The sequence below is a fragment of the Melanotaenia boesemani genome, chromosome 24 (genome assembly GCF_017639745.1).
Source record: "Melanotaenia boesemani isolate fMelBoe1 chromosome 24, fMelBoe1.pri, whole genome shotgun sequence".
Taxonomy (NCBI): Eukaryota; Metazoa; Chordata; class Actinopteri; order Atheriniformes; family Melanotaeniidae; genus Melanotaenia; species Melanotaenia boesemani.
In genome coordinates this window covers 7801268-7871368 of record NC_055705.1, presented here as the reverse complement: position 1 = coordinate 7871368, position 70101 = coordinate 7801268, and the positions used below count along the sequence as shown (strand labels likewise).

The 70101-nt window shown below is 39.2% G+C and overlaps 7 protein-coding genes across 16 annotated transcripts in view; 3 read left to right on the top strand and 4 right to left on the bottom strand.

Moving 5' to 3' along the window:
• The window catches only part of gyg2 (glycogenin 2), a 12026-nt gene extending 10110 nt beyond the window's left edge, over positions 1-1916 (bottom strand). For both annotated transcript variants that reach the window (XM_041978836.1, XM_041978837.1), the window contains exons 1-3: positions 1823-1916; positions 1441-1579; positions 1197-1371 (exon numbers count right to left, since the gene is read on the bottom strand). In XM_041978836.1, coding sequence (XP_041834770.1) covers positions 1197-1371; positions 1441-1579; positions 1823-1829 — 321 coding nt within the window. In that variant the 5' untranslated portion in view covers positions 1830-1916. The remainder of the gene's footprint in view (positions 1-1196; positions 1372-1440; positions 1580-1822) is intronic.
• A 2060-nt stretch (positions 1917-3976) lies between these two features.
• On the bottom strand, positions 3977-15891 carry cd99 (CD99 molecule). Of its 3 annotated transcripts, none has more exons than XM_041978870.1 (13): positions 15544-15889; positions 14465-14497; positions 14320-14379; positions 13886-13918; positions 12391-12438; positions 12266-12307; positions 12104-12157; positions 10304-10381; positions 8957-8989; positions 8717-8737; positions 5170-5289; positions 5031-5084; positions 3977-4915 (listed from the first exon to the last, which is right to left on the bottom strand). In XM_041978870.1, the coding sequence occupies exons 1-13, from the start codon at positions 15605-15607 to the stop codon at positions 4887-4889; spliced, it is 669 nt and encodes a 222-aa protein (XP_041834804.1). In that variant the 5' UTR covers positions 15608-15889; the 3' UTR covers positions 3977-4886. The 3 variants fall into 3 exon arrangements, with proteins under 3 accessions (XP_041834804.1, XP_041834805.1, XP_041834807.1); XM_041978871.1 differs by having other exon boundaries at positions 12266-12298; positions 15544-15887; XM_041978873.1 differs by lacking the exons at positions 3977-4915; positions 5031-5084; positions 5170-5289 and adding an exon at positions 7161-7900 and having other exon boundaries at positions 15544-15891.
• Positions 15892-18096: 2205 nt separating this feature from the next.
• Positions 18097-56006, top strand: dhrsx (dehydrogenase/reductase (SDR family) X-linked). Of its 2 annotated transcripts, XM_041978850.1 has the most exons (9): positions 18097-18157; positions 22515-22620; positions 34562-34639; positions 50885-50992; positions 51306-51374; positions 52531-52632; positions 53346-53553; positions 53642-53849; positions 55309-56006. In XM_041978850.1, exons 4-9 carry the CDS (start codon positions 50938-50940, stop codon positions 55489-55491), a joined length of 825 nt encoding a protein of 274 aa, XP_041834784.1. In that variant the 5' UTR covers positions 18097-18157; positions 22515-22620; positions 34562-34639; positions 50885-50937; the 3' UTR covers positions 55492-56006. The 2 variants fall into 2 exon arrangements, with proteins under 2 accessions (XP_041834784.1, XP_041834783.1); XM_041978849.1 differs by lacking the exons at positions 18097-18157; positions 22515-22620; positions 34562-34639 and adding an exon at positions 40174-40303.
• LOC121635597 (wiskott-Aldrich syndrome protein homolog 1-like) lies at positions 21759-35748 on the bottom strand. 5 transcript variants are annotated; one of them, XM_041978862.1, is made up of 17 exons: positions 35640-35748; positions 35490-35525; positions 32826-32867; positions 31852-31896; positions 30778-30819; positions 29776-29820; positions 29244-29288; positions 28407-28448; positions 25780-25821; positions 24673-24714; positions 23794-23835; positions 23181-23219; positions 22959-22988; positions 22759-22797; positions 22236-22268; positions 21932-22148; positions 21759-21838 (listed from the first exon to the last, which is right to left on the bottom strand). In XM_041978862.1, the coding sequence occupies exons 1-16, from the start codon at positions 35689-35691 to the stop codon at positions 21946-21948; spliced, it is 819 nt and encodes a 272-aa protein (XP_041834796.1). In that variant the 5' UTR covers positions 35692-35748; the 3' UTR covers positions 21759-21838; positions 21932-21945. The 5 variants fall into 5 exon arrangements, with proteins under 5 accessions (XP_041834796.1, XP_041834798.1, XP_041834799.1 ...); XM_041978864.1 differs by having other exon boundaries at positions 35490-35522; positions 35640-35713; XM_041978865.1 differs by lacking the exon at positions 28407-28448.
• LOC121635547 (E3 SUMO-protein ligase ZBED1-like) lies at positions 40186-50102 on the top strand. Its single transcript, XM_041978765.1, has 2 exons — positions 40186-40303; positions 47257-50102. Exon 2 carries the CDS (start codon positions 47302-47304, stop codon positions 49351-49353), a length of 2052 nt encoding a protein of 683 aa, XP_041834699.1. The 5' UTR covers positions 40186-40303; positions 47257-47301; the 3' UTR covers positions 49354-50102.
• A 3462-nt stretch (positions 56007-59468) lies between the features above and the next one.
• LOC121635555 (ankyrin repeat domain-containing protein SOWAHC-like) lies at positions 59469-62293 on the bottom strand. Its single transcript, XM_041978785.1, has one exon. It carries the CDS (start codon positions 62148-62150, stop codon positions 60573-60575), a length of 1578 nt encoding a protein of 525 aa, XP_041834719.1. The 5' UTR covers positions 62151-62293; the 3' UTR covers positions 59469-60572.
• A 3712-nt stretch (positions 62294-66005) lies between these two features.
• Positions 66006-68671, top strand: LOC121635561. 2 transcript variants are annotated; one of them, XM_041978796.1, is made up of 4 exons: positions 66042-66087; positions 66118-66443; positions 67141-67339; positions 67446-68671. In XM_041978796.1, the coding sequence occupies exons 2-4, from the start codon at positions 66168-66170 to the stop codon at positions 68534-68536; spliced, it is 1566 nt and encodes a 521-aa protein (XP_041834730.1). In that variant the 5' UTR covers positions 66042-66087; positions 66118-66167; the 3' UTR covers positions 68537-68671. The 2 variants fall into 2 exon arrangements, with proteins under 2 accessions (XP_041834729.1, XP_041834730.1); XM_041978795.1 differs by having other exon boundaries at positions 66006-66443.
• The last annotated feature ends 1430 nt before the right edge of the window (positions 68672-70101 follow it).

Below are 70101 nucleotides of genomic sequence, written 5' to 3'. Positions count from 1 at the left end.
ACACACACCATCCTTCCACCATCCATCCTTCCACACACACACCATCCTTCCTCCCACACACTCACCATCCTTCCACCATACACTCTCCCACACCTATCCCATCCTCCCACACACACATCATCCCTCCACCACTCATCCTCCCACACATACACCATCCTCCCTCTCACACACCATTCATCCACCTTCACCCCTCCCATACACACACACACACACCTTCCTTCCACTACCCATCCTCCCACACATACATCATTCTCCTACACCAAACATCCACCTTCACGTACCCCATCCTCCCACACACACACACCACCCCTCCATCACCCACTCTCCCAAACATACACCACTCCCCCACACACACACCATCCTCCCTCCCATACACCATCCATCCTCCCGCACACACACCATCCTTCCACCATCCATCCTCCCACACACTCCCCCATCCCTGCACCATACATTCTCCCACACATACCCCATCCTCCCACACATACATCATCCCTCCACCATTCATCCTCCCACACCCACACCCACACCACCCCCCCTCCCACACACCACGCATCCACCTCCACACACCCCACCCTCCCACACACCATCCCTCCCTCCCACACACCATCCCTCCCTTCTCTTATTTCCACTGACAGCTCCTCTGTTTCTCCCTCTTCCCAAGTCTGTCCATGCAGGGATTTCCAGTACAGAATCATGTCTGTTTTTAATTAAGTTCTGCATGAAGGCCCAAAATACATCCAAGGCCACCAGCCTTGATACAATACATGCCTGGTCCATTGTGCACAGAGATTCCTCCTGAGTCTCTGAATCTTTTAATATTATATGCTGTAGGTGGTGGGAGCTTCAAAGTCTTTTTCTCTGAAATTCATCTACAATTTTTATATGCAGGTTGTCTCAGATTGGTGAACCTCTGCCAACATTTACATCTAAGAGACTCCGCCTCTCTGCTCGGTGGTTAGTTGGATCACAGGTTCAATATTGGCTGGAGACTTCTTATGCAGTCTGTCCTCTCTGTGTATGTATGTATGTATGTAAAAGCATAACAATTCTATATTGACTCTAAAAGTGAATGTGAGTGATCACAAATAGGATAAAGCAGGTAGAGAAAGTGTAATTAGGTGTGGTATGCGGTGGCTGCTCTATTCAAACATCCAATTATAATGTATTAGTAAAATATTGTTGTTGAGGGAACTCACGAGTGTGTCAGCATCCAGGAAGACACATTTTCTAAACTGGGTTAGTGTCCAGCAGTGAATCTTGGTGAAGGTGATGCCAAGCTCCGGACGCCCCAGCAGGGAAAGGTAGAGCTGGTCCTTGCTGTCCATCCCGTCCACCATGATGACCTCATTAAACTCCTTCTCCAGGGAGAATCTGTGGAGGTGGGCATGTTTCACTTCTGTTCAGATCCTTCTTGGGAAAATAACAAAAAAGAACTACTACCTTGTCTGCTCTGATATGTTTGGTGTAACCATGACGACAACACAACGGGTTGTCCCGTGCCGCCGCAGGCTTCTGGCGACCACCACAGCTCCTGGACAGTAGGAGTCTGAGGTGATCAGGGTCACAAAGGCCTCAGAAGCTGTAAGTAGAGCAGGAGCAGGATCAAGATTATGTTAGTCTATGTTTCATATTTCAGTCACTAATGCTTCTTTTTTTAAAGTTTCCATTTTAAAATCCTGTTTCCTGTCCTACGGGATGATGATCAGCTCAGACTGGGAAACCAAAGCGAATTACACTTCTGGTTCTGAAAGTTCAGCAGCTTTAGGCCTTCAGTTTTCGAACTGAAAGAAAATATCAAAATCTAATAGATCTGATGACCAACCTGACATTTCTGATGTTCACTTCTACACGGAGGAGATCTGGAACATGCTTCGCTCGCTCAGTCCTGAGGGTTCATCTCTGCACCAGGTGGTACCAGAAGAGTCACTAAATCCAGTGAGGATGATCTCATATCTCTTTCTGCAACGCAAAGTTGCAGCTCCTTCTGTTTTTATGGAGGAATAAAGCAGAAAAATGACGTTTCTGTTTCCTTCTTCTGATCCGTTTGTCCATCTGGTCATTCAACCAGCAGAGAGGGGCCTTTACTGGGTGTTGTGCAACAACCTGACCCTGATGGCCTCCAAGCTGTGTTGACTTTCACATCCCAGCGTCACAAAACACACACTGCTTTCAAAATATCCACCTCTTCAACATTTCTGCTGCCCTACAGTATGGATGGTTTGTAGCCAGCAGGAGGCGACCTCCATGTAAAAATAAATCAAGCTTTCACTTAATTTGTTACCCGAGTAAACATGTTCTTAAAATAAGCTATACACACACATGTAAAAAGTGATGTTTAGGTGGTTTTAAAGTAAATAAACATGACTATAAAATCTACAAACGAGTCCTGCAGTCTGATCCACCTTGTTTCTAATGCTTTGTCAGAAACTATAACTTTAAAAATGAATAGAAGTTTAACTTTGTAAAATGTTATTTTAATAAAGAAAAATCTTTCTGAATCAGCTCATCTAAACTTAGTACTTGTATTTGGTCGATTATTTCTACCATTTAATGAATTGATGAATTATACATAAGGCCTGATTATTCCCTTTACAACAAGATATAATTTGAAAAAATGTTTCACTAAATAAAAATGGGATGCACCCCACAGCAAAATGTGACCAGACTGGTGACCAGCATGAGGACGAGGTACTAAGCTGGTGTAGCTGCATATGATCATCAAGCTACTGGGGTGACAGTGTAAAATGTATAAAGTGGAAAAATGGCTGATATGTGTTGTTTTTTCCTTTTTTACTATGTGAGAGTGTAATCATCCAATCCACCAAAGAACTCAAAACAAGATGAACACCAGAAGGGAATTTTGGCACATTTTTTGGGTGCTACCCACATGTTTAGCTGTGTTGCTCCGTCCCCAGAAGCAAAATCCTTACAAGTTATACCTCGCTGTCAAGGTGACTAATCAGGCTTTCCTACTATGTATAACACAGGACCGGTTGATTATTAAAAGAGACAAATAACTGTACAAACATTAATTTCCTTAGTTTTTTAAAACTAAGTTTAGATGAGCTGATTCAGTTATGAATAAGGTTTTTTGTTTTGTTTGTGTTTGTTTTTTCAAATGACATTTTACAAAGTCAAACTTTAATTTCAGGTGGAGGTATGTTTTTTTCCAACTTGAAAAAAGAAGTTAGCTGTTCCCACAACAAATCCATAAACAGTCTTGTTCCCTACAGTCTGATAACCGACATGAATCTTAAATAAGCTGTTTTTTAGATGAGGCTAGCTGTTCCCAATGTTTTCAGCCTTTGTTAAAGGTAATGCTAACTAAACAAAGCTAAAGTAAGCTAATCAAGGCTAGAATCACCTGTTAACTATCCATCCATCCATTATCTACACCAAACCACTTAGTACAGTTTACGGTCGTGGGGAATCTGGAGCTTATTCCAGCAATTAGCAGGTGAGAGGCAGGTACACCCTGGACATGTGGCCAGTCCATCACAGGGCTGCTGACTCACTAGCAAAGCAGTAAATCATGTTCACAATCAACAATTTAATCTGTAAAAAGTCTTGTTACAGTATGATAGTCAACATGAATCTTAAATCAGCTTGTTTCAGATTTTAAAAGAAAACCTGTTAGAGGAGGTTAGCTGTTTTCAATGTTTTCAGTCTAAAGCTACGGCTAAACAAAGCTAAGCTAAGCTAAACAAAGCTAAGCTAAGCTAAGCTAAGCTAAGCTAAAGTAAGCTAATCAAGACTAGAATCACCTGCTGACTTACTAGTAAATCAGTAAATCGTGTTCACAAAATTTATCAGAATTTAAATCAGTAAAGTCTCTAACGTTTGTCAAGCAGTACAAATTTGTTTAAAGTTTTCATAAAATATTTAAGAGACAAAGAGACAGATAGAGCGATAGAATATTATTGTGTGTGCAAAGGCTGATTATCATCAGATTTTACACAAAAACAGCACACAGAAATAAACTATACAGCCTTTTATTGAAAACAAAAACCCACCAAAAGATTGGACAATGGCTGATATAATCACATGTAACAGACTGAGAATATTTGAATAAAAAATACATATAACACACTTCAAATTGAATAATTAGTTAATAAGCTCATCAAGCCCAAAGCAAAATGTACACATTCCCCTCTGTTACATTTATTTACAGCTGAATGTGCGAAGCCTTTCGTCAGCGTTTGACCAGGATACCATCACAAACACAGCACGAACCTCAGGGTTGCCATGTTTACTGGCTGCTGAGCTAAAGATAAAGAAGAAGCCTTCAGCATCAGGTGGAAACTGTCAGTGCAGTAAAAAAAACAACTTTCTAAAAGGACAGCTTTAAAAAGCAGCAGTGAAAGCAAAAAGAGAAGCTGAGAGTTTCTGAGGGTGGGAGGATTTTCTCCCGAATGTACAACGCTTCACATCGGATTTAATACTGGAAGAGGAGAAAAATCAGGAGTGCGGCTTTAAAAGAAAAACATGAGGAAAGACTGAAACTTTGCAGGATGTTACAGATGTTCTCACACACAAACAAACAAACGTCAAACAAAGTGTGTTTTTAGTGTGCGTAGATGTAGCCCTTAATTATATTACAATCAGCAGTTTGTTTTAAAACCTCCTTCTGCTGGATTTTAACCAGCAACACCAAAAACACATCAACTAAAGTAAAGTCTAGAAGAAACAGAAATGTACAAATTTGAGAAAAATATGTGAACAGATGTAAAACACCAGCTCCAGGTCAGACCAACATTGTGAGATGATTTTGTTTCTCTGAACTGAGAAAGACCAGCAGCTGTGTCGTCTTTCACTTCCTGTTTCTTCTGCAGGAAGAGTCGGAGTGGGTTTTCTTCTCTGGACCAAAGGCAGCGTTGGCTAAACTTCTAGTTGGTCTGGAGGAGGTTGCTGAGAACTGGACATGAAAGGAAAGAAATTCAGAGTTTGGTATGAAGACGCTTCGCTACCTGTGTTCAGTGACAAGGAAGGACCAGCTCGGATGTCATGTTGGAACAGGATTCAGAACCCACCTTGTGGTTCGGACTGAGTACCTTGGTGACCTTTTCCGCTCTCTGGATCTGCACCTGAACAAGAAGCACTTTGATCAGGTGATGCTGTGATGGCAGAACCTCACTTCCTGTTTCCTGTTGACCACAAAGAGCCACTGACCTCCCTGCATCTTGAAACAGAGTTTCTTCTTCTGGTAAGCGATGTAACTGGAAGCTGCTCCCATCAGAGCCACTCCGATGGCGCTGACGATACCGGCTATCTGCCCAGATCCTGCTGCTTCTGCAGACAGGAAAGAAGAAGATGTGGATCTGAAGGACCTGCTTCACAGCTTCTGCTTTTAATGAGCCTGAGTCAAACCTGGACTGAGGAAAAAGAATGTTTTATCCTGATTCTGTCAGCAGAATCACTTTAAAAATACTTTTATCACGCATAAAAGATGGCTGGGGATTCTCAATCTGGGCAGGATGGAATTCCAGAATATAAATTTCAACGTTGGATAAAACCAGATCCAAAATCTGAGGATAAAGTTTGATTCAAATTAAATATATCAAGTTAAAAAATATTTAAATATAGAGTTACAAATATTTTAAATAATAATAAGAATAAAATATAAAATATAAAAATAAATTTAAAATATTTTATAAAATAATAATTAAATCTAAATACAAATAAATGAAAAAAATTACTAATAATAATAAAATACATGTAAAATAAAAAATAAATTAAAGGAATGTATGTAATGAAAAACTACAAAAAAATAAATAAATAAATAAATAAATACAAATAAAAATATATATATATTGAATAAAATAGAAAAAAGATAAGAAAAACAAATAAACAAAATTCTATTACATAAAAAATAATTATTTCTAAAATCACATAAACAAAAATGCTAAATGCTTCTGAAGTGGAGCTTTATTACCTGAAAACAGCCCTCAGACGCTAATAATAACAGCCAGGCAACAATATAAACCTGTTTTAGACTTTTAGGTTAAATATGCAAATTATGCAACTCATTAACAGTAATTACAATTTTATGTGTGTGTGTGTATATATATATATATATATATATATATAGATTTTTTTATTTTTTTTTAAGTAAAATATGTTTGAAGATTATAATGAAGTTATACTAAAGATAACAGATAATTGTTTGTGATTGGTTGGTAGAAGTCACGTGATCTTCAGAGCGTTAGTTTAGGCGAGTATATAACATATTCTCAGTTGTCCACCAGGTGGCGGTGTGTAACAGTTAATGCTGCGGTCTGTGGAACAGCTGACACAAACATAAGGGACAGAATACACAGAGTCAAGGAGGGTCAAAACAAACAAAGAAGACACCAAAACCACAGAGAACACACCCAAAATCCAGGATGGAGCACGCACACACACACACACACAGTGTTAAAATAACACGAATAATAAAACTGGTCCATGAGTCAGGCCTGTCATGTGACAATGTCACAAGCTGGATTAGACAACACAGAAATAAACAAAGAACAACTAATGCTCATATTTCCTACACACACACAAAACCCCTGAAGTGGATCTGGTCCTAACTGAATCAGTCCAGAACCAGTATGTATACCACAGTTCGGGAACTTTCTAGGATACTGTTCCCAAAATGAGAAACATGCTGTTACTTCAGGATTGCACTGCTGCAATTCCTGATCGTCTGTCCCAAAAAGGTTCTGAAAAGTTAACTTTATTTATAATTTGTCATTTAAAACAACATATGTTGACTAAAGTGTTGTACAACTAAGAGATAAAATACAAAATATGAGACTAAACAACCATAAACAAATATAAAAGAAATGCAATCGTGAAACTAAATTGTTTAACAAAAAAATGCCAAAACTCAAACCGGTTTGAAATCTAGAGTAAAAATTTGTCTTTACACAAGAGCCCACTCTGTGGAACCAGCTCCCAGTTCAGCTTCAGGAAGCAGACACCCACTCTCCCTGTAAGATCAGGCTTCCTTATAGCAGGTCTGGCTTTGTGACCCTTATTCATCCCTTTAATTGTGCTGCTCCAGGCCGAGGCTGCTGGGGGACGTCTTATGACGCACTGATGGATGGAACGTTTGATCTGTTTGCTTCCTTAGCTACGTAATTATTTTTAATGAACTGCATGATAAATCCTACATAAACTCCACGTGATTCTTTTATTTATCATATTTTTCAGACCAGTTTCAAACAGAATTAAGGCTTAAAGTACAAAAAATTTAAAATCAGACTGAACACAGAAATATTCATGAACTTCAGAAAACGAAAGGAAAGAACATCACCTGAGACAGGATAATAAAAATATGGCAGTTCTGAATGCTGACTATGAGAAGAATGTGTGTGTGTTTGTGTGTGCGTAAAGCTGCAGCAAACAGGCGTGTCCCCACATGAAGTTATGACTCAGCTCTGGATTAACTTCTAGTGAAAATCACCATCATCATCCAACATATAATGAAGCATGGTGACTCAAACAAGAAGATCTGATCATAAAAACACACACACACACACACACAAAGTGTACATGGGCTTTATGGAGACACACCCAAACACAAGGTGTGTGTGAATGCTGCAAATCCACAGGAATGAAGTCGAGACGGCTCACTCACTGACACCTCATACCACACACTCCCAATAATCCCAACAGAACCAGACACAGTAACTGGTTTTATCACACAGCGGTGGTCCACTCCACCATCATCATCATTTTATGAAGGTAAGTCCATCAAATCTCCTGATCCTGACGGGTCAGGGCAGAGCCTGCAGGAGGTCCGCGACTCTGTCTACGAGAGGCGTTAAGATTTGCTTTAAGTTGGAGAGCCACACATAGAACTCCTCTGGTATGTTAGCATTTAGCTTCTTCAGGATCTGGTCCCACAGGTCTGGATCTGCAACAACAACACAACGGCAGCAGGTTTTAGCCAGAGGAACCAGACCTGGGCTACCAGAGTGAAGGAAAAACACAGCACCGCCACATTCAGGACCAGAAACCGTCTGCAGAACCAGACACGGCTGCTACAGCCTCCCTGGGTTTAAACAACACGAGAGGTCATCCAGAAGCAGCCTGACAAGTTTTACCACCAATGAAAGATAAAAGAGCTGCGTGAGCACAGCTTCCTCCATGAAGGGAAGCAGGAAACGCACATAGATGGAGGGAAACCCCAAAACACCCGCAGGGGCACTCAAACACACAAATGCAGGAAAACACACACACACACACATCTCCATCAGACGTCTCTAGACACAGCAGGTCTGATTCAGGTGTGTCAGACTGGTGGTTTGTAAAGACTGGATCACAGTCATAGACCCACTCAGGTCTTCTTCCACTCACCAAGTCCTGAGTGAAAACATTTATGCTACAGAAGAGGAGGAAGAGGAAGGAGAGAAAGAAAAGAAGTGGGAGAAGTAGAAGAAGACGGACAGAAGGAAGAAATATTTGAAAAAGAAAGAAATCAATTTAGAAAAAGAAGAGGCAGAAGAGGTAGAGAAAAGAGGAAGATAAGAAAGAAAAAGTGGAAAAAAGCAAAAAAAAAGAGGATAAAGATGACAAAAAAGGAAGCAGAAAAAAAAGAAGAGGAAGCAGAAGAAGAGGGGGAAGTAGAGGGAGAAGAAGGAGGAACAAGAACAGGAAGAGGAAAATAAAGAAAAAAAGAGAAAAGAGAAAGAAAAAAGAAAGAAAAAAAGTAGAAGAAGAGTAGATTTACCTTGAGGCTGGTCAGCTCCACCTGTGAGGAACACAGACCAGGTGATTACTCCACAGAAAAAGCTAACTGCTAATGCTAACACTGTCAGTGTACACGAAAACCCTTTCTGTTTCCATGGAAACACTATTATCCGGACCTCTACTTCCCAGAGAACACAGAGCCTCTCACCCCGCTTTTACCTTATCGAATAAAATTTATACAAACTGCATCTGATGAGAGAAAAGAAGCATGAAAACATACCCTGATGATCAGGAGCAGGATCTTGTGCACGGCCTGGAGAAAGAAGGAAAAGGTTCCAGTTAGACTCTGGGAAGTTTTTCCTTCCAAACATGAGAATTAAAACTGTTAGCAGAAGAGCATCGAAGAGCAGGAAGCTGCAGCTGCTGCATCATAACTCCATCCTGCAGGATGAAATCCAAACATGTGGTTCTGATTCAAGTCCGAGTCCTGTGGATTTTTATTCCCCACCCTTTTGTTTGGTAGGAGCAGCTAATGGATTCCATGTTGTGCCTGAACAGAACTAACAGAGAGACATCGTCTGAGAAAACTGACTGAATCCATCTTGTGATGACTAAAAGCTTCACTCAAAATGTCAGAAGAACTTTAAATTAGTTTATTTTAATCATTTAATCGAGCTGCTTTGGTTTTTTCTGAAGCTGAATCCATTTTGAGAGAAAGAAACACATTAACATTCCTGATCTGGTGCGTGTCATGAGGAGAGGACGTAACCACAGATTCTGCTTGTTAAAAATAAATATGCAACTGATTTTGCCAAAATCCATTGTGGATGCTTTAAAAGGAAGAGTTTTACTCTGAAGTATTTCTGACTAACAGTGAACTGAGGAGTCCTGAACAAAGTTTAACCACATCTTAACCGAGCAGTCATGAAATGTCTGGCTGCTGCTTCCTGAAATATGAAGTCTGACATATGAGAAGCTCGGGGAAAAGATGTGGATGCAGGTGGACCTCCATCTGATCAGCATCAGGATCTGATCTCCTGTATGGTGTGTTTGAGAAGTTTTTCTTGTATAAATGTGTTTTTTTTTGGGGGGGTTTTTTTTGTCTTTTGGGTGAAGAAGCCTCTGTCTGAAGGTGTTGGGTCTGAACTAGTGCGGAGCAGTCTACTGCTTCATAATGAAAACGGTTTTTTTGTTGTTATGAAATGGATTTGTTGTTTTAAAAAATATTAGGAACATAATGCAGTGAAAAAAGTGTTTGAGGGGGAACTTTTTTACTGCTGCACCGCTAAAGATGCGTGCACCAAAGCTCCATGGATGTGAAAATGGACAGAGAAAGTTCTGAAAGGGAAGCTGCTGCAGACATTGCTGAGAAAAATGAACATTGTTGATTTTTTTAAAAGGTGAAACATGGATGAAACAGCTATTCATGGAAAATGCTCTGAAGCAGCCTCTGTCTGAGGGTGTTGTTGGGCCTGACATGCATCTGGTTGTTTTATTTGAAGTGACTCTTGCTCTCAAAACATAACATTCTTATCTCCTTAAACGTGGGAACTGCTCTGTTTGTTTGTATTTGAAGAAATGCAGTCAGATTACTAAAAAATAAAATAAATAAAAACAGAAGTCTTACCTCCTGAGCGACCTCCATCAGGCTTGTAGCCGCTGTCAGCAACATCCAACAGGTCTGAGTCACCAAAACTTCCACCACCTGGAAGAAGCCACCAACACAATAACATTCAGACTCCCATCAGGCCCTGGTGATCTATCTCCATCACCCTCTACACCAGAACTGCTTCCAGTGCCACAACATCTCCCCCTCAGGAAAAGGTCATGTTATCAGTTTTTTGGGGGGTTCAGAGTGATTATTTTCATTCCTCCAAGCTTTCACAGGGAAAGTTTTCATTCAGATTATTAGAGAAGGAGAAACACCAGAAACTGCTTTTCCCCCATTTAAAGACACAGTTATGGACTTTTACTGACAGTCCAGGTCTCTACTGTGCAAACATTGATGCTAACCCCACTGAGGTCCTGTTAACGGATGATTTATGAGATAATCTATAATGATAATAAAACTTTTAATTATATGGCACTTAGTTCAGCAGCACAGAACTAAATAACAGTGAAACTCCTTGAAATGGCAATATAATAATACTAATAATATAATAAATAAATAAATAATAATATAATAAAACTCCAATGCATATTTTATTCCCAGTAGAACATAAACAACATATCTGATGTTGAAACTGAGACATTTTACCATTTCATGGAAAATGGTATCTCATTTTGAATTAGACGGCAGCGATACGTGTTAAAAGTTGGAATACAAGCAACAAAAGGCTGGAAAAGTAACAACTGCAGGAGCATTTGACGACCAATTAGGTTAATTGGCAACGGGTCAATAATACATTTAAGTATAAAGGAGCATTTCAAAGAGGCAGAGCCTCTCAGGTACATTGTTTACATTCTAATGGGAAAAAATATGGGTTTAACTGACTCATTCTGTTTTTATTTACATCTTACACAGCGTCCCTAATTTGGGGGGATTTGCATTGTAAATAAAATCAGAAAGTTAAAAAAGCTATCTGGTAAAGGTAACAGTAACAACAAACACAACAATAATATATTTAATCTGTGTAGCAACCCTTTTCAACAAAGTTTCAAAGCTCTCAGCCACAAAAAATGGACAAGGCAGCCAGATTCGCAGCAACAGAATATGTAATAAATACATCAAGCCCCTCTGTAAAAGGAAAGGTATATGGATGGATTTAAAGATATCAACAGATGTTGACTGAGTACAGCAGGCAAAGAGGTCCATGTGGGAGGGCTCTGGTGTAAAAAGGCCTATCTCCCTTTATCACAAACTGTGACCTACGGATAGTTAAAAAATCATAGTGGTCAGAAGGACACATTCCAGGTCAATAAGTCTGAATTAGTCAACAGAAGGAGCCCTGACTCATACCTGAGTACAATGAGTTAAAGTAGTCAAGGTGAGAACAGACAACAACCAAAATGACAGACTTTGGGGAACCAAACCTTCAGAAAACTTAAGAACATTTTGGGGCATCCAGGATTTAATATCAGAAAGACAAGCAGTCCACAGACTCACAGGGCTGCTTTGAGTTTTATCGACATGTGTAGCTGAGTGTCATCGGCATAAAAATGGAACTTATAGAGGCCAAGAGGTAGACAGAGGACAGAAGTGGACCAAGGACTGAGCCCTGCGGTGCACCACAACTGAGCTGAACCACTGAGGAAGTAAAATTATTCTTCAGAAAAAGTGTCAGAAAATGTTCTGTTAGAGAAAGATGAGCATAATAAGCTAAGAGACTCCTGTGGTGTCACACGACTACTTTAATGTCAGGTACAGACCGACATCAGTCTGCAGATGAAACAACTCCTGCACCAGTCAGGCCTTCAGTGGACTCACCTCCTCCACTCCTTGTTGGTTTGTCTGCAGGTTTGTCAGGTTTCGGGTTGGGGTCTGCACACACAAGCACACTATCAGCATCGCTAAAGAAGTGAAAGATGTCAACAGAACTGGACACAAATGTGGGACAGTAAGCAAGTCTTTCAATAAAGTCTTCCTCACCTGGTTTGAGGGCATCTGACAGATCAAATTCATCTGGACCACCTAGAAGACATTTGGCCTTGTTAATACACTGAACATGTGAAACTCATGTTCTGATTAGCTCAAATCAAACAAATACAACCTACCGAAATCACCAGAACTTGGTTTCTTGGGTTTTTTGGTTGGAGGGTCGTCTGCAAAAATAACAAGACATTAAACTTCAGTGAGATGCCACTTCAGTAAATCTTCTAAAATGAGATGAAATGAAAACCTGGATAATCATCTCCAATTCAGATTTTGATACCAGCTTGATCAGGTACCGGGTGGAAAACATTATTCTGTACCAGCTGTTTGGAATCTAAAGCAATACCTAAAGTTATCAAGGTCAACTGGACCGAGGTTAAACGTTCTGTCTAAATCAACACAAGCAAATAAGCATAAATCTGCTATGAAATAAAACAGAACTGGTTTATAATCTGTCCAAAGGACAGAATATACAACAACAGTAGTGGGCCCAGAACAGAACCCTGAGGGACTCCACAGGTCTGTAGTCTCTCACATCACCTAATTTATGTTAAGTGATATTGTTTGTTTTTTTTTAAGTTTTAAAATGAATTTTTATCCCTTGAATTTTGTGTTTTACTATATGACCTCAATTTCCAACGGATAAAAGAGTATAAAGACTTCAACCTGTCAAACACAACATTTAAATTTGTCTGGGTTGACTCAGCTGGGGCCTTCAGAGGTCAAAATACATTTGACTTTTATCTAGTTTTTTCTTTTTGTTTGGTTCAGACAGTGAAAAACTCTTCAATTGACAGGGAAAGCAGATTTCCTCCACATAGGAGCAAATTCCAAGATATTCAATGTTTTAGAACTGATTCCAGTTTCACTGTTAAATTCTGTCCACGCTGAAATCATAGCACTCTAAAATCCACAATAAATCCCATTAAAAAAGATGCTGGGATCAACACTGTCAATGGCCAAAAGTAAAGTCCAACAAAACCAGAACTGTGACTTGTCCAGAGTCTTCAGCCATCACAATTAGGGATGCACCAGTACAGATACCAGTACCAGGTATCTTTACTTGAACCCGATGCGAATGTAAAAAAAACTAGGGCTGTCGAAATCAATGTGTTAATAAGGAGATTAATTTCTGAAATGAACTGGGTTTGTTTTAATGTATTAACACATAAACACAAAATTCTTACTCGTGTCGTATTAAAAGTCTGAATTTGGCGTTATCTCTGCAAGAAAAGCTGATTTTGGGCAAGTAGGTGCTTTGTTAAATCAGTAAACCAAATCCATAAAAAAAAAAACTTTATCCTTCTTATTTTTTAAGTTTCTGACAGCCTTACATTTACAGGATGGCTGCAGGATGACTCATGTGGTATTTCACACAATTAACCACTCCTTACCAGTAAACTGTAACAGATTTATTAGAATTCATATCGGTATTCGGTATAGGAAAGTACTCAAATGTAAGTACTTATATTTGATTGGAAAAATGCTGTATCAATGCATCCCTAGTATTAATGTTGTTAGACACATTGAGCAGATTTAGTAGAAAACTAGACTGAATTTGATCTGAAATAAGAAGCAATATTTGAGTTTCAGGTCAGAGCTGCAGCATGTATTTACCTGGTCCAAACGCATCACTGAGGTCTAGCTCGCCTGGAAGAGAGACGAACATGGATCAGTACACAGAGACCACCCTCTAATGCCACACTGATGTAAAACTCATGGGACTCAAATGTTCTGGAAAACCAGCAGAACATTTCATGTAATGGGATGAAACCCATCTAAGAAGAAGCCATGATGGGCTTTCCTTCAAAACCCCTGGACATATTTTAGCTTATTTTAGCACATCCTGATGCTTTCCAGATTATTTCCAGATACTTTAACTGGATCAGCGTGAAACCGCATTTCTAGAAAACTCATTACATGGAAGAAAAACTTCAATTTTTAATTTAATTTGGCAGAATTTCTCTTTGAGAAGTCCTCACAGAGAAAGAAATCTGGAATTTGATGTCAACAAAACAAACACACTCAGCAACAAGTGAGAGGATACAAACCTCCAGAGTTCGGTTTCCCCGGGGCCTTCGGCTGCTCTTTGGGCTTTGCAGTGCTTGGTTCTGTAGAGACAAGAAGATGTTAATGTGTCTCCTTCCACGTGAACGTACAAAGAAATGATGCCGGTAAAATGTCTCAGAAGCTCACCCGGATCCCCCAGAGCATCTGACAGGTCGAATTCTGCAGGAGGAGAATACCATTAACAGTTTTACTTATCAGCAGAAACATGTGCTGCACTGCAGTGTTGCAGGAAGTCAGAGAGTTTGTTTACTGGTTACCATGGCAGCACTGACTGACACACGAGCAGCTCCATTACTCACTCCTCCACCACACAGGAAGGTGGAGGACAGACTTTCAGAGGCTGCAGCTCCGCTGCTTCAATCTGAAAAGATCACTTCATTTTCCTCTCAGGGAGCATCTCAATAAACCTGATCACACAGAGCAGATCTACTTAGTTTGTACTTCCTGTTTTTATTATCAGGAAACAGGAAGTAGATGGAGAAAAGTGACAAAGTAGATCTGTCAGTAATTTAAAACCTTACTGTTAAAAGGCTGCAGACTTATCAGTGTATTTGATTTTAATTCCTTCCTTTTTCACATGACAGGAAAATAAAAGCGTCATCAACTGATCTTATTAATATATTGACCCAGTCCTTTTTTCCTCTGGTAAATATTTCACTGTATTCCTAAAAGAAGGAAAGTCCTGCAGATCTCAGCAGTGTGAACACACACCTGCAGAAAGGTGTAATAACATAGCAGGTCTGACACTCAGATCCTCCAACATTAGCTGCTGAGGGACATCCCATGATGCATTGCTTTCTTTACCTCCATGTATAAATATAAGACTGCTTTTGTTGGTTTAAAAAAGGAGGTTTTCCTCTCCACTGTCGCCTCGTGCAACCCAGGATGGATTAGCAAATCAACTGAATTGAAGTGATTATAAACTGGACTAATGTGGATCGCATAATGGATTTGTCGAACTATAATAAACTGTAACTTTTAAAACGCCGTACAAATAAAGTTGTATTGAATAGAAGATAAAACAGCAGCATGGTGGAAAGTGGGACGGAACCAGAAAGTCCACATTCCTGCCTTAGAAAAGGAGTAAACACCGAACCGACCAACGTTACAGTCTCAACTATGATTAGATTTCATGCGTCGCCTTAAAATAACGCGCACTAAATCACACACACACACACTTTACGAAGTTCGGGAAAGAAGCTTACCGTCCTGAGTTAAAGTTCCGGAGACCAGAAACAGAACAAAAGCGAACCTCAGAACCGACTTCATGGTGTTTTCAGCTGCTCTGCTCCTTTGCTTCTCTGGGTTTGAACTCGCAGCTCCGTCTGGGAGGACAGAAACTTTGATGGTGTCCGCTTACAGTGTGACTCAGCTCTGCCGGGCGTGGCACGCGGGGCTAGGGAGGGTGGCCGCGGGGCAGCAGGGTCCAAACCCCTGGTAAACGACAAGAAACCTCGTGTATCTCTATTAAACACTAGATAGAATCTAAACTATCTAAGTTATTTATTTATTTTTAAATCAAACACTGTTTTTTACTTCATCGCAGCAGCACGAGGACAAAATGAGCAGAACAGCTACGTCAAAGGCGTGGACTGCACCACCCAGCAGAACCAACACCAACTTCTGTCTGCCATCTAGTGTTCTGTTTGATCTTATCTATCTACAACCCCATTTCCAAAAAGCACAGTCTAAGCTGTAAATAAAACAGCTAATCTTATTTGCCCATGTTTTATTCCAAATAGAACAACATAGACGTTGAAACAGACATTTTATCATTTCATGGAAAATATGACCTCATTCTGAATCTAAGGCAGCAACACGTCTGTAAAAGGTTGGAACAGGAGCGACAAAAGGTTGGAAAAGTAACTGGCACAAATAAACAACTGGAGGATCATTCTACAACTAATCAGGTTAACTGGCAGCAGTTCAGTAACATGACTGGTATGAAAAGAGCATTTCAGAGAGGTAGAGTCTCTGAGATGTAAAGAAAAGAAGAAAGAAATATGTTCTTCAAAGTAAAACTGTCATTTACAGTTTATAGTATCAAAGGAGAATCAGGAGGAATCTCTGCGCATACAGGCAAAGAACAAAGGTCACAACTGGATGCTGGTGATCTCTGGGTCCTCAGGCAGCACTACATTAAAAGCAGACATGATTCTCTACTGGAAACCACTGCATGGACTCAGGAAGACTTCCACAAATCACTGTCTGAGAACACAGTTCACCCTGAAATCCACAAATGCAGGTAAAGCTCTGTCAGGCAAAGCTGAAGCCAGATGTGAACATGATCCAGAATTGTTGAAATTGAAAATGAGCTAATATTTTACACGAAATGGTCAAACGTCTCAGTTTCAACATATGTTGACTATGTTCTACTGGGAACGAAGTATGGGCTGATGAGTTTTGCAAATCACTGTATTTTGTTATTAACATTTTACACAGCATCCTAACTTATTTTTAACTCATATTTAAATTTATTTATTTATTTATTTATTTATTGGGTTGTGTAAAACAACATGTACACTCGTCTTTCACTTTATCAGGTCAACCTTGATAGTACCAAGCTGGGCCCCCCTTTTCCTCCAAAATTGCCTTAATTCTTGGCATCATTGAGATCCAACAAGGTGTTGGAAACCTTCCTCAGAGGTTTTGCTCCATATTGACATGACAGCATCACACAGTTGCTGCAGATTTGTCGGCTGCATCCATGATGAGAATCTCCCGTTCCACCACATCCCAAAGCTGCTCTGTTAGATTGAGATCTGGTGACTGTGGAGGACGTTGGAGTCCAGTGAACTCATTGTCATGTTCTAGAAAGCAGTTGGAGATGATCTGAGCTTTGGTGCATTATCCTGCTGGAAGTAGCATCAGAAGATGCTGCACTGTGGTCATAAAGGAATGATCCTGTCTTGTTATTCCTCATCTGCCCACTAGGGGCTCTCATTGAGCTACATGACATATTGCTGGTCATTTTCTTTTTAAGCTAAAATTAAGTCTTTATTGAAGTCTTCAACTGAACACATCTGTGTGACGGTTTTTTTGTTGGAGCTTTCTGAAAGTTGGCAGTAACAAGACTGCACTCTGCAGCAGGGACCCACCTGTCAGGTTACAACAGGGAAATCATGTATATTTAATAAGATTTAATAGCATCTGCGTTCTATTTGTGTTTCCTGAGTTAAGTCTTGTGTATCCCGGACCCTACGGTGGCCCAGAGGTGTCACAGCAAATAAAAGCCGCAACACAACAAAATAAGTCACAACACTACAAATAAAAGCCGCAACACAACAAAATAAACCACAACACTACAAAATAAACCGCAACACAACACAATAAACCACAACACTACAAAATAAACCGCAACACAACACAATAAGCCACAACACTACAAAATAAACCGCAACACAACACAATAAACCACAACACTACAAAATAAACCGCAACACAACACAATAAACCACAACACTACAAAATAAACCGCAACACAACACAATAAGCCACAACACTACAAAATAAACCGCAACACAACACAATAAACCACAACACTACAAAATAAACCGCAACACAACACAATAAACCACAACACTACAAAATAAACCGCAACACAACACAATAAACCACAACACTACAAAATAAACCGCAACACAACACAATAAACCACAACACTACAAAATAAACCGCAACACAACACAATAAGCCACAACGGAAGTTGTCTTTTTTTTTTTTTTTTTTTTTTTTAAGATTTTACCACCGGAAGTTAGCTACACCAAGTTTCAGTCCAAACAGATGGGAAGTTGGAGATTTTAGGAGGCAGCCGGAGAAGTAAGTAAAATACTGTTTGTTAATAACGTTTATTAATTTCGGCATGCGCTTTTATGAATGCTTTTAACTTTTTATGTGTAGATTAAGAGTCATTGCATGTTCGATGTATGCACACGGACGAGGTACAGTCCGTTGCGACAAAGCAAAGCTGCAAGACAGTGCTTTATTAAATGTAATTGTTAGTAACTTAAACCTACGTTTCTCTCCCTCTTAAGATAAATAAGGCCTTTCCGTTTGGTGTTTGTCTATTTATAAAGCACGTTAACGTGAAAAAAATATTTAAAACAAAAACACACCAAAAAGAGAGAGAGAGAAATATGTATTTATGCAGACTGATGCGAGCCCCCAGCACTGTCTTGCAGCTTTGCTTTGTCGCAACGGACTGTACCTCGTCCGTGTGCATACATCGAACATGCAATGACTCTTAATTTACACATAAAAGTTAAAAGGACCGGACCATTTAGAGAAGAAAAAAACTTAAGTTCTCCTTTTAACTTGCAATTTCATTTTTTAATTTTAGAACAATTATTTTTAAAAATGTTGATTAAAGAGTAGTTTATTATGTATCTCCATATTTCTGATTTATGTGGCCACAAATTTGGAGACATGAAGAGTTAAGCTACAAGTGAATAAATCTATCAGATTTGTTCCAATTTCCTGAGTGACTGAATCACCCTGATATTAATTTGTTCTTCCAGTAAAAACTGTTTTATAGAACTCCTCTTTTCACCAAATTTCCACAAAAGGAAGTGGGGGTAAAGTTAGTGTGACCCACAGAGACGTATCCAGAACCATTGCATTACTAAGGGGCCTTGTGGCAGCAATCCTGCTGTTTTTCTTTATTTCTTTTTTTTAATAAATACATTAGTTATATATGATGTTGTCTGTCTCTGTCAAGGTCAACAAACAAACAAAACAACAAATCCAACCAATTAAGTGGGTTTTTCATGACGTTACGCTTCACTGAAGAAGGAAGAGGGAGAAAGCTAACAAGTCAGCTGCAAGAGATCACCACCAATTTCATAAGAACGAATTGTGTTCTGAGAAAAGGGAAAAAAATTAAAAGGAGGAATAATTTAATAACTTACTGCAGGGATTGCTGGATAAATTTATTGGCACTTCCAGAGCTGCAGTGGCTGAGCAGATGCCCAAAGCTTCCTGGTCTGAATATGCTAAAGTGGTGGCAACAACTACCATCATGCAAAGCTTTGAATTTATCATATCTTTTTATTTTGCCTTGAAGACAGTCAGTAAGACACTCCAGTCAGAGGACAGGCAGCATGACTTGGCCTTATCGCAGCTAGATGGATTAATTGACTTTATGCAAACATACAGAGACACTGGATTTGTGTCTGCAAAAGCTTCTGCAACAGAGACCTGATATGGATCTGAACCTGTAATAAGGCAACACACAAAATGATGAAAATGAATATACTTCAGACCCAGAGCAGGCATACATAACAGACTATTTTAATGTGATAGAGGACCAGGCCTTCACTGCTCTCCATTTTAAACAAATGCAGGAGTTTGTCCACATGTTCGGATTTTTTTTTTTTTTTTTTATCTGACCAAACTGCATGAAATGGAGGCGACTGACCTGCAAAGACAGTGCACAAGACTGAGTGATGCTCTGAGCACGTCCGAATCACAGGATGTAAATGCAGTGGACCTCATCACTGAGTTGAGGATACTTGGAGAGATAATCCCGAGGGAACAGCTACATCACTTAAAACACTTTGTTACCTTAAAGGATCAAAGGAACTTTCCCAAAAGTGTGAGATTGTCTTCAGGGTCCTGTTAGCTTTTTCAGTAACGGTGACATCTGGCAAGCGAAGCTTGTAAAGTTGAAACTAATTAAAAACTATTTCTGTACATCCATGTCACAGGACAGACTGTGCAGGCTTGCCCTGCTATCAAGGGAAAAAGGACATTGCAACCAAACTGGATTATTAAGATCTTATTGCTGAGTTTGTGGTGAAGAAAGCAAGAAAAATGACTTGGACATGATCAGTGTCTGTGCAATTTATGCATGGTGTGTCGATCTCATTTGTTAGAGTTACAGTGCAGTAAACTTGTGTATAGTTGTAATGAAAATGAACATTATTTATAAATTAAAATTCTCCTAACTTGTTTAAAATGTCAAGATGCCAAAATAAAGGGACTGAGTTGATTTTATGTAAAGACACACAGTTGATTTTTTCCCCCCTATTTAAATAAAAAGCAAAAAGTCATGAAACTATATGCATGTGTATGTTGTGTTATTCTACCTAATAAAAACACATGGTAGCGGGATTTTGTTAGCAGTAGAACTAGAACAGCTGTGTCTGTGTGACTGTCCATGTCAAAGAGCAGGGCCTCACACCCGCCCTGGACATAACAGAAAGATTAATGTGAAGTATTGGTATGAAATGTCTGTTTTTCTGTTCCTGTGCATGAAATCTGCTTTCTGATCAATTCTTAAAGGCACAGTGTGTAAGATTTACTGGCATTTAGTGGTAAAGATGGGCATAGCAATGACTTCATATGCCAAGCTCAGTTGTGCCTGTACAGTAGCCATCAGTGGCCAAAATTCTTTATTACATAGACACGCTGTCAACATTGAGTGGACCCAGTGTCCTCAGGTGCATCGATGACTACTCTACAGATAACTACTTCAGTATTGTGTACTGTGAACTGTCTTCTTCTGTGGTCCATAAGGTGTTAATCATCCCAAACGGTGCTCTAATTCCTATCAAACAAAGCCGGTCCTGCAGTGTTAAAGCTTAGAGGGTTCTCAGATATCAAAATATGTTTGGCCCAAATTTGGCCTTGCTTTACACCGTTGCCTAAATGTGAGTGTAGCTGCCAAAACGCCACCACATGTGGCTGCCAAGGAAATTGCCATAATCTATTTACAGGCAGGCTTTCTGTATATGGACCACTTTTGATCCACAAAATACTTTCCAAAATCCATGTCCAGACCAACAACTGGGCCACATGTGGCCCAAAGGAGACTTGCCAAGCCAGGCTGGCAACTGATATCTGGTCCACTTCTGGCCCACACAACACTTGCCAGTGTCATAACTGAGCCATAACTGCTATCTACGTTCTCAGTCCACAAACAGAGTTGTTTGTCCATTCAGACACTGTAGTAAAAATGGTTGTGCAAATATGGCTACTGCCGTGTATGCCAAGGCAAGTGGATATAAATGGTAATTCTAGCAGAATAAAAAGATAGTTACTTAAGAAAGTGATTAGATAGAAACACATTTTTTAATGACATATCAAGTTTTCCAGTTACTGACTTTTGATTTTGTTACACATTATTATTACAATTATTTTGTTTCTAACCTTATAGACAGTCCTTCAATTTTTAGTCAGTTTTCTCCAGCGATTGACAGAAATAAACCAAATATTGCATTTATTACAAATTAATGCACACAGGTGTTTTCTATGATAATTTTTTATTGAATCACCAAATATCTTTGAACAGTCTGTCCCTTCTGAGCAGCTAATGTTTGTTAGCATTCCTTCCATCAGCCATCTTTATCTGACATCTGTTTTCAGGTACTTTTCATCTTTGCCACTTAACTGATTGACTTATTTTGATTAATTTTTTTTCCCCTATATGCTTCTAAACTTATCAAGAAAAAAATGAGGATGGTATCTTCATCAGCGTCATCCTGCAGGGGATCTTCTTGTCTAAAAAACACATAGAAGCGTTAGTCAGTAAAAGTAATTAACCAGAGTGGAAATTTTTTTATGTAAGGAAAATATGGAAAGATCCAGGATTACCGAAGATGTCACTTTCATGCCAAAGCAACTGTGGAAGTGGGGGATGTGGAAGTGGGGGATGTGGAAGTGGGGGATGTGGAAGTGGGGGATGTGGAAGTGGGAGGTGGGGAAGTGGCGGGTGGGGAAGTGCGAGCCAGCAGCAGCCCCAGCAGACGCAGCTGCTGGTTCTGGTTCTCGATGAGTGTGCTCAGCTTCTGGACCACACTGGCCGGGCAGTCTGAGGAGGAGACCAGAATATTAAGCCTCTTCTAGGTTTGGATGCTGATTTGTTTTTCATACGTAAGAGTTGAGTCTGCAGTCTTACCTCCTCCACTGGGTTTATCCGTGGGTTTTGCCGCTGTGAGTACAGGAAGAGAACATTTAATTATAAAAAGGAAGCAGGAGTTCTGATTGAAGATACACGAGCTGAGAAAATAACAATGTGAGTTGGAGTTGTTTCTGTATAAACAGCCTCATGGTGGCGCTCTTTATCCAGAAATCTGTCATTTTTTTAATCAGATTCCAGAAAGCAGCTTAAAGGAAAGGAAACCTGTCTTTTTTTTCTCAAGTTTCTTTGTTAATGAATCCTTCATTTAATCATCAGACTCTTCCCCTCTGAGGCCGTGACATGTGACGACTGCTTGTTCAAACTCACTTTGACTGGTTCTGGTGTCACAAGCAGCAGATTCTGGAAACTGCTAAGCTATGAGGTAACATTCACCAAATAACACTGAAGCAAGCATACATGAAAACATAATCTAGATATATGTTCATGTAGAATTTTTTTATATTTAATTAAGAATAATGTCTTATTCTGGGTTTGGTTGTATATCCACAATTTGCTTTACCTGGACGAAGAGCGTCTTCCAGTTTGAATCCAGTGTCCTCTAGAAATTAAAGATAAATAAATAATCTCAATTCACAAAGTTTAAATTTAGCAAGGTTTCCAAATTTAACAACCTGAAGAAGCTATGAAAAGTCTTCCTGTTTTTTCTACATTTTGGTATCTGCCTGTTAGTTTTTAGACATTTCTTCAAGGTGTACTTACTTCCTGCATAGGGCTTGGAAGATTGAGGACCTACAACAAAAACAGGATGTTAGTGAGACCTTTTGTTGATCCAAACCTCAAATTTTTCTTCTCTGTGTCTTTATTTGTTGTCTCAGATGGACAAATTGTTACATCACTTAAGAAGACAAAATATAGCACCCTCACTGGCTGCTTTCTCAGGGCGATGCAGCTTTACTATGAGGTGTTAATGATAGCTTTTACCTGGATGAAGAGCATCTTCCAGGTTGAACCCAAATCCATCTAAATATGGGGGGAAAAAAGAGCACATAAAAGGACCACAGCTCTAGTAATTAAGTGAGTTGAAGTTTAACCCCTGAGGCACCTTAAAAAACTTACATTTTTTACCCTTGGGTACCAAAATGGTACCTCTCATAAAAGTGGCAATAAAAATGTGATATATCATTTTTTTTTTCTCACTGTTTTCACATCAGATCTTTTTAACAACTTCAAACCTAACTACCGATATAAAAATATAATGTAAAACGTTATATTTCACATGTTTTATGCCCTTTTTGTTATAAGAAATCCAAATTTTTATATTATATATGAGAATTACAGTTTATCAAAAATATGTGTTTATAATGAGAGTCACTGGGACCAAATCAGTCCCGAAGTAAAGTCTCCTATTGTATACAAAAATCAATAAAGGGGATTGTGAAATTTTTAACATAAAATAAAAATTCTGGTCAATGTTCAAACGATTATCCTTTAAACTGAAGCAGATACTGAGAATGACAAAAACACAAAATAAGCAGAAAGTACACATTTGGTACTTGAAGGTGCACTGAGAGTTAAATACAGTCTGAGCACATACCTCCTACACTGGGTCTGGTTGGTTTGGTCCAATTGGAGTTTCCTGCAACACAGTGATAAAAACAGATTTTACACCACCTTAATGTCCGTCTGCGAGAAGATTCATCAGATGATGGAGAAACTTGTTCTCTGAACAGAACAAAGAGGGAACATTTACATGTCTTTACACTCTAAAAGCATAATTAAAGAGGAAACCAGTGTTTTCTTTGGCTCTTAACACTAACTGAGGTGATGCTATTGTGTTTTTTTAAGGTTTTATATTGTTTTTGGTTACTTTATGATTTTTAACTTATTGTTTTTTGCCTGTATTTTGTTTGACTGAATTTATAGGTAAATAATTTTAAATGATTTTTTGCTTCATTGTTCAGTATTTTGGTCAACATTGTTTTTTTTAAAGTGCTCTATAAATAAATTGGACTGGATTTATTGGATTAGAGTCACAACTATTAATTAGCTATGTCTGTTCAGTTTTTGCTATAGCTGAACCAAAGGTCCAAATTAATATAAAAAAAAACACAGAATGGTTTGTATACAGTCATGTGAGTTTTGCAGGATTCCAGTGAGCAAAGTGGTGGTCAAATAAACCAGAATAACTAACGTTGGACAGGAGGATTGTCTGAGTATTTTCAAAGTCCAGTTGTGAGTTTTAAAAATAATTTATAAATGTGAAGTCATAGATTCCTATACATTATCCAGGAAAGATTTAAGTTTTGAATTGCTATCAAAAACTGCTCAAATGTGATTCATTTAAACATTTTCCTGCTGTAGATGTCCCCCACTGTTGTTTTTCCTCTTCTAGGTTTGTTTCCTGCAACAGGAAACAAACCTGAAGCTCTGGTGAACAAGTGAGTTGAAGTTTAGATATAGTCTAAGCACATACCTCCTTCACTGGGTCTGGTTGGTTTGGTCTCCAAAGGACTTCCTGCAAAACAGTGATATCATCTTTTTACTACTTCTTCTACTGACTTACAGCAACTAGTAACATAATCTTTACTTTTGTTTTTTATTCATTATAGAGGAAGATGTGAGACATCTGATCACCAAATACCTTGAAAACCTTGAGCCATGTAATTTTATAGATTATTACACGTTATTCAAGAATGATTTGGCATTTGAATGGTAAATAGACTGTCCTTTTATAATGATTTTCTAGTCATGCTGACCACTGAAAACAAGTCACATTGACCCATTAACACACACTTATACAGCACTTTCTAGGACCTTCTCACAATCACACACTGATGAGTACATCTGACTCATTGTGGGGTTCAGTATCTTGCCAAAGGATACTGTGATATGTTGTCTGGATCAAACCACTAACCTTCCAATTGACAGACAACCGCTGTTTCCCTGAGCCACAGCTGTCCCTTTGAATTGGACAAATATCTATCAGTTCTGTTCCCTGGTATCTGCGCCCGGGTAACAGAGCTTGACATCAAGCTCTGCACAAGTCTGAGTCTGAATTAGATCTGTTCCAGAAGGAAACTTTCTCAAACCTGTGGGACACTTGCCCTCGAAGTCCAGGACTGAGTATCCTTGAGCTAGGCTGACCACCACTTCCTGTTTCAGAGAACTAATGAGAATATGACATCACAAGAAACTCAGATCTGGAAATTAGTAGAAGAATCCTGCAAAAGTCATTTGAGTTTTGCAGGATTCTTCAAGTGAAAAAAGTGGTGGTCAAATAAACCAAAATAACTAATATTGGACAGGAGGATTGTCTGAGTATTTTCATAGTCCAGATGTGAGTTTAAAAATAATTTAGATATGTGATGACATAGATTCCTATACATTATCCAGTAAAGATTTAAGCTTTGAATTGCTATCAAAAACTGCTCGAGTGTGATTAATTTAAACATTTTTCTGCTGCAGATGTCCCCCACTGTTGTAGTTTTTCCTCCTGTAGGTTTGTTTCCTGTTGCACAAAACAAACATGAAGCTCTGGTAAATAAGTGAGTTGAAGTTTAGATATAGTCTAAGCACATACCTCCTTCACTGGGTCTGGTCGGTTTGGTCTCCAAAGGACTTCCTGCAACACAGTGATATAATGTTTTTACTATTTCTTCTATTGAATTACAGCAACCAGAAACATAATCTTTACTTTTGTTTTTTGTTCGTTATAGAGGAAGATGTGAGACATCTGATCACCAGATACCTTGAAAACCTTGAGCCATGTAATGTTATAGATTATTACGCGTTATTCAAGAATGATTTGGTATTTGAATGGTAAATAGACTGTCCTTTTATAATGATTTTCTAGTCATGCTGACCACTCAAAACAAGTCACATTGACCCATTCACACACACTCAAACAGCACTTCCTAGGACCATTTTTTTTTACAATCACACACAAATGAACACATTCTAGTCATTGTGGGGTTCAGTATCTTGCCAAATGATACTGTGATATGTTGTCTGGATTGAACCACCAACCTTCCAATTTACAAACAACCGCTGTTTCCCTGAGCTACAGCCTCCCCTTTAAATAAGATAAATACCTGTCAGTTCTGTTCCCTGGTATCTGTAACTTCCTGCTGTTTCAGCCCAGCTTCTACATGGTCAAGCAGATGAAAAACTGAAGACTCTGGTCTACAATGCGCTCAGTAAGTGATCCTCAATCCTGTTCCTGTCGGCCAGTGGCAGGTTTTAAAAGTTTCCCTAATGCAATATACCTGACTCAAATCAGTGAGTAGTTAGCAGACTGACATCTGGTTCTGCACAAGTCTGAGTCTGAATTAGAGCTCTTGCAGCAGTAAAACTTCTAAAACCTGCAGGACATCAACCCTAGAGGACCAGGATTGAGTATCTTTGAGCTAGGCTGATCACCACTTCCTGTGTCACATAACTAATAAGAAAGATATGATGTTGCTAGAAACTCTGATCTAGAAATTAATAGAAAAAAAATCTTCTATACATTTTCTGAAGTGAGACTTTAAAAGCAGGACTTTGACTTTAAACCATTAAAGCCATATGTATCATTCTTGAAAGACGCAGTTTCTGAGACCTCTTGCATAGCTTAATGGTAAAAGCTTTGCTCAGACCCTTGTTGAATACAATCTGACATTTGTCTGCTGCCCCCTGGTGGATATGTTCTGCAGTAGAATCATTTTGACATATCACATGTTAATATATGAAAAACATATATATATATATATATATATATATATATATATATATATTTTTAGTGTATTGTTTCAACAGAATAAGCCAATGCCACAAATATTCCCTGAAATTCCCTTGGGTAAACATCAGATGTCCAATGGTCAGTAAATGCAGCATGTTATGTACTTCTGTATGTTGTTCTAAATCATCTCTACCATGTTCTAGATCTTAATTCAGAATTCATGTATCATTGTCTCACCGACTGTCTCCTTGGAGATAATTTCTGTCATAAAACCAGCCGATGTGACGACTGAAGTTAAACAGCAACATTAATGAAGAAACTCTGATAAAACTGATTATCTGGCTAAAAACAGGTTTTTCCTTTATTACTGAAGTGTGAGTGTTTGTGCAGCAGTGATAAAAGTCCTACAGCACCATCACTCAAAGTCAACACCTGCTGATAAAATAGATCATTGACTGCTTGTTTTACAAGTTTTTCTTCACTTTTTTTTACATTAGATGATCACTTGAGTTGTAATAATCAGTTCAATATTTCATAAAATCTAGGCCCAAAAAAGGTCTCATTTGTGCCCCCTTTTCCTGGTCAGTGCTCCTGTCTAGACCCCAATCAGATATTTTCTAGACCCGCCCCTCCATAGTTGAAATACAAATCCTTTCTATAATCTGTCAGCTACTGTGTTAGAGAAGGTCCTGCCAAATACAACATTTTGGGGTGAATATGTGACGGTGTGAAGCATGAACAGCGAGTTTCCTCCTTCTCAGCTAAATGATGAACTAATGATGAATAAAAGCAGATCAGCTGATCACTGACAGCCATGGTAGCACCAACAGAGACAACCAGAGAGCTACTAGAGCAGATATGTTGGTGCAAAATGCAGCTGGGCTGTCACAAGTCTAATAAAAACTGTGGGAAAAGTGCAGGTGGGGAACCTTCTCAAAAAAGTGTGTGTTTTAAACACCCCCATTCTCCATGGAGGTGATGTCCATGAGTTTATTGCTCATGCTGAGTCCAGATTTAAGTTTTAAAAGTAATTTTGATATGTGATATCATAGATTCTTATACATTATCCAGGAAAGATTTAAGCTTTGAATTGCTATCAAAAACTATCTGTCTGTCTGTCTGTCTGTCTGTCTGTCTGTCTGTCTGTCTGTCTGTCTGTCTGTCTGTCTGTCTGTCTGTCTGTCTGTCTGTCCATCCATCTATCTATCTATCTATCTATCTATCTATCTATCTATCTATCTATCTATCTATCTATCTATCTATCTATCTATCTATCTATCTAGGGTCAGGCTTTAAAGGGTTATTCTATTTGTATATTAGGGTGTAAAACTAGGAAGCCTGCATGTGAACACAACTGATTAGTAAAACAACCTGAAATACATGAAACCTCATATGTTGAAAGTAAAGAAGACACTAAACTTTGTAAAGACTGACTGCAGTAATTACTGAACCAGGAGGAAGTTTAAGGACTGTCAATGAGCATCACGCACCTTTACTACCTTTACCACGGAGGAAATCAAAGAAGCTGGTCCCTGTTGGAAACACATCACGTTAGCACCCTCATCACAGAAGAAGGTTGTTAAACTTCACAGTAAGGTCCAGAATATACTTGCTTTTTATTACATATGCACATTTATCATGGCCGGTTCATGTATTTTGTGTCTTTTTGAAGGGTCATTCGTACATGTTCTCAGAAATTAGCGCTATGCATTCACCAGATGCATTATGTGAGTAACCAGTAGGGGCAGTGTAGGGCCCAGTTTAACTGGATGTTAACTCACAGGTTGACAGCGGTAAAAATTTATGGAAAATTTCAAAGCAAAAGTTGTTGACCAAGTTTTAAATTCGCTACGAAGGACCAACACATGCTTGTTATTGTCACAACATGTTCGGTTTAGAGGCCTTACGATGCTGCTGCTTTGTTTTTTCAGACATGAGCTAAAAATTAGCCAAATGCTAACCTCCCCTGTGGTTACCATGGTTACCATTTTGTTTACAATATACAAATTTGACAACTCTATGTGATCTGAGTTTGTTATTGTGGCAGTAGTGAAATCCTCCAGTAACTAGTGTGGTACACAAGCAAGTATGTGAAATACGTAAACTCATTATTTGAATACGCTCATATTGGAGCCGGTTGGCTACACAAACATGAGGTTGAAAAACACGTCCTTTGCTTTGGTGTTTTGTATTTGTGGTTCTTATAGGAAGAAAAACATGAAATTCCCTCTCAAATCTGACATCTGTCTGTTTTATTCATTAAACAAATTCCATTTAATAAGGAGTTTGTCTTGCTCAGTATGTTGTAAAAGGCTTTGTTAGCTTACCGCTCCAACGTTTAGGTCGTTTAGCCTCCTTGTCATGATGGGTTTCTGTGGAGGAGGGAACATTTCTTTGGAATAAACAACAAGGCTTGGGAGACATTTTTGAAATGAAACCAGTGTTAAGGTTAGTCTGAGCTGTGTTTCAACATATTTGCTGAATGCTCAGGATTGGTTTGCCAACTGTGCTGTGTGGCTATTTTTTATAACTATCTTGCATAATTTGTGGTCTAATTTCAGTGCAGCTTCCCATGTTTTTATACAAGTAGTTCAGCCCAGATGACAGGAGACGGAGTTTCTATGCAACATTAACTGGAATCTCTGGGATCAAACTTGGCATTATGCTTGTCTCCAATACAAATTTAAATAAAGGGATCATAATCATTAAACATGATAATAATGTAAAAATTCTTGTCAATGTTCATACATTTATCCTTTAAACTGAAGCTGATATTGAATCCAAAATACAAAATAAGCGGAAAGTACACATTTGGTCCTTGAAGGGGCATTGAGGGTTAAATACAGTCTTCACACTTACCATTGGGTCTGATGGGTCTGATTGGTCTGGTCCCATTGGAGTTTCCTACAACACAGCGATAAAAACAGATTTTACACCACCTTCATGTCCGTCTGCAAGAAGATTCATCAGATGATGGAGAAACCTCTGCAGTCAACACAGTTAATAAAAACTTTTTTACTATTTCTTCTTCTACTAAATTACAGCAACCCTTTTTATCATTTTTTACCCCCCCCTTTTTTTGGTGACTCTACACAGCCCAGTTTATCGTTCATATTCAGTCACATGACTATTTTAGTCTCACGTACTACCTGTTAAAAAAGTAGTGGGGAAAAAAAAAAACAAAAACAAAAGTACTCGTGTTGTAGAGCATGGCTTTGCAACTGATTTGGCTTGGGACCAAATTTTTCTGACCAACTGAATACTGTGCCAAAATTATATACATATAAATATATATATATATATATATATATATATATATATATATATATATATATATATATATATCTCAGCAAGTAGATGAAAAAATGGATCAGGGAGACCTCAGGACTGGAACCTGGGGCAGCTTCTTTGACAGGTGAACAAAACACCACGCCCACAGTAACAATACAAGTTATTCTCCTTGCCTTTCCGTCTGGTCTTTTTGCTCCTGAAGTGCAACCTGGCTTGTATAATTTGTGGTCTAATTTTAGTCCAGATTCCCATGTTTTTACACAATGAAGTATCAGCCCAGATGACAGGAGATGGAGTTTCTATGCAACATTAACTGGAATCTCTGGGATCAAATTGGTCCCAAGGTAAAGAAACTTGGCATTATGCTTGTCTGCTATTCAATACAAATTTAAATAAAGGGATCATAATCATAATCATTAAACATAATAATAATGTAAAAATTCCAGTCACTGTTCATATATTTATCCTTTAAACTGAAGCAGAAAATTAATCAAAAACACAAAATACGTGGAAAGTACACATTTGGTCCTTGAAGGTGCATAAAGGTTTAAATACAGTCTGAGTACTTACCTTCTCCATGGGGTCTGATTGGTTTGGTCCCATTGGAGTTTCCTACAACACAGTGATAAAAACAGATTTTACACCACCTTCATGTCCGTCTGCAAGAAGATTCATCAGATGATGGAGAAACTTCTGCAGTCAACACAGTTAATAAAAACTTTTTTACTACTACTTCTTCTACTAAATTAAAGCAACTAGAAACATAATTTTTTGGTGACTCTACACAGCCCAATTTATCATTCATATTCAGTCACATGACTTTTTTAGTCTCACGTACTACCTGTTAAAACAGTAGTGGGGAAAAAAAAAACAAAAACAAAAGTACTCGTGTTGTAGAGCATGGCTTTGCAACTGATTTGGCTTGGGACCAAATTTTTCTGACCAACTGAATACTGTGCCAAAATTATATATATATATAGATATATATATATATATATCTATATATATATAGATATATATATATCTCAGCAAGTAGATGAAAAAATGGATCAGGGAGACCTCAGGACTGGAACCTGGGGCAGCTTCTTTGGCAGGTGAACAAAACACCACGCCCACAGTAACAATACAAGTTATTCTCCTTGCCTTTCCGTCTGATCATTTTTGCTCCTGAAGTGCAACCTGGCTAGTATAATTTGTGGTCTAATTTTAGTCCAGATTCCCATGTTTTTACACAATGAAGTATCAGCCCAGATGACAGGAGATGGAGTTTCTATGCAACATTAACTGGAATCTCTGGGATCAAATTGGTCCCAAGGTAAAGAAACTTGGCATTATGCTTGTCTGCTATTCAATACAAATTTAAATAAAGGGATCATAATCATAAGCATTAAACATAATAATAATGTAAAAATTCCAGTCAATGTTCATACATTTATCCTTTAAACTGAAGCCAATATTGAATCAAAAACACAAAATAAGCGGAAAGTACACATTTGGTCCTTGAAGGGGCATTGAGGGTTAAGACAGACAGACAGACAGACAGACAGACAGACAGACAACTTTATTTATCCCCGAAGGGAAATTGCGTTGTTACAGTAGTCCAGTGTCTTACAGTCTTACAGTAAATACAGTCTTCACACTTACCATTGGGTCTGATGGGTCTGATTGGTCTGGTCCCATTGGAGTTTCCTACAACACAGTGATAAAAACAGATTTTACACCACTTTCATGTCCGTCTGCAAGAAGATTCATCAGATGATGGAGAAACCTCTGCAGTCAACACAGTTAATAAAAACTTTTTTACTATTTCTTCTTCTACTAAATTACAGCAACCCTTTTTTTCATTTTTTACCCCCTTTTTTTTTGGTGACTCTACACAGCCCAGTTTATCGTTCATATTCAGTCACATGACTATTTTAGTCTCACGTACTACCTGTTAAAAAAGTAGTGGGGAAAAAAAAAACAAAAACAAAAGTACTCGTGTTGTAGAGCATGGCTTTGCAACTGATTTGGCTTGGGACCAAATTTTTCTGACCAACTGAACGCTGTGCCAAAATTATATATATATCTATATATCTATATATATAGATATATATATATATCTCAGCAAGTAGATGAAAAAATGGATCAGGAAGACCTCAGGACTGGAACCTGGGGCAGCTTCTTTGGCAGGTGAACAAAACACCACGCCCACAGTAACAATACAAGTTATTCTCCTTGCCTTTCCGTCTGGTCTTTTTGCTCCTGAAGTGCAACCTGGCTTGTATAACTTGTGGTCTAATTTTAGTCCAGATTCCCATGTTTTTACACAATGAAGTATCAGCCCAGATGACAGGAGATGGAGTTTCTATGCAACATTAACTGGAATCTCTGGGATCAAATTGGTCCCAAGGTAAAGAAACTTGGCATTATGCTTGTCTGCTATTCAATACAAATTTAAATAAAGGGATCATAATCATAATCATTAAACATAATAATAATGTAAAAATTCCAGTCACTGTTCATATATTTATCCTTTAAACTGAAGCCAATATTGAATCAAAAACACAAAATAAGCGAAAAGTACACATTTGGCCCATGAAGGTGCATTACGGGCTAAATACAGTCTGAGTACTTACCTTCTCCATGGGGTCTGATTGGTCTGGTCCCATTGGAGTTTCCTACAACACAGTGATAAAAACAGATTTTACACCACCTTCATGTCCGTCTTCAAGAAGATTCATCAGATGATGGAGAAACTTATGCAGTCAACACAGTGATAAAAAACTTTTTTTTTACTACTTCTACTAAATTACAGCAACCCTTTTTTTCATTTTTTACCCCCCCCTTTTTTTTTTGGTGACTCTACACAGCCCAGTTTATCGTTATCAGTTTCACGTACTACCTGTGAAAAAAGTAGAGAAAAAAAAAACAAAACAGACAAACAGAAAAAAAAACCCCAAAGCGTTAATGTTATAGAGCATAGTTTGGAAACTAATTTGACCTGGGCCAATTTTTTCTGACCAGCTGAATGGTGTGCCAAAATGCCTTTTTGCTCCTGAAGTGCAACATTTCTTTAACAGTTTAATAACCTCCACTGCTGCCACCATTATCAGGGAAAACTCAGACAGAAACAGCTGGTGAACTTTCCTGCTTTCACCTCCAAACCGAAATTGGGAGGTGGAGGAGAGGTGATTCCTCCTGGGTGAAAGGGTTAGGATTAGGGGTTAGGGTTAAGGGACTCTGCTGGAGCTAGCAGAACTGTGTGGTGTTTATTGATAAATACCTTCACCGCTAAACAGGCAGTTTCACAGGCAGGTCAAATATTGTTGGTGGTGAGCCAGCTTTGGCCCAGTTGCTGACCACTGAAGACGTGAGACTTCTGAGCACAAGATACCTTAAAAACCTTGAACTACTGTATGTAACGTAGATTATTATGCATTATCCAAGAATGATTTTTTTTAATGGTAAATGGACTGTACTTATACAGTCATGTTGTCACATTGACTTAATGAAGCAACAGTTCATCAGTTCAGCCCAGGAGTTTTCATCATACGCGACAGAAACTGGAATCTTTAAAGAAAACATTGTGGATGCAGAGATTCCTCTGCAGGGTGGTGGTGGGATCAGTTCCCGCATAAACCTCAGACGGGAGGAGAAATAATGACACACTGAGGTGTTACTCCATCAGGGTGTTTCAGTCAGCATGGAGCAATGCTAATCCTGGGATTGGTGGTGTTGGTCACCTCCACCCTTCCTCAGCCTCAGCAGGATGATTGACTCTGGTCTGATCCTTAAACTCTTTCTAGATCTTTTCTCCCGCATGCTTTGACTCTGCATTATCTATAATAAATATAATCCTGTTTTTGTCTGGAACATCTGATCTGCCCATCGCCCTCCAGGGGCCCTGACTTTTTTACTTCAGTTTTCAAAAAGGGTTTTTCATCTGAGACAAGTCACGCGACTTGGAAGTTATCTCTGATCTATGTATGCTGTGATAAATCTGGCTTGGTGACCCTTATGCATCCCTTTAGTTTTGCTGCTAAAACTAGAGACTTCTGGGGGACATCCCATGATGCACTGGGCTCCTCTCTGCTCTCTTTACTCTCCATGTGACACTGTTGTCATTGTTTCTCTTTTTTTTCCAAGCAGATATTCCTGGCTTAGAGTTATTATGCTTATTGATCCTTCTTTACTGTCCTTACCACTGGTTCCTGGTTCTGGTTATGATGGAGATTTTTCTTCCAGTTTTTGTCTCTCTTATCTCATGCAGCTCAGGATGGACAATTGAATTAAACAGAAGATTTGACGCAGTTGAATTGAAACATTTTCCTCTTGTAAATGTCCACCACAGTTTTACTTTTTCCTTCTCCAGATTTGTTTCCTGTTAGAAAAACTACTTCTTCTACAGAATTACAGCCACTAGAAGCATCATCTTTACTCCTCCTCTCTGGTGAGTCACAGCCCAGTTTATTGTTTGAATTATGTCATATTTCCCCAGTTTAGATGTGAGTTAATCAATTACATACCTTAAAAAAGTTGAACTATGTGATGTCCTACATCTTTATACATTTTCCAAGTAGATTAAATATTAGAAGTGGATAAATACCTGCCAGTTCAGTTTCCCTGGTATCGTGTTGTGAATTAGTGCTATACAAATTAAGTTTAATTGAACTGATTGATGTCCAAAAACTACTTTGAACCCATTTGATCATCATAATAAATACATATTTAATATGTCCTCACCTCCACCCACCTTACTACCTTACCCTGTTTACACCTGTTTCCATAGATATCAAGCAGTTGGACTGTTTATGACTGGTTAACAAATCACGACTCTTTAACATGAGTTGAGTAGACTATTCAGCTCCCTTTTTTATTATAGAACCCTTTTTCATTTTCTTAATGTACATGTGAAACACAGTGAGGAAATATTGCATCCTGTATGGATAAATTATGATGATTAAATTAGTTCAGCACAGTTTTCAACATGAAGTTAGGACAGCATACATGAGCAGAGATAACTTCTGGGTCACACAAGTTCTCTCTGATTTAAAAAAAAAATCAAATTGAGGCGCATATCTATAGAAACAGGTGTAACAGGTGCTATCTGATTTTTAATTTATCAAGAAAGTGGTTTTTGTTTTTTTCTTTTTTTTTGTTTGTTTATTTTTTTATTATTATTCTTAGTTTTGAAAAAAAAAATGTCTGAAAAGTACAAAGACCCTCAAAGAAAGAGTCTGAAACTTTTGTCCTACTCTTGGACATACTGAAAATGTTTATATTAAAGTCTGGTTACTCACGATCATCATCGTGGTCATGATGCTGATGTCTTCCTGCTGCACAAAGACAAAACCAGACCACATTTTTATTGTTAAAAATCCAGAAAAATGCCTTAGCTGATAGTCTATCTGACAGGCTTCAATATCTGAGTTCTGAAACCATCTGCTCACCTCTTACTGCCACTGCTGCTACAGCCAGAATCAGGAGAAAGGCGATCTTCATCGTGACAACTAGAGTATGGTTTTCCACAAACAGCCGAGGTTAATGTGTGAATTCAGATAGAAATGTCCTTTTAAATAGCAGAAGGGGCGTGTCAGTCTGACAGGTAAAAACAGAATCCCAAAGACTTGGATCAAAATAGATTATGTCAAAACAAGTTGTTTCACAACAGTTAGCCGTCTAGAAGATTAAGATTATTGTCATCTCAACACCACCCTAGTGAGAAAACACCACCTTTCTCAAACACCACAAACCGAAAAATCCATCAACAAAAATCCATTATCCATCAACAGTTCTGCCGGTGAACTAGATGTTACAGAAACTGTCCAGGTCTAGTCACCTCCTCAATACATGGAGGTAACCGGTTCCACAGTCTGGGTCCAGTTACCTGCTGAATACATGGAGGCAACCGGTTCCACGGTCTGGGTCCAGTTACCTGCTGAATACGTGGAGGTAACCGGTTCCACGGTCTGGGTCCAGTTACCTGCTGAATACATGGAGGTAACTGGTTCCACAGTCTGGGTCCAGTTACCTGCTGAATACATGGAGGCAACCGGTTCCACGGTCTGGGTCCAGTTACCTGCTGAATACATGGAGGCAACCGGTTCCACGGTCTGGGTCCAGTTACCTGCTGAATACGTGGAGGTAACCGGTTCCACAGTTTAGGTCCAGTTACCTGCTGAATACGTGGAGGTAACTGGTTCTACAGTCTGGGTCCAGTTACCTGCTGAATACGTGGGCGATCTGCTGACCTGAGGGAAAGTGACGGTGTGTGTGGTTGAATGAGGTCTGACAGATACTGTGGGGTGAGGCTGTGGTGGCACTCAAAACCAAATAAAAGAATTTTAAAGCCAACTTTAAAACAAACAGGTAGCCAGTGAAGGAAAGTCAAGACTGGAATAATGGGCTCTCGTTTTTTATTGCCAGTTAAAAGTTGAGCTGCAGCATTTTGGACCAGCTGCAGATCATCAAGAGAGGTCTGACTGAGCCCAGCGTAAAGTGTGTTGCAATAGTCTAAGTGATTAGAAATAAAAGCATGGATTAAAATCTCAACATGATGCAGAGAAAGAAGTGGTTTAACTTCAGACAGCTGTCTTAGCTTGAAACGGACATACATATTATGTACGTAAGGAAGTAAAAATGGGCCGTTAATCATATCATTTTAAAGTTTTGTTATGTACCCCACAGTGACGTCTTCTGGTAACAAGCATAGTACAAAAGCAAAGCTGTGAAGACAAGGTTCTGTTCCATTCCCTTCTAAATGCCGGTCAGAAGGGTGTGGCTATGTCTCCTCACACACCACACAGGTCGAGAGCTTGTGACAACAAAATCCACCTCTGCAAACAGCCTATAGCCTATACCTGGGCTTCCATAATCTTGTTCCTGGGAAATGGGAAGGAAATTTCAAGTGACAGAATTCACAGAACCATAGTTACGTAACTTCCATCAAAAAGAATATATTCTCAGCCTTACATAGATGCAGTCAAGATATGATAAAGCATGAAGGAATTTCTTTAAGTCTTTAAGGGTTAGGTATGGTTTCACCTTAAAGATTACTCAATGTTGGAAAAAAGAGAAAGTTTGATTTTAGCTAGTTTTAAGGTCATTCAGTGGCTTCAGTGGATCTTGCTTTTTTATTTAACAGCTAGTTCCTGCATTTATATTTTTTATTTTATTACTTAATTAACACATGGTTACAGTTAATGATAATTAGAACAATACATACTCAACAGGGAGACCAAACAGAAAAATATGGGAACATGCAAAACATCAATCATAAGATTTAATGTACAACCTCTGTTTGTCATCATTAGCCAATGCTTGCTCCTGCTAGCACCTGTTAGCTGCTATTTCTTGCTGTTAGCTACTGCTTGCTGCTGCTAGCTGCTTTTAGCCACATTTTGTCGCTGTTAACCACTGCTTGTTAGCTGATGCTAATTTTCTTAGCTCAATATTGTGATTTCCTGATTTGCTGAGATCACCTTCTGAGCAAATCATACCCCTCAAATGTTACAACCATGCTGTGGCTCATCTTCTTTTTTTTTTTTCTTTTTTTATGCCTTGGAGGCAGGACTTGAGAAATTATTAGAAAATTCTTTAAGGTCTGGCTTCACCTTGGAAATCACTCTAAATGTGAAAATGAAAGACAGTTTTAAAGTAAGTTAAGTAATGGTTACAGTGGATTACGCTGTTTGATTTAATAGATAAATAGACCTGAATGTCATCTGCAAAACAATGGAGAAGCAATATTCTGCTTCCTGAAAATAGATCTCAATATGCAAAGTAAAAAGCAATGGTTCTAGACTGGGCCCTTGGGGTACACCACAAGTGAGAGGGGCATTAGAAGGTGAATAAATTAACAAAAAATTTCCTCTTGGGCAGGTGTAATTTTAACCAAGTCCAGACCAAGCCTTTGATCATTCGACACTAGCTACGTTTACATGGACGAATATTTCTTCTATCCAATTTAAATCAATCAGATCAGAAATTCCAGCAGACATATTTACAGGGACGCTAGATAAATAGAACCATGGAGGATAAAATGTTTTAGATGGAAGGAGTTGCAGATTATTGAGCATCTCGACAGTCAAAAAACTCTAAACAAGTTTGATCAAATTTAATCACATATTTTTTAGTCTTTTTCTTCTTCCGAATCAGTCCACATTGTGAGTGTTTAAAGTGGTATGATCGTATTAAATCTGTCCTTCGTGTAAAAACACAACTGATCACTTTATACAGTGTCAGCTGGAATCTGATCAGAATAATTTCAGTCAAGCAAAAGAAATCTATAAATGTTGTTCCTGATCATCCTCAGTGCAGTGTAGAAAAATCCCCTATATGTAAATGGAGTCAGAACAAGATCCACAAAAACACTTTAAAACTATTTATTGTTCATTATCCTTCAAAGAAAACAAAGACTATATTTAAGCTTGCATTTAAAAAAGATTCCTCAAAGTAAGTCCAGAGAAAGAACTCAAAACACAGGACAGATTTCCTCCATCCCTTTTAGGAGAGCTGAAGATGACAGTTATGGTGCTGTGCAGCAAAACATCTCACAAACATCCAAATCTAGAGCTGTGGCAATACTGAGGTTAATTAGATCACTCAGATGATGATTTTTATATATAAATATATATTGTAACATTTAGAATGATTTAATAGAGTTTCACAGTGTTTCTGTTATTAGATTATCTATATGTGATATCTATACACTATATATCTATATACTATACACACTATATACATCTAAACTCTTTAGACTGGTCTACCAGATTTTGTCTACCCTGTTGAATGCCTACCAGTTTACGATTGTCTGCCCACGGTGATAATGTTTGTTTTTGGATCTTTCTATCCACTGTCCAGCATTCTGATCCATTTCTCACCCACCACAGTCTCAGATGGTCATAACGCTCCGTTAGTTATGTGGTGGAGCCTAGCGGCCAACAGGAGGAAAGATAAAGTGCTGTAGCAGCATGACATAGCTAAATTAGCTTTTTAATGGTCTCAATCCTTTTTTTTATTGTAGTTGGGGAGTCTGGAGGGGTAGTTACGGCTGTGCCAATCCCCCTTTGGATGAAAAAATTAACAGATCTCCTATTGTTTCCATGACCCATGAAGTATTTCAAGGGTCCACATGATGTTTCATCTGTTCTACTCTATTTTTATGTCCTCTTATTGTTGATTAATCAATTAATCCATGATGAGAAATTTGCACAAGAGGACCATTATAAACTGATTCCAGTGTTTATCAGCAGTTTTTATTATTATTATTATTTTTCTCCCCAGGCAGATTTATGATTTTAGACCAACTGAATGTCGATCTGATTGATTTATAAATGACCCACCGTATAAAGAATTTTACCATAATGTATTAGTTGTTAATGGAGTTGCTAACTGCCCTTTTAAGAAGTGGTTTCAGATCCTGATAGAACCTGTTTTAACTCAATTAGTTCTGCAGCTGATTCCATGCACAGGGAACAGCTTACATAATTACCATTTTTCCTGGTTTTAATAAAGGATGAGGTAGGAAAAACAAATCCTCTGAGTAATGAGCTTATAACTTATAACTTGCCCAGCATCTTAAGGACATGCTGAGTCTATGGACCATCCAACACAAGTATAAAACAGATCTAAACACAAAAGTTTTTCAGTCAGTTGTTTTAATTAATATTGTTCAAGGGTTTGTGGGTTTGAAAAGTATGAACACATCTCAGGCAGAGCCACACACTCAACACTTGTATCCATCAACATCAAATGATGTTGATGGATACAATGAGATCATAATTTTTTGTTCCATCCTCTCTCACAGAGGTCAAAATTATATGCAGTGTTAGCCTGTAATATTATTAGTAAAATCATCTTTTCTTTTTCCTTCTTTTAATGTAAATGCTGACCCCTGTTGCCACGGTGTGACGCATACGGCTTGGGGCGGAACCTCTGAGACTTATGTCCCTGCAGACGCGGGCCGGACTCATTAGGGTGACGAGCAGTGTGGGAGCGGAAGCGGGCTGAATGATGTGGCTGCAGTCGGTGTTGGTGCCTCTGCTCAGGCTTTACATGTGTGGGATCAAAGTTCTCCTCTATCAGATGTTCAACAAGTGTTTTATGCTGCCAGGTCAGGTCAACTTCTATTTCACTAAAATTCCTTTCCGTTCCCATACGAGTTTTTAAAGAAATGTCTTAAAGAAATCTTCGTTCTGTACGCCGGACTCCATTAAAATATTATATATAACTGAAAATCTTACTTGACATAGCATAGTAAAATAGATTTGTAGACGTTATTTGTAGCTATATTATAATATCTGAGTCGTCTGATCAGTTCGGCGTATGTTTGGTATGATAATAACCCACAGATTGGATATTAAAAGGATTAACTCGATTTGCCTCATTTTAAATAATAAACCAAAATCACTGAGAGCACGAGACACACCTGAAACTCTGTCCATCTGACAAACCAGCAAAGTAGATCATATGTCTCTATTTATGCGATGCTTAAGCAGCTATTAGGAATAATACAGAAGTACTGTGCTTGTTGACCAGGGCTCTAAATTGGAGATATTTTAAATTGAGATTGGTGACACAAGCTGTGAGTTATTGTAATTATAATACAAAGGATGTCCACAAGACTAATGTATGTTTATTAAACATAAAATATATATTTTTATATTTAGAAATTTGTTATAGCCTTTGACAGTGATTTTATTGTAAATAAAAATTAAAAAAATTTAAATAAATGCGTACATTTTAAAAATATTTGACCTTATAATTAATATTTGTATAATTATTTATAATAATACGTTTTAAGTTTTAGCAATCTGTGCTGATGCAGGAGGTTACAGATAGTGGATCTGGCTAGTGACATGGCCCACTGGTGTCCTTCCCTGTGTGTGTCTGTCAGCTGCTTTACACTCCTGATACCAGCAGCTGGGGATGGGTCATACCAACATTTTTCCTTTTGGTACGATACTATTAGTTTATTGTACTTTACCTGCAATATTGGAATGATACTGATACTTTTTCCCCTTAAAGGAAAAGCACAGATTGTACAGTTTGCATTAATATCCTTTCATGAAATATGAATAAAACTTCTGATCTCAAATACTAGAAAGAAGCGCTTGTAAAATTATAATTATAATAAAAATATATTACTGAGTAAATTAAATAAAAATAAATCTAGTTAACATAATATAAAATAATTACATTACTAAATAATATTTAATTAAATAACTTCTTAAACTGAAGAACATAGGGCTGGGGAACCTAAATTAAACCGTAAAATATTAAAACACAATGTCATCCTCATCATCATGACGTGATAAGCTTCTATAATCATGTGACGTGGGAGGAAATTCACGGTGGCTGGTGTCACATGTAATTTCATTGCCTAAAATTCTCAGAAGGAAAATCAATTAACATGTTTTGTATTAGCACAGTGTTATCACAATGTTTTAAAAAATGAAATCCTTTATTTGACTGGCAGATCTGGAAGTATCCAGAGTATTGATGTGCCCATCTCTACGGGCAGAAGGTCCTGATTCTGTAAACGTGAACAAGATTCTTCTTATTTAAACTGCGTTCAGACCAGAAAGACTGGCGGTTTCTTCAGTTCCAGTAATAGAAAAAACAAAAAGAAAAGAACAAAAACACAAAGATTCATCATTGCTGGTAAAAACCCAAACTTCTAACTCCTCTTTCCGTTAACGCCATGTTTGCTCAGGAACGAGTTTCCAGATTTTCCTGCTGTTCTGAGGCTCTAACAGGGTCGACTCGGTCCATCTACAGGCCTCTTTTCATTAGCAGAGGTTGAGCCTGACACCATAAATTTCCATGTTCTTCTACTGAGTTTCATTTCATCGCTGAGGTTTGTTTGACTGTTTTCAGACTCATGCACGAAGTCATCAGTAATGCAGGAAATACTGTCAATCAGGATGTGTTCATCACTTTGGACAAAAGTCACTTTAAGTAAAAAGAATCAGAATTTTCTGCTGCTGAAGACTAAATTTGATTAAAATAAGTTAATGAATGGAGCTTTAATTCGTTTGGCTTTTCTGAGAATTTTATGTCAACTTTTAAAGCCTGAAAACATGTCTGAGCATGTGATGTAAGAGCGAGTAATCACTAATCCTTCTCAAAGGAAGACAAAGAGAGAAGTGTTCAAGCTCATTCGAGGTTTATTCACTGATAAGCCTCCAAAGAATGTTTGGGTCTCAATGCGCGACGGGGGATTTGCTAGATCCTTCCACCGTGAAGGAAAAATTAAGATGCTCCAGATAATGTTTCAAAGACTCCTTTCAGTTGACATGGTGGAGCAATTTCACACAAGAGGTCAGAACCACAAACTCAAGCTGGAAGAGTTTTTCATCCATCCATCCATCCATTCATCCATCCACCCACCCATCTATCCATTCACCCGTCCATCCATCCATTCATCCATCCACCCACCCATCCATCTATCCATTCACCCAGCCATCCATCCATCCATCCATTCACCCACCCATTTATCCATCCATTCACCCATCCACCCACCCATTTATCCATCATTCACCCACCCATCCATCCACCCACCCACCCATTTATCCATCCATCCATCCATTCACCCACCCATTTATCCATCCATTCACCCATCCACCCACCCATTTATCCATCATTCACCCACCCATCCATCCACCCACCCACCCATTTATCCATCCATTCACCCACCCATTTATCCATCCATTCACCCACCCATCCATCCACCCACCCACCCATTTATCCATCCATTCACCCACCCATCCATCCGTCTATCCATCCATCCATCCATCCATCCATCCATCCATCTATTCATCCATCCATCCATCTATCCATCCATCCATTCACCCACCCAGGCACCCACCCACCCATCCATCAATTCACCCACCCATCCATCCATCCATCCATCCATCCATCCATTCACCCACCCATCCACCCACCCATCCATCCATCCATTCATCCATCCACCCACCCACCCATCTATTCATCCATCCATCCATCCATCCACCCATCCATCCATCCATCCATTCATCCACCCCTGCCTCCCTCCCTCCGTATATCCTGGGTCAGGTCTCGATTAGTCCTGTCACAATAACAAATTTTGCTGTGCAATCACTTTTCTCAGAAATTATCACGATAAACGATAATATTGCGAAAAGCGATAATGTTGCCATTTTGAGACCATTTTCAACTAATATAATGCCATAATAATGCAAGTACACTCTTTCGAAGATCAATAAACTTTCATTTCTAAAGAACATTTTACACTGGAACTGGAAGAAATTTTAAATAACAACACAAAAACAATAAAAAGAATGGACTCTCAGTCTCATTAACAATGAATGAAAACCAATAATAAGTATGATGGATAATAAAGTTTGTAAAAAAAATTGCCTTTCAAAAAATATATTTAAAAAAACTATTAAACATGAGGCTTAGACAGAGAAAACTGGCAAATTGGCAAACAAATTGCACATCGTTTGTAAAGCTGAAATATCTCCCCTCATTGATGCGTCTCAGACTGAACAGTGAGTGAACCGTGCTGCTGGGACTCACCGGGACACCAGCCCAAAATTAATGCGGCCCACTGGGAATCCTCTCGAGGTTTTGTTTCACCATAGCATACATTTCTACGGTGGCCAGGAAGTGCAAAACAATACTACATCGAGTGAAACACTTTTACGTTTTTGCGATACACATTTACATCATAGAAACCATATTTACATTTACATAACAAAAGTACAATGCCAAAACACTTTTACCAACAACAAAGCAACTTCACATTTACGTGCAACATTTTCACAAGTTTACCCAAACACAATTATAAAGATAGGTGTTTCACCTAAATCTGTGACCCATCAGAATCTGTGACGACAGGAGGGTGATTGTGAACTTTTCTCTGCATGTACGTCTTACAAGACGAGCAAAGTCTTGAACACTTTTATTGAAAACACATTTCTGATAGCTATCAGAATGTGTGACTTTACTGTACCTTCATTATAATAAACTCAGCCGTCAATAAAAGAGTTTTCAAGACTTTGCTCGTCTTCTAAGATGTAAATGCAGAGGAATGTGTGGTCACAGATTCTGATGGGTCACAGATTTTGGTGAAACACCAGCCGGGTCATATCTTTGTCATTGTGTTTCCTAAACTTGTAAAAGTGTTTCTTGTCAATATAAAGTTGCTTTGTTGTTGGTAAAAGTGTTTCATCAGTGTATTTAGAACTTTGTAAAAATGTTTTGCAGTTGCACATGTAAGTCTGCATCGAGGATTGTAAAAGTGTTTCACGATTTGTACAGTTGTTTTTTTTTTTATTGAAATGTAAAGTTGTTTAGTCCTTGATAAACTGTTTCAGCGTTGTACTTTTGTAAATGTAAACATGGTTTCTATGATGTAAACGTGCATCGTGACAATGTAAAAGTGTTGCAGTAGATGTAATATTGTTTTGCACTTCTCAGCCACCCGTTCATGCTTAAGAGTTTCCAACCCATATCTGATTAATTTGGTCCAAGCGGAGGCAGCTCGATCAATTAATGAACAGTTCTTCTTTTAGTCTGAATAAATCACATTTCTCTTCACTCTCTTATCAAATATGTTGCTTAGTTTAATTTAACACCACAAACAAATTCAACCAAAACATCCCTGTGACTGTAGCGTCACACTTATCAAGGCCAGTTCATCTTGTTTTTCTTGTTGTTTTGCTTGTTTCGAGGTTTTAAGATTATCTCAGTTCATTTAAATCCCTTTGATTGTAGAAAAAGACAAACATTTGGTTTCTTTAATTTTTTTATTAATTCAGAAAAACGAAGCTTTTTTCTCACTTTTCCTCAAGTGAAGAGTTTCTATAGTTTTCAGTGGGTTTTTTCTTGGAAAAGCCCCAGAAATCGATTTTTAAATCATTCATTTAATCTCAACTATGATCTATTCATGCTGTGCGCTGTCCTTGCTGGTGATTTTAGACAGCAGATGTGACATTTTTCTCTCTCACAGACATCTGCCTGTTCAAAATCAGTGCGGCATTAATGATAAATGATTCATTAATTCTTGTTGGGACACAGGAAGATTTAAACTTTCTATAAAATAGAAAATTTAGGACCAACAGTTGATGTGAAGGTTCATGCTTGTTTTCAGAAATGACCTTATCAATGAAATCACAACCACTTTATAATAAAAAACAAAGTTTATTAACAGATGATGGTTAAGGAAAGAATACCATGAATAATGAAAATGATAAAACATGAAAAAGAGCAGAAATCAGCAGAAATGATGTAATTTGGAAACAGTTAACTCAAATAATGACATGATGAATCAATTTGAACTGAGAAAGGAGAACAAGTTGGTAATTTAGAACTTATTGGTAATTTATTTTATGGGTAGATTGCACTTCTTACATAAAGGGGAAACTGGTCGGTCTATTAGGCTATCTACATCAACCACTGATCCCCTTTCCGTAGGGTCACTTTACTCATCAGTATGTCCGTGGGTCTGGTAGCATGCGGTCCAGGGTGGCCTCGCTATCTGGTGAAAATCACTTGATGGTCAAGCTGACTGATGGTTTGGCTTCACTTGCCCTGGATCAATGGAGGAATGGTGGTTTTTGGGGGGTAAGTCGATCCAATAAATTTGAACGCTCTCTTGAGGCATTGATGGGGATTATCGTTGGCTGGACGAGATGATGCCAAACTCTTAAGATTGCTCAACTATTTAAAAAAAAAACTGTCATTAACTTAATGGAGCCGTTATCAAAATAGAAGCTCAGGTCGTTACTGGAAGATTTTGTTTTGACGTAGTAGAAATAAGACAGAGAACAGTTTGGGTGGAACGCAGTACGCGCGCACTTGGCACAAAGAAAACAGTAAAAACAAATGAAGACTAAATGAAAACTCAAAGCAAGACTAGACTAAAACAAGACTAACTTCTTAGAGAAGAAGCGCGGTTTCAAATCAAGCCTCTCATTAACCCAGAGTAGCCAATCAGATGCTGCTACTGGATCCATGATTCAGGAGGATGGGGAAGTTTCTCCTCAGAATGAAGACACATATCCCAAAAGTTCGTTCTCTAGCTTTAAATCTTAATAAAGAAAGGGGCTTTTTCCACTTAACCAACTAAACAAGAGAGTTAATGACACATTAAAATCAAGCACAACTACAATATTTATCACTTCTGATTAGAACCCAGCAGCAGAAAATAACCAAATAAAAATATCTGAATAATCTATTTCATAATGAGTAAAAAATAAGACATTTTACTGTATGTTCTAGAAAAAAGGGGACTTATCTAGTGGCGCGGTGTATACACAAATATTTGTCTTTCTAAATAAAGAGAGTCAGATATAATTATTAGTATATTTTATTTTGTGAAGGGAAAGAAGATAATTAGATAGAAGAAGATAGAGGGACACTCTGATAGAGTTTTAAACTCAAACAGATGAGCTTTGGTCTTCCTGTGATGAAGATAACCAAGACAGATTGAAGAAAACCAAGCAGTGAACTGTGTCATTCGAGATGTAAATTCGTTTGGACATGCATGCCCTTGTGTTTTGTGATTTTTGGCCCGTTGGAGACAGTATATTGAAGCTTCTGTCTCACCACAGCTGTTTGGTCAAACTTCATCTGGTGTTGGAGGCCTGTGTTGTTAGCAACTGAGCCTCCAGGTCAGAATTTTATGACTTTATTTGGCCCATCTGGGCAGCAAGGAGAGGGGGAGAGAGACAGTGGAATACTGTTACCATACTATTCATCCCCCATGAATGCTACATCATAAACAGCGAGTAAATGTGATTATGTTTGCGTGTCAGTGAATGTGAAGGAGCACTGTGATTGGTTAAATGTGTGGTTATTGGACAAAATTACAAGAAAGTGCCGAATTTAGGATGATTGGTTAAAGTTGTGTCGATAGTTCCAGGAAGGACTAATCTGTTACAACCAACATGACCACTGAACTGAACTTTAAAGGCTTTAAACAAAATGAACATTGTGAACTTCCAGAAGGCAGAACTGCATCAGTAAAATGTTTGATTTTTTTGCACCCTTAAATGTTTATTCTACTATTCTTGTTAGGTCCTGTGTAAGTGAAGCACCCAGGTGGATTGCTCTCCAAAGGAGATGATGGAGGGTAAAAGTTCAGGACCATCATGCTCTGGCCTCAATCTTGTTGCACATCCACGGGCAAAAAGCAAAGTGTGGAAGTACTTTGGCTTTGACACCGATGCAGATGGCTGCATACTGCACTGGAAGCGGATATACTGTCGCGTATGCATGAGCCAGATTGCATACTCCGGGAACACCTCCAACCTCTCGTACCACCTCGAAAAGAACCACCCTGTAGAGTTCAGCGAATTCGTGAAAAGCAACACGGATCAGATGCGTGAGGCGTTCGCCACAGTGTTCTCCAGGATAAAGAGTGAACCCAGCGGTCCACATGTTCAGCAGCAGCCTCACGAAGTCAGTTTGAGGCAGAACGTAGACTTTGAAAACAGGCGACATAATGATCTGACAGCAGCTGTCATCAGCTTCGTCTGTCAGGGTTTGTACCCCGTTTCTGTCGTTGAGGAACCAACTTTCAAGAACTTAATGAGTACCGTCGATCCTGGATACTCTCCCCCGAGCAAAAGAGACCTTGCAGGAAAAATGGTTCCTGACCTGTATTGCCGAACCAGGGATTCAGTATTTCATGATCTTGCTGCAGTCATAAACTGCGGCGTCACTACGGATCTCTGGCAAAGCCAGACCCAGAACCGAACCTACATTTCACTCTCCTTGCATTCGGTCAACTACAACAGTTTAGCCGGCTTTACCATGATTGACAAGTGCCTCAAAACGTTTGAGGTACAAGAAGACAACACAGCGGAGAACATCACCAGAGCAATGTATGAAGCCTTCGTGGAGTGGGGGATAACTCATAAGGTGAGCGGCGCGACCACCAATGGTTCAGTGGACATAGTAAAGGCATGCTCGCTCCTGGAGCTGTCGGTGGAGATGCCTTGCTTCGGACACACCATCAACCGTGCCGTGGATGAAGCCTTCCAACTGCCTCGCCTCGACGGCTTCTTGGGACGCTGTCGCAGACTTGTGGATCACTTTGGAGAACCGGGAATGTTCATCCTGAAGGAAAAGCAGAAGCAGCACGGCCTCTCTCCGTGCTCACTCATCACGGACAGAGGGAGGTCGTGGTTAGCCACGTTGGCGATGTTGCAGAGACTGAAGGAGCAGCGAGTTGCCATAACGGCAACACTCCTAGACGTTCCCAGCAGCCACCTTTTCAGCTTAGATGACGCCGAGTGGTCGTTGATGGAGGGCTTGATTGGACTACTTCAACCCTTTAAGGTCATAGCAAACATGATCACTTCTTGCAGATACCCGACCATCAGCCTGGTGAGGCCTGTGCTTCATATGTTGCTCAACACCACCCTGAAGGCCATAGAAGGTGACCTCAAGGAGATCAGCATGGCCAAGGATGTGATCTCCAAGGTTCTGTCTTGCTCATACTTACAAAACTCACAATCCCAAGAGATCTCTATGTTTCTAAACATCGCCTCGTTCTTGGATCCGCGATACAAGAAACTGCCATTTCTTTCCGTTCAGGAACGATCCGAAGTTGAGACTAACATCATCGAGGAGGCCAAAGTCATCCTGGAGAAGCAGATGTCGGAGCGGTCCTGCCTCGATGAGTTCTCCTTCGTAAATGACGAGCCACCCACCAAGAAGTCGGCTCCCCTCCGAGAGTCTTTGACCACCACCTCGACCCAGGAAAACCCGCTGGCTGCCATATTCTGCCAGTCCAACGCCGACCAGAGTCATGAAGAGCTGCATGCTCAGGTGGTGGAAGAGCTGAGCAACTACAAGTCTCAGAGGGTTCTGGGTCTGAACGAGGACCCGTTGCTTTGGTGGACAAGTCATGCACTGTTGTTCCCAACGCTTCCGAAGGTGCTCCAGAAGTACTGGTGTGTTCCGGCCACCAGCGTTCCCTGTCACAGGTTGTTCAGCTCGTCAGGCGCTGTTCTGTGTGGGAAAAGGAACCGCATCGCTCCGGCTCTGGTGGACCAGCAGGTCTTCCTGTACGAGAACTTGCGGAGCTACCATGAGCCAGAACCCTGCGATGATGATTTGGACCGTGATGGTGAAGGCAGCAGCTGTGGGGGTCGGACAGCTGAGTGAGAGAGTGTTCAGAGTTTTTATAAATACTTTTTTTTGTTTGTTTGTGTCACTTATGGAAACATTTACCATGAAAAAATTGTGTAATTCTATGAAGAAAAGAGTTTTCATTTTAGATCAGATGGTAAATACCAGGGTTTACTAACTCTGGCCCTCATAGGACACCGTCCTGCAGGTTTTTGACATTTCCCTGCTGATTCAAATGAAAAGGTTCTCCAACTGCTTGTTGTCCAGTTCTGCACAAGCTTTCTAATGGCCCATTGATTTAAATCAGGTGTGTTGCAGTCGGAAACATCTAAAACCTGCAGAACACCGGCCCAAGACATCTGGAGTTGGTTTATATACGAACATGGATCGTTTATGCAATGAAAAATAACATACTGTATATGTAACAATAACTTTGTCCTGTGCTGTTTATTGAAGAAAACCGGTCATTTTTAGTCACATTTTAATTACATAAACTGTAGAATTTTTATATAACTGCATCTTTTGATCTATATATTATTCTTTTGGGGCATTTAGTTATTTGATGTTGCTTTTTTCTGTTTTCTGCTTGCTTTACATCTTTATGAGTAATAATTAACGCCATTGACACCTTCACAAATGAAGATAAAAATGAAGCTGCTATAGATAATCTTTACAGGTCTGTTTACTAAATCAAGTTTACTGAAGTAAATACAACCCGTACAAATAAATGGACATAAAAAAAGTTTTCTGGTCACATCATTTATTAGCTCATATTTGTTTATTAACATTTTTTTCCAGATATTGTCTTTGTTTTGTGATTTCATCTTTAGGTTTTTCAAATGAAGCAATACCAAATGGTAATTTGTTAAACAATATATATGTAGTTATATAAATTATACAGATTCCATCAATACTTTTTTTATTTAAAATGTTAATATAAAGTATTGTTACAGATATAAATTTATTTCTCCAACTTTTTTGTCAGACAGGATGAGTTTTTCCCATATTTATTTTGTTTTTATAAATTCACACATTAAGGGATTAAATACTTTTACATCAAACTTTCTTTTTACATATTTAAAATATATTTTCTAGAAAATGTCCTTTTTTTTGCCACTATAATATTAAGTATTTTTTATTTAATTTTTGACCCTTCTTGACCCAATAAGAAATGGGGAGAAAATTAAATTTTTTAAATGATATCTTTTTTGGGCCCTTTAACAAAATGCAACTATAAAATTAAAGAAAACCATTTAGTATTGTGTGATATGTCCAAGCTTCTGTAATGCAAAAGGTGTCCACCAGGGGTGCAGAAGTCAAGTATCAGGTTATATAAAACGTTTTTTTTTTTACATGAAATGATGCAATCGATCTCAGAAAGTTAAATATACGCACTGCAATAAAAATTTTATTATTTAATTGACTTAGGCTGATTGAACTGATGGACTCTCCATCCTCTGACACGTAGAGGTTTTTCCTCAAGCTAAAGCAGTGTCGCAGAGATTATGTGATTCCATGAGGAAAACCAGGAATGTTCTCATGTGGTGCCCTTTCTCCTCCCACACAGTCCTCCCTAAGCAGAATGGAAGGGTTGCCATTGTGACGGGGGGCACCAGAGGAATGGGTTTTGAGACAGCGAGACACCTGGCGAGTCTTGGCATGCATGTTGTCATAGGTAGGCTTCTGTCCAATCACATGGCTTCACTCGGTCAGCTGATCATATTTCTAACAGTCCAGCCTGAATCGTAATATCTGCATGTTGTCCTTCGTTTCATCTCCCTGCTGTCAGAAAACGACAGCAGGTGTTTCTTCTTAAAAGACTAATGAACCGGAATATTTCACCTTTACCTGCATGAGCTGGCCAATCAGACAGGAGCTTTCTGATTTCCTCCAATCATTTCTGTCCACACATAAAATTCAGGAAGTAGATGGATGCGTTTCCAGTAGGTTGAGTTGAAGTTCTGCTGTCTGATCTCCATCATCTCCAGTTGGGAACGAGAGAGAGGAAGGAAAAGCAGCCGCCAGGAAGATCCAGGAGGAGTGCAGCGAGGGGAAAGGTAATCACCGGCATGTCCAAATAAAAAGCTGCTTCCTCGTTAATCACGATCAAAGTGATCTGACCCAGCTTCAGATGTTCGGTGAATGTAGATGTGCACATCACAGCTGAAGTGATGCAGAAGGATGCTCCTGGATTAATAAGGAGTTCCTTTATTGGCTGATGAGGAGCATCCAAAGTGACCAATCAGAGATATTCACAGAAAAAGAAAAGTGGACAGGCCTGGACCTGGAACTGGTTTAGCATTATTTTATGATTTAGAAGTTGTCTGTGCGTCTGGTTATCGAGACTAAATAACTCTGCTGGTAAAGAAGTGAGTCAGGGACAAAGCTGGTTCTTCTCTCATAATAAACAATGATTGGAAAGAAAAGATTCACGATTCCCAAACTGTCCATTTTTTTTTTTTTTTTTTTCTGTAGTGATTCACAGTAAAACCATCTAGAAATAAAGTAATTACAAACCAGATCCCGTCACTGACTTCAGTCCAGCTCAGTGGAACTGGTTCTCCACTGTATTGGTTTCTGGGCTGATTTTTACAGTTCAGCTGATTCAGTCCTCCATCCTGAGGCGAGAGGAAACCTGCAGAACCAGGAACCAGTTGGAGGTAGAGAGGACAGGAAAGAGGGGTCAACAGAGGACATCTGATGAGAAAGAAGAAGAAACGCACAAGTGAATGAACAATGTCAGATGTTTCTACATGGAGAGGAAAGCAGAGAGAGCAGCCCAGTGCCTCATAGCCGGATCTTAAAGGTAGAAAAGGCATCTGTTCCTGATGCCGGACCGGGAGCCGGTTCCACAGAGACGGTCTAACAGCTGGAGGTTCTGCTTCATGAGCATGTGACTGATTAAAAGCAGCCAGGTCTTCTCATTATTTATTCTTTTTATGTCTTTAGAAAATATTCTGGTTCTACTAAGATGGTTCATTTAGACACTGGAGGAAAATAAATTTTCCAGAGGAGGAAAACTGCTGTAAACAGAAGAACGTCCACAAAGTCGAACCATTAACTGGTTTGTGTGAGAAAGTGAAGGAAACCAAACTTTAGCAGAAAAACCACCTGCTTTCATGCGGGAACGTTGTGATCCGTCAGCACCGACGTTTACAAGCTGCTCCAGATCCTGGTTCTGGATGTGTGACCTGTTTGTTTCTCCTCCTGCAGCCGAGTTTGTGTTTGTGGACCTGACCTCTTTGAAGTCTGTTCGACAGTTTGCTCAGACGTTCAAAGACAGAGGTCTTCCTCTCCACGTGCTGGTCAACAACGGTACGCTGCACACAGCTACACCTTCACTGCTACACCTTCACTGCTACACCAGCACAACATGCAGTTATACAGTAACCAAGAAAGAATCAATGAATCAATGAATCAAAGAATCAATGAAGTCAAGGAACAAAACACTGAGATATAAACAGAGTATTTATCTAATTATTTATTGTGCAGTTAAAGATCATTTATTTATTTGTGTATTTGTTTTGCATACACAACTTTTATTAATCAATTTATTTTATTTTTGGCTTTTCTGTAGTGACACCATTTATTTATTTTTATTTATTTATGTTTACATTTATTTATGTTTATTGTGCTGTGAAAAAAACTTTTCTTTATTGATTTTTGTTTGTTTTTGTTTCTTGTGCAGAGAGGATGTTTTTATTTCTCTTTTTGGTTATTTTCTGACTATTTCTTTAGTCATAACATTTTTAAAATGGAAATAAAATTTTAAAATCAGTTATAAAGGAAGTTCAAATCAAAATAGTTTTTCATCCATTTTGAGCCTGAAAAAGAAAAACAGACTCAGATTTGTGTCGCTGATCAGCAGCAGGTGGCCTTATTTTCCGTTAGGAGCCTTGTGGTCAGACGTAGGACGGACGTCTGGTCAGGCTGCTCGTGGTGGATGAAGAACACTGTGATGATGAAAACATGAAGGAGATCGTGTTAACGGAGGTGAAGATGATCTAGCTGTGTTTTCTTTTCTGTAGCCGGGACCATGCTGGTTCCTGAGAGGCAGACGGAGGACGGCTTCGAGTTCCACTTCTGCCTGAACTACCTCAGCCACTTCCTGCTGACCAACCTGCTGCTGGACGTGCTGAAGAGGTTGGGAAGGCCGGGCTGCAGCTCCAGAGTGGTCAACATGTCCTCAGCCACACACTATGCTGGAGTTATGCACATGGACGACCTAAACAGGAGGTGCGAGCTCTCAAACGCTAGATGATCTGCATGAAAACGAAAACTACGTCCATGTAAGCAGCTGCATGAATCCAAACCTCCTCCTCAGGGTCTGCTACAGCTCCCACGGCGCCTACGCCCAGAGCAAACTGGCTCTGGTGCTCTTCACCAACTACCTGCAGGAGCAGCTGACAGCCGGCGGCTTCCACGTCACCGTAAACGCCGTGGACCCCGGCATGGTGGACACGGCGCTGTACGACAACCTCTGGACGCTCGCACAGATGCTGAAGAGACCCGTTGCCAAGGTGCTGTTCAGGGTATGTGTTCAACTCCAGGGGAGATCTGGTCCTGATGCTGCAGCTAACAGCGACTCGATGAAGGTCTCAGGTTTAATGTTTCCTCACAGATGAGCCTGTTTAACAAGGATGGAGACGTGAACTGAGCTGCTCTAAAATCAGCTCAGTCAGAACTATTTCATGTTCGGTATGGAGGCCCCAAAGTGCCAAAATTAAAGATAATTACAGACATATAACACGCCTCAATTAACTGAGATGCTGCTAAATATATAAAAAAGGAAACAAATACATTTGTTTGAAGAAATTAATGCAAGATTAGACATAACAGGAAAGTAATTCTGACTATTAATAAAAAAAGATGTCGATAAATAAATAAATGATAAATGAAAATAATATACAGAAATCGTTTTGGGGACATAAAGAAAATGCAAATTACTAAATAAATAAAACAGAAAATGAAGTTAAAAATAGGGGTGTTAATACAAAGCTAAGTAAAAACAATTAAAAATGATGAATGAAATGAAATATCAAATTATGTCCCATTTAATAAATTTCTTAATGAAAAAATTATTTAAATATTTTTATTATATTTAATAACATATTGACTAGTTTATTGAACAATTGTTATATTCCGTAATCATTAATAATTTTGACTGTTTCATTCCTCCATACATACAAAACTACTAGATTTCCAGCGACCCTGAGCGCTCATCCCTTTCTCCGAACAGCAGTGTGTAACTCGGGAGGATAAATCGTGATGTATAGTTACTCTTTAGGTGATCTACGGACGTTTTCCAGGAATTAATATTTTACCCAGGAGGTTTACAATCCAGCCACTAACTGTAGTTTTATTCAGAGACTCTATCTGGTAAATCCACAGTGATCCATGATAACAGCATTATTTATCACATTTCATCATAAAAAGAGTCTATCACTACTACGTTGCTAAGAGACCTTTATTTAGACCTGGACATGATGATGAAGCCACTTCCTGTCAAACTTTCCACCAATCAGAGAGCTTAGATTGACGGGAATGTCCAATCAGGAGCAGCCAAAGATCAACCAGTGAGCAGAAAGTTCATGTTTGAAGTTTTTGTTGCACGGTGGTGCCACAAAGCAGCTGAGCTGGAGTTGGTTTTGTGAGGATGGCAGGTAAATAGTAGCAGAAACAACTGGAAGTGAATGAAAGAAAAAACTTGAGAGAATGACATGCAGATGAGAAAAAGCTTGGTCTCTGTTGATCTGTTATTTCTACAGAGACTTTGTGCTCTGGTCGGCCTTTAGGCTGCTGTATATATTCATACTTTCATTTTACATCATTTTAGCCTCATAATTGGACAACGGAGGCGGTGCTGAAAACATCATGTCTGCATGCTGACTGGGATTAAAAAGCTTCAGCTTCTATATTAAATACTAAAAATAGCAAACGGCTTTGAGTTTTAAAGGTTAATGATCCTCTCTGACGTCTCGTGTCCTCCAGACTCCAGCAGAAGGAGCGTCCATCTCCATCTACGCTGCAGCTGCCTCGGAGATGGAAGGCGTGGGCGGCTGTTACCTCTACAACGGCCTGAAGACGCAGTCCTCCGAGCTGTCCTACGACTCCGAGCTGCAGGCCAAGCTGTGGAAGAAAAGCTGCCAGCTGGTGGGTCTGCAGGAGGACTGAGACGGCCTCATCTCGTCTGAAAGCCTTCAACCTCCTCCGTTCACACACATACATAGTTTTAAATGATTTCATTTTAATAGTAGGAGAAGAAGCCAGACTGGTCCCTGTTATGGTGCCATATTCCTTCAGATACTTTGGCTTTTTCTTCAAAATATGTAAGAAAAATGTAAAAAGTCTTGTAGAAACCATGATTTTAAAAGGAGGCGTTTGGACTCGGGCCTTCACTTGGAGACAAGCGGGTTTGATTGACAGCTGGAGGGTTGTGAGTTTGACCCGGACGCATCAAATTTATTTCTATCTGTATTTATAAATTAATATAAAATAATGTTTCTTATTGTTTTTCTTATTATGATTTTAAAGTTTTTAATCCATAGTGCCTCTTCTGAAAACACAAGTTTTTAACTTTTTATCAGAAAGTTAAACAGCTGATGTTTTACGTAAATAACGACGCTGGTGATCAGATAGGATCGATAACGTGTTTACACGGCATCCTTCCAATAAAATGTCAACATATCAGGCTGCAGACAGTAAATCGTGTTTTCTTTTCTCACCCAGAAAATCAAAGCTGTGTTCGTCTCTGCCAACAAGGATCATTTTTTTAATCAAACTTTGTTTTCATCTCCGTGGTAACCGCTGAGCTGTTCGTGGCTGAAAATGGAAATCTGTATCCTCAACAAGCTCATGTCAAGCTGCTGTTACTGGTTTCCATCAGAGCCTTGAGCTCAGCCACACGGACAGTAAGATGATGGAGGGATATTTTATTCTACATGCTTATCACAAACACACTTAATGTGTCCTCAGACCAAAACTAGACTGTCACACTAATCTGAGTTATGCAGGGGAAGCACACAAGCTGCAGCCCAGCGGTTTTTATCAGTTTGAGAATGTGAGTCAAGCATAAATATACAGTAATAACTACATTATTTAACCTTTTCACAGCACATCATCATCAACACCAGCAGATGCACATCGCTGTCATGCACAGTTCCCCAGCATTTTATATTTATGTCCTGACTTATCTGTGAGTTTATTTTAATATATATGATTCATTGGGATTCTATCTAGGGTCAGGCTTTAAAGGGTTATTCTATTTTTATATTAGGGTCTAAAACTAGGAAGCCTGCATGTGAACACAACTGATTAGTAAAACAACCTGAAATACATGAAACCTCATATGTTGAAAGTAAAGAAGACACTAAACTTTTTAAAGACTGACTGCAGTAATTACTGAACCAGGAGGAAGTTTAAGAACTGTCAATGAGCATCACGCACCTTTACTACCTTTACCACGGAGGAAATCAAAGAAGCTGTTCCCTGTTGGAAACACATCACGTTAGCACCCTCATCACAGAAGAAGGTTGTTAAACTTCACAGTAAGGTCCAGAATATACTTGCTTTTTATTACATATGCACATTTATCATGGCCGGTTCATGTATTTTGTGTCTTTTTGAAGGGTCATTCGTACATGTTCTCAGAAATTAGCGCTATGCATTCACCAGATGCATTATGTGAGTAACCAGTAGGGGCAGTGTAGGGCCCAGTTTAACTGGATGTTAACTCACAGATTGACAGCGGTAAAAATTTATGGAAAATTTCAAAGCAAAAGTTGTTGACCAAGTTTTAAATTCCCTACAAAGGAGCAACACATGCTTGTTATTGTCACAACATGTTCGGTTTAGAGGCCTTACGATGCTGCTGCTTTGTTTTTTCAGCCATGAGCTAAAAATTAGCCAAATGCTAACCTCTCCTGTGGTTACCATGGTTACCATTTTGTTTACAAAGTTGACAATTCTATGTGATCTGAGTTTGTTATTGTGGCAGTAGTGAAATCCTCCACTAACTAGTGTGGTACACAAGCAAGTATGTGAAATACGTAAACTCATTATTTGAATACGCTCATATTGGAGCCGGTTGGCTACACAAACATGAGTTTTAAACACATCCTTTGCTTTGGTGTTTTGTATTTGTGGTTCTTATAGGAAGAAAAACATGAAATTCCCTCTCAAATCTGACATCTGTCTGTTTTATTCATTAAACAAATTCCATTTAATAAGGAGTTTGTCTTGCTCAGTATGTTGTAAAAGGCTTTGTTAGCTTACCGCTCCAACGTTTAGGTCGTTTAGCCTCCTTGTCATGATGGGTTTCTGTGGAGGAGGGAACATTTCTTTGGAATAAACAACAAGGCTTGGGAGACATTTTTGAAATGAAATCAGTGTAAAGGTTAGTCTGAGCTATGTTACAACATATTTACTGAATGCTCAGGATTGGTTTGCCAACTGTGCTGTGTGGCTATTTTTTATAACTATCTTGCATAATTTGTGGTCTAATTTCAGTGCAGCTTCCCATGTTTTTACACAATGAAGTATCAGCCCAGATGACAGGAGATGGAGTTTCTATGCAACATTAACTGGAATCTCTGGGATCAAATTGGTCCCAAGGTAAAGAAACTTGGCATCATGCTTGTCTCCTATTCAATACAAATTTAAATAAAGGGATCATAATCATTAAACATGATAATAATGTAAAAATTCTTGTCAGTGTTCATACATTTATCCTTTAAACTGAAGCTGATATTGAATCCAAAATACAAAATAAGCGGAAAGTACACATTTGGTCCTTGAAGGGGCATAAAGGGTTAAATACAGTCTGAACAGTGTGGGAAAAAAACCTATAAAAAGTTCAAATTATCGTTACATGTTGTAGACGCTTATTTAAAACACTAACTAGATGTTAAAAACTTGTCTAAAAACAAAGAAAATGTTACCAGAAGAAAGTTCTGGGGTTATTATTGTAATTTTTTTTTTTTTTTACTTTTTTTTGCTGTTCTAAATATATTTAGGATGTCTTTTCTTTGCTTTTTGCCTCTCCCATCTATCTATCTATCTATCTATCTATCTATCTATCTATCTATCTATCTATCTATCTATCTATCTATCTATCTACTTTTAAAGAAAGGCAGAAAACACCAGAGATTAAGTAGAATTGAGAATTCTTTGTTTAGCCAGCAAAAAGAAAGAATACATATCTTTTAAGAGAAGGTCTGTCTTAGCCATAGCTGCTGAGGTCTAGTACAGGAAGTGCAGAGTCCTCAGGTTCAGCCAGAAAGACCCGCTTACCTCAGTTATCCTCCTCATTTTATACTGATACAATGCATGTGGCTATGTGTGTGCATGTTGTGCGCGTTCATGTAAATGTGTATTTTATTAAGGTGCGTTGTTCCTCTTCTTGACTTCTCTCCAGGGCTTTTTTCACACAGTCAGGCCTCCTCTTTGGGTGAGATCTGCAAAACAAGCTTGATCCTCCCTATTTCTGCATTATTCCCTTATCACACTCTCTCTGAATGATCTTCTCAGTAGCTTTCCACTGCTGGGCACCCAGAGCAGTTTCAAGGTCCTTTGCATATTTTTACCAGCTATTTTCTCAATATCTGAATTTTTGACTCAGTAACCCTGTGTGAGTCTGTGTCCTGCTTATGAGGATGTACTACCTGTAAGCTGTGAAGCAATGATAATAATTAAGCTGTTTCACCTCAGCAGCACTATGGTAATGTAGCTCTATTAATTAAAAGCAGAGCCTAATAAATGTCACATCTATCTATCTATCTATCTATCTATCTATTTATCTATCTATCTATCTATCTATCTATCTATCTATCTATCTATCTATCTATCTATCTATCTATCTATCTATCTATCTAGAAATATAATTGTGGCCACTAGAGGGCAGTGTAAGTGTATAATGGGTTCTAGTGAGTATTTTAGTTCTGGTTCCACATCCAGCACAATCTGATGACCGTTGGGGCGGAGCAGTAAAATAACAGAATAATGACCTTCAAGGTTTAAAGATGCTCACATTAAATGATCTATGCTTTTAGAAAAAAGACATATGTAATTTTTTTTTCTTCAGTTTGTCATATACACGTGCATCACAACTTATAAATCAAAATGGATCCACACAATCACAAAACATTTAATCACTTAATCACATTTATTGCTTGCAAAGAGCTAGAAGTTATTTTAAATGTACATACGTGCACATTTCCACATGTGTGTTGTAATTCTGAACTAACTCCCCTGATAAAGTGGGATTAAGTAAAGACGACATAAATGACAAAACAATTTATTCCCCTTCCTTAAAAGTTAATTGTAAACATAAAAAAATGCATCTTGATGTGGAAAAATTGTTAAAATTGTTTTAGTGTCATTTTCACATTTACCAAATTTATCCTGCGGGTCAGACTGGAACCTCTGAAGGGCCAGTTTTGGCCCCCAGGCCATATGTTTGATATGCTGTCCTAAGAGGTTAAGTAAATTATACAAAAATAAAAAATAAAAAATAAAAAAGCTTGACCAGGAAGGTTCAGGTGATGTCAAAGAATAAAACTGATAAGAAATATTAATCTGTGTGCTGATTGGACAGTTGAAACCACTATAAAGAGTGTGTTGATATGTTTATTAGAATATTTTTTCTTTCTATAAACAATGTAAACATCAAACAGTGAACAGCTGCAAATTTGGAAAGATTTTAATTTCTTTCTATTCATTTAAATTCTTGGCAGCAACGAGCTTCCGTACATGAAGTCCTGCCTGACTTCTAAAACAAAGTTTCAGGTGAATTCTGGACTCAGAAGTGGATCATTAATACTCATTTTCTCTGACTGAGGAACTTGACAAACATGTGAAGAGACTGGGAGGAACCAGCCCTGACATGTGAGCAGTCCGGTTAATGAGGAATCTGTTCATGTGGGTGAGGCCCAGCTCAGACGTGAAGCAGCTTGTTTTGGGTTTAATGGGTTTATTTCCTGTGTGATTTGCACAACCTGCTGTGTTTGGCTGTTTCTTCAGCTCAGATGTGACCTGAATACACAGAGCTGAATTACTGAAACACTTCAGATCTTGTTCAAATATTCAGGTCAGGAAAAAGTAGGAAAAGTGGGATCAGTTCCACTGGCATCCTGTGACCCAGATTACAGAGTTTTAATCTTCAGTTTTGTTCCTTCATACATGAACTGAGGAAACATGCCATGATGATGACATTACATAAATATTCTTCTGCATCCGTCAGAACTTTCAGAACCATCTCAGTCAAAGAAATGTGTCTTCCTTTTGAGGAACGAGCCCCTCTTGTTGGACCGGTCCAGCTCCCCTCTGTCTCTGTAGGAGCTACTGCGGACCAGCTGTGAGGTCCTCTGACGGAGCTTCTCCAGATTGGGCTTAATCCTCCCTAATGAAGACTTCCTCCTGACAAGGTTCTGTGTGGTTCGGCCCTCCCCGTCCGCAGAGTCGTTGTCCCTGGAGCTGAGCGCCTGGAGAGGCTTCAGGTTGGACTGGAGGACCTTGGAGAACCTCCACCGGCCTCCTTCTGCCTTGCGCCCTCCGTTCTCGACCTCACAGTGCTCATAAGCCCCGATGATGTCCTGGATGTCCACGCTCACGCCGTCAGCCAGGTAGTGGCAGGCCTTTCTCCCGCTGTAGTCTCTGATCTCCACGTCCGCGCTGTAGGCCCCCACCAGGAGCTTCACCACCTCCATGTGACCGTGCATGGCCGCGACGTGCAGCGGCGTGTAGCCGGTGTTGGAGCGGACATCCACGCTGAGAGGAACGTGGTGCTGTTTGGCGAAGTTAACGATCAGAGCGATGACTTCTGGCTTGCCGTGCTTGGCGGCCCAGTGCAGGCACGTGAACCCGGTCACGAAGTCCTTCCTGAGGACCAGGTTGGGTTCTGAGGTGAGCAGGCGGTGCAGGCCGGTCCACTCCCCGTCTGAGGCGCTCATCATCCAGGCGTGCTCCAGAGGATCAAGGGTCACGGAGGTCCGGTCCTCATCTAGGGAGGTGGATTCGCTGTCGCTCCTGTTGGACAGGTAAGCGGGACTGCGGAGCACCAAGCTGCGCCTCACCTGAGGGGAGCTGCTCATCATCACCTGTAGGAAGTGTTTTCGGCTGCTGTGCGGGGTGCTGTTGTCCTCGCTGCCGGACAGACTCTGTCCGTCCGAGGACCACTCATCCTCCCGGTGGTCCCGCTCCTGAGCGGAGAGGAGGTCCGGCTGCGGCTCTGTGTCGCCTGTGTTTACCTGTGCGGGCTGGGGCAGCGTGAACGCGCGTTCTTCCACAGGGAGAGGCGAAGGTTCAACCAGTGTAATCTCTGGGATGTCTGGCGCGTGTCTCTGCTCCGCGTCCTGCGTGCTACTGTGTCTACTCCCCATCTCACCTGAGCTGCCGTCCGTGTCTTCCACCACACACACACACTCTCCACACACACTTTTCTCCGACTGCGAGCTTAGAGCGATGAAACAACGTGGAACTCCCTCCAAGTCATTTCCGTAACCTGAGTTGGGTGAAGCGGCAGGCGGCGGTCGCTCCTCCGCCGCGTCATCTGCGCTCACCTGGTCCGCGGCGGCCGGGTAACGGGACGGCGGCCTCTCCGATTCTGTTTGTGAGCGGAACTTTTTCTTCAGACAGACGTGTTTCTCTCCGTTTTCAATCCTCACGAAAGCAACGTTGTCCACGTAGTTTTTAAAAGTCTGTCTCACAGCTGCCTTCCGCTGCGGCTCCTCCGGGAAGACGGCTTTAAAATGCTCCACAAGCTCCGAACTCAGAACTTTACCTCCGCGCTCCTTTAAAAAGTCCAGAACCGTCTCCTGGGTGAAGTCTGTGGCCATGGTCCTCTCGCTGCGTTAATCCTCCAGCGTGAAACAGATAAAACCCTCAGGGAAAAGCTCTGAATGATCCATCAGCACAGAGCCGAACCAACCAGAACTGTTATCGCTGACAAAGTCAGAACCGACGAGAAGAGCCGCTGATCTGTGAGTTTTATTTCTAGCGTTTCCGTTTCCTAGCAACGGAGAGCAGAAGGGCGGGGAAACTCAAGTCTGGATTGTACCATTAATCTATAGAGGAGGGGGGAGGATAAACGTCGTTGTTGATTTTGGTAAATAGGCCGTGAAATAACGGTATTTATTCTGTGTCACACACTTCTATATGCGCTTCTGACTAAATGATAAAAACTAATATAACCGATTTTTTTTTTTTGTTTTTTTCAAAATCACAGTGCAGGTCTGTCTGACCCCCTGTAAGGTAACCGTCCACACAGCCGGATTATAGTAGTAAACAGTTTACCTGCTTTTCTGGTATAATTTCATTACCAACTTTGAAGAAAGATTAAAAGTTCCATGATAATGAAAGCTCTTTTGTCATGTATGTAAAATAAGAAGATGATACTGAACGTGTCCTTGTTTCACTTTTGTAAAGAAAGAAAAAGCTCTATACATGGACAAACTTGTCGGTAGCCTACCTTAAGAAAAGAAAAACCTGAAATGAAACTGACAAAAATAAGTCTAATAATACATAAAAATGACTGAAAAATAAAAACCCAATAAAATCGGAATTGTGGGTTAGGAGAGTAATTTTCAACAACATGAAACGGGCCTGGATAAAAATGATGGTGCCCTTTATTATTTGAGGCCATTACTGCAGTCAGTGAGTTTCATCAAACTCTCAGCGCAACTTCTGCATCTGTCCACAGGAAGTTCAACAGGATTTAGATCAGGTCTTGTAGACGGCCCCTTCAGAACAGTCCAACGTTTTGTTTTGAGTGATTTTTGGTTGTTTTGGGTCATTATCTTGTTGGGGGACCTGTGACCTGCAACCGAGACCAAGCTTTCCGAGAATGGGCAACACATTAGCGTTAAGCTATCACTTAAAGTTAGACCAATTTATCTTGAAAAGGATAAAGTTAATAAATCAGCAATTAATTAACAGTTATACATCTAAAACAAATTCTTTATTATACATATTGTGAATCACTCAACCAGATATAATGTAATACTTTACCTTGCTATTTTTTTTTTTTTTTTTAGGTGGCTCAGTTTGCTTTAACATATTGTGGTAAACGGAACAATTTTCCACTTTGCCGTAGATCATTTTAAAGGAGTTTTAGTCCCGAGAAGACAGTGTTTCTGGATTTCTCCTCTGACGTGGCTTATTTTCTCTGTGATAGAGCTTTATCCTGGAAACGACAAACATTTTTCTGAAATTGTTGCACAATTTTTAGACCTATCTGTCCATCTTCACATCTGAGAGACTCTGCCTCCTTGAAATGCTCCTTTTATACCCAGTCATGTTACTGGCCTGTTGCCAATTAACCTAATTGGTTGTCAAATGCTCCGCCAGCTTTTTTGTGATTTGTACCAGTAACTTTTCCAGCCTTTTGTTGCTCCTGTTCCAATTTTTTACAGACATGTTGCTGCCATCAGATTCAAAATGAGCTCATATCCTCCATCAGATGGTAAAATAATAGTATGGTGTCAGATTTAAGCCATAAGTCTAGGGGGCGCAGTAACACACCCACGATAAAATGACACTCTCTCACACGCGTAGATATTAACTTTGCGCGCACAATCTAACTGTCTCACACACGTAGATATGAAGTCTGCGCACAATCTAACTCTTCAGACGCTACACTACAGGCTGCGAGCGAGGGTGTCAGCTCTGCGCAAGCAGGACTCCACCTGCGCGCGCTCTCTCTCTCGCCGTTTATGCTCGCGAGGTGAAGCTCTGCGCGCGCGGAGAAAACACTTTTGACATTTGGGGGCGGATCAGGAGACGTGGGGGGGGGGGCTGAGCCTTGTCCTTCTTATGATTGGTCACTTTCAGCCCCAATCCCGCCCTCACGGACATCATTTTTTTTCCTGCAAGACAATTTCCGGTCATTCGTCGGCCACGTACGTCATCGCGGTGAGCGAAGTACTTTCTTTTTTTTTTTTTTTTTTTTTTTTTTCCAAGTTTTATTGAACTGTATTTACAACACAAGTACAAATGACAACAAATCTTACAACACAAGCTCAGGGGCAATATCCCAAATCGCTTGGGTTTTCACAGCTTTTGGATTCGTACAACATTTTAAGGATTTCATGTACATGTTGATATAACATAGAAAAACTGACATACTTGGTTTTTGCTTTGCAAATTTGCTACAGTGTATATGAAATTTAGCTATTAGGATGAAGAGATTTAAAACAAATCGAATTTTGTTGGGGAGGTGATCATTAAAACAGCCAAATAATATGTATTCAAGCTTCAGGTTAATTTGATACTCCAATTTTCTGTTGAGGTACAGATTAATATCATTCCAGAAAATTTGAGAAAAAGGACAATCCCAAAACAAATGACATATAGTCTCATCTGCTTTATGACAGAAGGAACAGAAATGCTCCACATTTTTATGAAATCTTGCTAGATAAACATTAACAGGATAACATCTGTGGAGAATTTTCAGAGACACTTCTCGCACTTTGTTGGTAATAAAATATTTTCTTGGTAATGACCAGACCTTTTTCCAGTTTATATCAGAAAACTCATTATTCCAAACAAAAACAGATGCTGGTTTACAGCTCAGATCTCTTTGAATTAGTTCTCTTATACATTTGTTATTAGTTTTTGTACTAAGAAAGTGCTCAGAGTTTCCAATAAATATATCTGGCAAGATCTTGGGAGGAGCAGTTCTGGGTGAAGATGAGACAAGAAGTTTGCCACCAGAGGGAATGGCACCAATAACAATAGCAAATTCTCTGGGAGTAACAGGAAAATTGAAGTGTTTAAGAAACTCATAATATGTAAATAGATGACCATCCTTATTGAGTAACTGATTAACAAGCAGAATACCATTTTCCACCCATGTTTTCAAATATAGTGTTTTGTGCTTATAGCATATGTCCTGATTGTTCCAGATGTAATACGTATGTGGGGTAAAGTTATGCTTGTAGACTAAGGACCATGATAGAAGCATCTGCCTGTGAAAATTAGACAATTTGATGGGTATTTTGTCTATATTGTAATTGCATCTTATTAGAAAATGAAGACCTCCTAAAGCTTCAAAAACATGGTGCGAGATAAATGTCCATAAAGACTTTGGATTTAACAAGTATCTTTTAATCCACTTTATTTTAAAAGAGGAATGTAAAGTATAAAAGTCTAAAGCATTAAAACCACCAGAGTTTAATTTGTTAGTCATCACACTTTTGCGAATTTGATGGACTTTTCTTTTCCAAATGAAATTAAATAGGGCTTTGTCAATAGTATTGCATACATCTTTGGGGACATCTAAAGCAGAGCTGGCATACACAAGCCTTGATAGGCCTTCCGCTTTGGAAAGTAGGATGCGGCCGGTTATACTGAGATCTCTCTGGATCCACATATCAAACCTTTGTTTAATAGTAGAAATTAGAGGGTTAAAGTTATCACTAATTCTCAAATGTTCATCTTTGACAATATTAACTCCTAGGTATTTAACTTTAGATCTTACAGGAATTCCTTCAATGTCTAATTGACTGCTTGGTTTTATAGGGAACAACTCACATTTGGATAAATTCAGTTTCAGACCAGAAGCTTTGGAAAACGTATTCAAAATTCTTATAGCAACTTTCACTTGGGAACTATTTTGCAAGAAAAGGGTAGTGTCATCTGCTAGTTGGCTGAGAGTAATAACCCTCCGGTGAGCGAAGTACTGTCCCAATAGGACTGATCACGAATGACGTCAAAATGCTATTTTTAGAACAGCGTACTGCGCAGGCGCCGCCGCCATATTGGATTCGGACAACCAACCTGTAGAGCGTGTATACTGTGTTTGTACGAGCAAAGTTGCATTCCGACTATCCGAATATTTCTTTAACAGAACCATTATGGTAACAACTAAACACTGCTGCTTCGGTGTCTGCCGAAGTGACTCGCGATATAGTGACCGTGAACATATGAAGGGAGTTTTTTTCATTCCATTTCCAAAGCCCGGAAGAGAACCAGAGAAATGCCAACGTTGGGTACGAGCTTGTAAACGGGAGGGATTCACTGAGAAAAATGTGACAAAGGATACATACATTTGCTCTCTGCATTTCCTCGGTGGAAAAGGGCCAACAATTGATGATCCAGACCCAATACCAGCAACAACAACATCTGGACAGGTAGGTTCTTTGCCTTTTCCGCGGCAGAATGGTCATTCATACAGTTCATGATATCCTTTTTCCGTAGCTGGTTGTCCAGACAATTGCCTCTACGCACAGCTCCACTCTTTACTGAACTTAAGGCAACTTCTTGTCTTTCATTACTGGACGAACTATTATAACTATTATTAATTATAATGTCTCGGATTCAGATGAATTTGAGACATTAGTGAGATCCCACCTGTTAATCCCACTTCTCAAGTATTGCTCAAGTAGTTATCTCAACTCAACCTCCTTTGTCTCAATGTCTTTTCCCCTTTTTTGCTTACCTCTTGCTCCTATGGTAACCTTAGGAGAAGTAATTCAGCAACAAATGATCACAGAATGATACGAGTATGAGAAGCTCAAACTAGTCTCATGAGACAAGAATGAACAACAGATGATAAACTTTGCTTTACTGTGGGCAGTTGTCATGGAATCCAGTAGCTGAACACTCCACATTTTGTAACACAGGCTTTTTAGACCTTACCTCTCAAAGCCACCAAAGTATTAAGACTAATGGGCCACTATTTATTTTTCTTTGACCTGCCTGTCAGCTGGGTGTCAATAAAACAGGCCAAGCTTGCTCAGCCAATGTTCTATTGTCATGTTTTGTTTTGTGATTGTGTTTTTAAACCAAATGAGGTATTATCTTATAAAACTCATTTTCTGTTTCTAGGTGGAGAAAATAGCCCGCAAAAGGAAAGCTCCTACCCAAAGAAATGAGGCTGTTTCTGAAGCAAAGAGAAAGAGGAAAAGATTGACCCACAATAACACTCCATCGAGTAGCCACGAGACAGAACATGAATCGACTGATCTTCACATAAATGATGATACCACAGCTGCAACAGCCCTTCTGGACCTTTCTTCAGTTTCAGGTTGTGTGATATATTTTTTCAAAATTAAGAATAAAAATATATTTTTAATCTGTGTCTTTTCACACTATCAGGATGGAAATTTATTGTTTCAATTTATATTTTTCAGATCTTTCAGCTCAAATCATCACGGATAGCTTTGATAAGATGGACCAATCCTGTCAGACCGATGCTACATGTGATGAACTGATTAAGTTAAAACTGGAAAACAAGATTCAAAAAGATGAACTCTCAAAGTGCAGAGAGCAAGATGTAAATGCACAGCAGAAAAGCACTTTTTCTGTTGATGATGTCAGAAATGATGACAAGCAGGCAAAATTCTACACTGGTCTGACATGGCTTCAGTTCATGGCTCTCTGGAATTTCCTTGGACCCTCTACAGATAAGTTAACATATCACAAAAGCACATTAAGGTCAGAAAAACCTCCAAGTAAAAGGCCAGGTGTCAAAAGACAACTGGATCCCATTAATGAACTATTTCTTACCCTAATAAGACTGAGAACTGGCTTACTTCATCAGGATTTGGCATTTAGATTTGGAGTTTCTGTTAGTTTAGTCTCAAAAATAGTCACCACTTGGATTCAGTTTATGTATCTTGAGTTTTCCACATTGAGAAAACAAATGTTTGCATCTCGAGAAATTGTTGCCAGAAATCTCCCTTCGTGTTTTAAGAGATTCAAAGGGATTAGAACCATTATTGATTGTACTGAATTTTTTGTTGAACAAGCCTCTAATTTTGAGCAACAGGGTAATCTGTACTCATCGTATAAAAGTCATGGGACATATAAAGTTTTAGTAGGTGTGTCCCCCACTGGCGCTGTTATGTTTGTATCTGATGCATACGAAGGGTCGATCTCTGATGTTGAAATTGTAAAGCAAAGTGGATTTCTTGATAATCTTGAAGCTGGGGATCTTGTTCTAGCTGATCGGGGTTTCACAATAAGGGAAATTTTAGCAGAAAGGGGGGTTCACCTTAACATCCCACCATTTTTGAGTGGGAGAATACGGCTCACGCCAGAGGAAGAAATTTACACTAAAAAGATAGCAAGAGTAAGAATCCATGTTGAAAGATGCATCGAGAGAATAAAAAAATTTAGATTGCTCAGTAAAGTTGTACCCCTGTCACTGCAGCCTGTATTTTCACAAATGGTTTTTGTTGCTGCCTGCTTAGTCAACTTTCAAGAACCACTTGTAACATAACAGGAAAGATGTTGAACGTGAGGTAGCAGTGAAGTTCTTGAATTAATTCATACATGAGCTGTTGAATTAACTACTCTGTCATGAAGTAATTAATTGTAATAGAAATGAAGTTCAAATAAAAACATTTCAGATGCATTTGTTTTTTTTATTGTGACTGATAATGTGTACTGTGATCTTGGTTGAAGATCCTCATTTGCTGGACTTGACCCTCGCTGTAATGCAGCTTTGATGTTATACCATGCACCACCGTCTACAGCTGGATCAATTGGTAATTTTTAATCCACAGCATGCTGGCATCTGTACAAATACAATGCATGGAGTAATGTATTTATCTAATAATCAAACAGAACAATGTCTCTGAAAATAAATATATCTTGCCTTTGTATTTATAATTCATAAAGGAGCTATACCTGATATTATTTTAATATGTCTAAGAAGAATGGTTTTTACATAGTATATTATGTGGTATATGGGGTAAGTCCATAAAACCGAATGACTCATTGATTGCTAGGGATGTAAGGAAACAATCGAAAATTGATTTAAAATCAATTCAAACTGGTTTAAATGGAAATCGATGTAGAAAAAAGGAAAATTGATTTGCATGTAATGCATCAATGAAGATGACGTTCAAAACAAATCATCTTTTGTTCACAAAAAGATTTGTTTTCCATTCCTATCCATTTCCATAATAATTATATCACGTTTAGCTCCTTAACAAGTTAGGGTTGCACTGTCAGAGTTATGACGGGTAATAGCCTAGATTTAAAATAAATTCCTACTATAACATTCTTACTACATTTTGGTGGCTAAAGTGTGTTTAGGTCTGCTGAAATGTGAAACACACTAGTTACACCGCATACAACACTAATAACTGAGCGAGAGCTAGCTTAAAAACAGCTTACCTTTCAACTAATAAAGCTTTCTTTCCGCTCACTTTGAGGCCTCTACATGTCAACCAACGTTTAAGTTCAACAACACTGTGTTTATTGATTGAACTGTACTGAAATGAAGCTCCCGGGACGTCTTTTTCTTCCAAAACTACACGTACACTCGGTGTCGCCATTGTAAGCTAACTCTTTGTTTGTCCGAACTCGCGCTGTTGCCGGAGCTCATGAATATTGATGAGTAAATGTGACGTCATTCGAGATCAGCGCTAATAGGGACACAGAAAAAAAAATGATGTCCGTGAGGGCGGGATCGGGGCTGAAAGTGACCAATCATAAGAAGGACAAGGCTCAACCCCCCCACGTCTCCTGATCCGCCCCCAAGTGTCAAAAGTGTTTTCTCCGCGCGCGCAGAGCTTCACCTCGCGAGCATAAACGGCGAGAGAGAGAGCGCGCGCAGGTGGAGTCCTGCTTGCGCAGAGCTGACACCCTCGCTCGCAGCCTGTAGTGTAGCGTCTGAAGAGTTAGATTGTGCGCAGACTTCATATCTACGTGTGTGAGACAGTTAGATTGTGCGCGCAAAGTTAATATCTACGCGTGTGAGAGAGTGTCATTTTATCGTGGGTGTGTTACTGCGCCCCCTCGACTTATGGCTTAAATCTGAGTAAAATGTCTGTTTCA

Bases quoted from the DNA above. Each gene is read 5' to 3' on its own strand.
- LOC121635597 (XM_041978862.1), bottom strand. From the start codon at position 35,691: ATGAAGATCGCCTTTCTCCTGATTCTGGCTGTAGCAGCAGTGGCAGTA. The intron at 24,715-25,779 runs GTATGTGCTTAG...ACTGTTTTGCAG, and splicing joins GACCAGACCCAGTGAAGGAG to GAAGTCCTTTGGAGACCAAA. The intron at 22,989-23,180 runs GTAAAAGCTATC...TTTTTGTTGTAG, and splicing joins GGAAGATGCTCTTCATCCAG to GTCCTCAATCTTCCAAGCCC.
- LOC121635561 (XM_041978795.1), top strand. From the start codon at position 66,168: ATGGTAACAACTAAACACTGCTGCTTCGGTGTCTGCCGAAGTGACTCG. The intron at 66,444-67,140 runs GTAGGTTCTTTG...TTCTGTTTCTAG, and splicing joins CAACAACAACATCTGGACAG to GTGGAGAAAATAGCCCGCAA. The intron at 67,340-67,445 runs GTTGTGTGATAT...TATATTTTTCAG, and splicing joins GGACCTTTCTTCAGTTTCAG to ATCTTTCAGCTCAAATCATC.
- cd99 (XM_041978870.1), bottom strand. From the start codon at position 15,607: ATGAAGTCGGTTCTGAGGTTCGCTTTTGTTCTGTTTCTGGTCTCCGGA. The intron at 14,380-14,464 runs GTGAGCTTCTGA...TTGTCTCTACAG, and splicing joins AGATGCTCTGGGGGATCCGG to AACCAAGCACTGCAAAGCCC. The intron at 5,290-8,716 runs GTAAATCTACTC...TCCTGTCTGCAG, and splicing joins TGGAGCTGACCAGCCTCAAG to AAGCAGCAGGATCTGGGCAG.
- LOC121635555 (XM_041978785.1), bottom strand. From the start codon at position 62,150: ATGGCCACAGACTTCACCCAGGAGACGGTTCTGGACTTTTTAAAGGAG.
- LOC121635547 (XM_041978765.1), top strand. From the start codon at position 47,302: ATGATGGAGGGTAAAAGTTCAGGACCATCATGCTCTGGCCTCAATCTT.
- dhrsx (XM_041978849.1), top strand. From the start codon at position 40,201: ATGATGTGGCTGCAGTCGGTGTTGGTGCCTCTGCTCAGGCTTTACATG. The intron at 52,633-53,345 runs GTACGCTGCACA...TCTTTTCTGTAG, and splicing joins CCACGTGCTGGTCAACAACG to CCGGGACCATGCTGGTTCCT. The intron at 53,850-55,308 runs GTATGTGTTCAA...CGTGTCCTCCAG, and splicing joins TTGCCAAGGTGCTGTTCAGG to ACTCCAGCAGAAGGAGCGTC.